This window comes from Aegilops tauschii, chromosome 2, assembly GCF_002575655.3.
Source record: "Aegilops tauschii subsp. strangulata cultivar AL8/78 chromosome 2, Aet v6.0, whole genome shotgun sequence".
Taxonomy (NCBI): Eukaryota; Viridiplantae; Streptophyta; class Magnoliopsida; order Poales; family Poaceae; genus Aegilops; species Aegilops tauschii.
The window spans coordinates 161,753,228-161,825,316 of NC_053036.3; positions in this window are offsets into that span (position 1 = coordinate 161,753,228).

Genomic DNA, 72,089 nt, shown 5'->3' on the forward strand with positions numbered 1-72,089 from the left:
GTCCGGTTGCCGCCTTCAAGGGCACCAATAGTGGAATCACGGCATCTCGCATTGTGTGAGGGCGTGAGGATAATACGGTGGCCCTAGTGGCTTCTTGGGGAGCATTGTGCCTCCACACCGCTCCAACGGAGACGTACTTCCCCTCAAAAGGAAGGAACTTCGGTAACACATCCTCGTCTTCACCGACTCCACTCTTGGTTACTTCGTGCCTTTACTTGTGCAAGCTTATTTGTGTTATATCCTTTGCTTGCTTGTGTGCTTGTTGTTGTTGCATCATATAGGTTGCCCACCTAGTTGCATATCTAGACAACCTACTTTGATGCAAAGTTTAAATTGGTAAAGAAAGCTAAAAATTGGTAGTTGCCTATTCACCCCCCTCTAGTCAACTATATCGATCCTTTCAATTGGTATCAGAGCCTCATATCTTTATTAAGGACTTTGCCATCCGAAGAGTATGGTTGACACCGTAGACGGTGCGGAGGAGCACTCCGGTGTGAATCCGATCTTCTCTACGGCCGGTGGGGGAACCGCGGTCTCTCGTGAGGAATTCAATGTGGCTTTGGACACATTGAAAACCTCCATGACGACCGAGGTTGAAAGCATGTTTAACAAATTCTTAGAAGGGCTTAAATTATCCACCGTACCGATGAAAGTGGGTGATCCCACTAACAAGGTGACGGATGCTAACTCCGACAAGGGGGAAGCTACTAGTGCAAAGGGTCCTTCTTCTAGTGGTAAAAATGGCAACGGCATCTTTGCCCATGTGGAACCACTGATCACTTATGGTGGACCGATTCCTTCCACTCATTTGAATCATGCCGGTCCTCCCCCTAAGATTGTGAAAAATGAGGACTTTGATTCTTGGGTTTATCGCTTTAAGCGTCATTTAAACCATGTTAATACTAATCTTTGGAGAATCATTGAAGAAGGTTTTTATCCGCATGACCGAAGCAACTTTACCCCTAGAGAAGCCGCGGATAATCAATTCAATGAGAATGCTCTCTTCATCATCCAAGATGCAATTCCACCTGAAGATCTTGCTCATCTCCGTCCATTCACCGTGGCCAAGGATGCATGGCGCCATGTTGTTTCCCTCTACAGGGGAAGTGCAAGCATTCAACGCTCCAACTATGAAGTGGTGCAAGATGAAGCCGATGAGTTTGCAATGAAAGAAGATGAAGAACCTCGTGAGCTTTATTGGAGATTAACTACTCTGGCGTTCTCACTCCGAGATCATGGGAGCAAGGATACGGATGACAATTGGATCAAGCACAAATTCCTCAAGGCCATGATGCCTTACCACATGGCCATGTCCTCCATCATTCGTCAAAGGCCAGATTTCCACACCTTGTCCTCAAGTGAAGTGTTGGATGAGTTTGTGGCTATGAGTATCTTGGACAAGACCGCCGACAATGCAGTGCTACGCTCTCAAAGAGCAAAGAAGCCCAACCTTGCCTTGAAGGCCAAGGTTAGCGTGGAAGAAGAGGACGAAGAGGAAGAAGAGGAGAGCAATCCCGAGGATACAAAGTATGCTTATCATGAACACATGGCTCTTGCTTCAAGGCAATTTTGGAGCAAGAAGAACACAAGGCCCAACTTCAACAAGAACAACTCAAGTGGCGCGAAGGTCAAGCAACGAGTGAGGACGTGCTATAATTGTGGCAATGTGAGCCACTTTGTTGCAGAATGTCCTTATGAGAAGAGGGAAGACAATGGTGGCAAGCTAATCCGAAAAGACAAGGCCAAGTCCTTCCCCAACAAGAGCAACTTCACCAAGAAGACTCATCCCAAGGGGTTGGTGGCACAAGAAGAGTACAATGAGGATGATGATGATGAAGACGGTGAGTCGGTTGTCGTGGCCTCCGTTGCCATTGCGACAACTCCACGGGTGTCTCTCTTCAACTCACCCAATGAGAAAGTCACCACCAAGTGCCTCGTGGCTAAAGCCACCAACAAGGTAACCCCCAACATCAAAACTACCATCATTGATAATCCTTCTTTGACGGATTGCATTGATGAACTTGAGGGTTCTAATGTGGAGGAGAATGAATTTGAGTCTTTTATGAGTAAACTCAAGGGTAAATCCAAGAAGCACTTCGTTGCACTCTTGGAACAACTTGGTGAAGCCAATGACATGATCGAGGCTCATGAAGATACCATCTCTAAGATGGAGGGGCATAGTCGTGACTATGCCGATGAAATTTCGGATCTTTCCAATGCTCTTGAGGAAGAGCGGGGTCTTATTTTGGCTCTTGAGGAGTCATACAACGATGACCATGCTTAATTAAAGAAAGATCTTGATCATGCTCTTGTTGTATCTAGTGTGCTAAACTCCGAGAAGGCTAAGCTTGGGGTTGATCTTGTTAGACTCAAAGAGGAGTTTGACTTACTTGACAAGGCTCACAAGGTCTTGAAGGGTGCTCATGCTAGCCTCAAAGAGTATCATGATCAACTCCAAGTAAAGCTAACCAAGGAGAAAGCCACTTTTCCTCATATGGTCTTAATTGGTAATGCAAATTGTAACACCCACTCACGAAAGGAAGACAAGAGGGGTGCGCCGGACGAGGTGGGAGTGCCGGATTGCAAAACGGACAACGGGGAAAATGCTCGGATGCATGAGACGAACACGTATGCAAATGAGATGCACATGATGACATGATATGAGATGCATGACATGAACAAAATGCAAAACGAAAAACAAAACCCGACCACGGAGGGAATATCATAACACATATCCGAAAAAGGCAAGAGTCGGAGTTACAAATACGGAAAGTTACATCCGGGGCGTTACAACACTCCACCACTACGAGAGGATCTCGTCCCGAGATCTAGGATGGCACCGGAGAAAAGCGGAAGAGGAAGAGGTAAAACAAAGTTGCTTCTTGGCAAACGAGTGAAACCATTGAACCTTGAGAGGTCGCAAAGCTTGAAGAAATGACACGACGGAGGTGAAGAAAATTTAAAACACTCCGTTCAGCAAGAGGAACAAGGAACATTACAAGAACCTTGTAGGTTGAAAGACAAACAAAAATGGCTATGATGGACAAGAAGTACATGCAAGCACTCCGGTTGAAACGAGATGTATAAGGAACGATAAAGATCAATTACGACAACACTCTGGTTAAAACAAGATAGAGAAGGAATAAGAGTGATATAATTTGGACAGCACTCCGACTGAAAATGGAAGGAATTGAACATGATCTTGACAAGATGAGATGATACTCGATGAATTTAACAACACACTGCCTCCGGAACTATTGAAAGAATGGCACAATGGGTCAGAAAGATTTCAGACAGCACTCCGGTTGAGAAGGGAGGCAAAAACTTGACCGAATGGGAAGAACTTGAAAAGAGAGCATGACACTCCGGCTAAACGGATAAGAAAGGAAAAATTACATTATCTTGACAAAACAAGATGATTGGTCGAAGAGAGCAACATCACAATGCCTCCAGGACGAACGAATAGAAGATAGATCGTCGGAATAAGAGAACGGAGAAGAAAATGATAACTTCCACCACAATTGAATATGGGAAGCATCCTTCCAAGAAGGTTAGAAAGGAGTAGTTGGAAAACCAACAACGAAAAGAATAAGCTTGTAGTGGGCTTATGGAAAACCTCTCAAAAACTTGAGGTGAAATTCTGCCACTAACGGAAAAACAATAGATTGGATTGATATGAACAATGAGACGAGAAACTTATTTCGCCGGGAGGATAAATGAAGAACCTGGGTCATTTATGAGCACCATAAATAGCAAAAATCCTTAGGGAAAGCTTTAGGTGAAACATGACACAAGATAAATCCAACGAAGAGATTGGTGGATTTAAAATATCTCATTCTTGACAACATGTGAATCATGAAACGCGAACTCAAATTGTCAAGAATGACATAACACCACCTCAAAAGATAAGAGAGAAAGAATTGCACTTCGGAATGCAAGATGAAGAATGCTTGAACTTCTCAAAACAAACATGTGTTGAGCACCTTGTTTATTTTAGAGTATAGCTTGATGGATCTTGACTCCGAGAGAAATCTTGAAGAACAATTGAAGAATGAAAGGAATCCTTGACGAAGCACCATGTAGAACCTCCATGAAGAACTCCGATAATAAAAGAATGAATCAAACGAAATGGAAAATTGAAAAGAACTCCAGGAGAAACCTTGCAATGATTAGATGAAGCTTTGAAATGATATAATTGAAATAACTTGGAACTCCGGAAAGAAAAAAAATGAACCAATGAGATCAAGAATTTTGATGAATCTCCGGAATAAGGAATTAATCACTTGGATGAAACAAGAATAAGAATTACATTATGCTTAGCCTTCACCAATTTAGATTGATGACAAGCAACGGATTTGGCATACTACTTATTCTCGTAGAAAGGATTAAGATAGATATAGCGCAAACTTGAGAAGGACTTCAACGAACCACCGGTGGGATTTAACCAACGAATAAATCAATATGAGAACAAGAGAAAAAGAATCTTGAATGAACCACCGTAAGAATTGAAAACAATTGAAGAAAAGAGGACGAAACACCGTAAAAATTAAAGAACGCGCGAAAATACTCGAGGGAATTTGATACACGAGAACGAAGAGATCACGAGCTGATTAGAGAATACTTTGAACGATGCACCGGAAGAATATGGAGATGAACGAAGAGACATCAGTTTAGAATAATTGGAGAACGAAGCTGAAAACTTAAAACGAAGAAATCTTCTGAAATGATGGCCTTTGGATGATCAAGAAATGAAAACAACTCATGAAATGCTCCGGATGGGTAAGAAAAGAATTGCGCGATTGGAAACAATTTGCGAGGATGGCAACAGGTTAGAAACATGAATCTTCAAGAGAACGGACCAAGATTTAGGAGAAATTCTTCTTCGGTCTTCAAATGTTGAGAATGATGATGAGAAACACCATCAAGAATTATTGAGGCACTCCGGAATGAAAAAAATTTGGAAAGGTTGAACCAACGACGAAAAGAATTTGAAAGATCTTGGAGAAAGACATATGACTGATGATAATTCATTCTTACGTCAAACTTTGAAGAGAATTTGAGAATCGCTCCGGATAAATTAGAAGAGTCAGGTAAGATCCTGGAAAAAGACCTGTGGGTTAAGGCCCACTCAAAACAAACACCGTTGAAATGATTACTTGAAATGGAGATTGCACCGGTTGAATTAAATGGCTTAAATGAGGTAACAACCTCGAAATAGTTAGAATTGATGCGGAGTGGAAACACGAATCTTCAGAGATATCGTCAGCACTCCGGAACAATTGGAAAGTGAGAGGTGAATGATTACGAGATACACCGGCATGAGAAAAACATTTGAAACAAGGAAAGGAATGTGACCAACATTGACGGCTTGAATTTAGTCCACCGGAGAAGAAAAAGAATGAAGAATGATAAACTTGAAGAACATCTTCATGAGAACCACCGGGTAAGAACATTGATTGAAAAGAATGAAGGGACTTCACATGAATAAAATGGATACTTGATTAAGAAATCTGAGTCCTTGAAGAAAAAGGGTGGGAGGGCGGGAAAAACAAAGGCAACTTGGGGCAGATGGAATAAACACCATTGCAAGGAACTGAGAGTTGATCTCGCGAATGTTGAAATGATCGGATCCACTTGAAGAGAAGCACACCGGTTGGAAATAGAATTGGGATAACACTCTTGATGACCAAGAAGGATTAACACTCCCATAGAAACATGAGAACACCACTTGGAAAAAGGTATGGAATCAACACTTGACAATGAAGCAACTCGAATACCACAACTTAAAACAAAACAAAGGATTGGCTTGCAGAATAAGCCGGAAACAAACATATGATAGATCCCATATCGTATCATGTGTGTGTTGGAAAGATATCCTACGAGATACTTGAATTCCCACTTATAAACTCCCGAAACTTTCTGGTTATGCAATCAGGTGTTGGGGATACAGGGGACACAATATATCACCCAAACTAACAATCCCTAGATCCAGCTGTATCCATCCGTCAACACATAACCAAGAAACCTTCGGAAATCGTGTACCTCAACCTTCGAAAAGCATCCGTTATACGAGTTATGGCAATACTCCCGAACTCCCGCCCCAGTACTGGGTGGCGTCGAGGTGATCTCACCAACAACTGCATAAAAGAGATTTTCGATGTCGGCGAAACTCAGGTATTCCAGAACTGCAACGATAAAATTGTGACGACAACACCTCGGAGCTCAACTCCCCGGGACACTGCCACAACCCTAAATGTCAGAAGGCACCAAGAACAATGTTCTCGTCACAAAACCATCGGAACGATTCCAAGATACCCGCGTGATCCTAAATTTTTTTAGTGAAATTTGAGGAGAGAAGAGTCAAAACTTCTACGTCAGGAGGCCTCACCAGAGCGACGGAGGGACTGAGGAGTAAAAAGAATCCTACTCTCCGATATATATAATCCTAAGACTCAAAACATTTTTGTTCTAGACTCAACAACGCCAGCGATTCGATCAAGCAGGGGGCTCCTAAGTCGGGGATGGCTCTGATTACCAACTTGTAACACCCACTCACGAAAGGAAGACAAGAGGGGTGCGCCGGAGGAGGTGGGAGTGCCGGATTGCAAAACGGACAACGGGGAAAATGCTCGGATGCATGAGACGAACACGTATGCAAATGAGATGCACATGATGACATTATATGAGATGCATGACATGAACAAAATGCAAAACAAAAAACAAAACCCGACCACGGAGGGAATATCATAACACATATCCGAAAAAGGCAAGAGTCGGAGTTACAAATACAGAAAGTTACATCCGGGGCGTTACACAAATGCTACTAACCCGTGTTGTGAGCATGTGCATCTTGTTGAGGAGAATGCAAAGTTGAAGGAGCAACTTGAGAAATGCCTTGTGTCTTGCATACAACGCAAGAAGAATCTCAACGACCTTTTGAGCAATCAAAAGGAAGTTGTGGCCAAGGAAGGGATTGGGTACGCGCCCAAGTCCAAGAACAAGAAGAAGAATGACAAGGCCAAACGACCTCCTCCTCTCAAGCAAACCTTTGTGAAGGAGGGAGAGGGTGCTTCTAAGGAGAAGAAGAAGAACAATGTGAAGGGTAGTAATGCCAAGAGGGGCAATGCTACCCCTTCCATCAAAGCCGGCGACTTTAACCCTTCTTATGTGTTATGTCGTGCTAGTGATGGACATGTTTATGCCAAATTTGTTGGTTCTTCTTATGAGTACATTGAATGGTCTATTTGGGTTCCTAAGACCCTTGTCACTAACATCAAAGGACCCATTACAAAATGGGTACCTAAAACCAAGCATTGATCTTTTCTAGGTGTTTTCTTCCGGTGGGGGATCATGGTTGCTCGATACTGGAGCCACTAATCATATGACCGGAAGCAAGGACTTGGTGGTGGACGTACACATGATTCCATCTATGCCCACCAATGTTGAGTGGGGTGATGCCTCGTCCTCTAAGGTATTGGGACTTGGCAAGGTTGTCATTTCTCATGATCTCACGATCGAGAAGGTCATGCTTGTTGAGTCCCTTGCATACAATTTACTTTCTGTTTGTCAACTTGCACTCATGGGCTTTGCCACTTTCTTTGATGTTGATACCGTGGCCCTCTTGTGGAGCAAGACTCTTAAAGTAGCCTTTACTGGGCATGTCGAGAATGGTCTCTATGTGATTAACTTTTCGGAGCGACCCACTAAGACCGCGACATGCCTAATGGCTAAAGTTGACATAGGATGGCTTTGGCATCGCCGTTTAGCCCATGTCAATATGAGATATTTCCAAAGTCTTCTCAAGGGGGACCATCTTCATGGACTAACAAATGTTAGTTTTGCCAAAGATCGTACTTGCAGTGCTTGTATCGAAGGAAAGCTACATGAAAAGGCTCACCCTCCCACGACTATCATTTACTCGAAGAGGCCTTTGGAGCTCCTTCACTTGGATCTCTTTGGCCCTCCATCCTTTGATAGTCTTGGGGGTAGAAAGTATTGCTTGGTGATTGTGGATGATTATTCAAGATACACTTGGGTATATTTCTTTAAGAGGAAGAGCGAGACCCAACAAACCGTCATTGACTTTGCAAATGAAGCCCAACGTCAACACAACGCAAAGATCTTGACAATAAGAAGTGACAACGGCACCGAGTTCGAGAACTACACCTTGGATGAGTTTCTTAGTGATGAGGGGATCAAGCATCAATATTCCGCACCCTACACCCCTCAACAAAATGGTGTAGCGGAGAGGAAGAACCGGGCGTTGATGGATGCGGCAAGGACCATGATGGCGGAGTTCAAGTCTCCTTACAACTTTTGGGCCGAAGCCATCAACACCGCTTGTCATGCATCCAATCGGCTCTACCTCTGCAAGGGCTTGAACAAGACTCCATATGAGATACTCACCGATAACAAGCCCAACCTCAAGTACTTCCGGGTGTTCGGGTGTAAGTGTTTCATTCTCAAGAAAGGTGTTCGTTTGTCTAAATTTGAGGCTAGAGATCAAGAGGGCATATTTGTTGGTTATGCTACAAACTCTCATGCTTACCGTGTCCTCAATAAGTCCATGGTACTTATTGAGGAGACATGTAACATGGAGTTTGATGAGAATAACGGCTCCCAAGTGGAGCAAAGTGGTACTTGTGATGTAGGTGATGAAATTCCTCCTCAAGCCATAAGAAGAATGGGTGTTGGCTTTATCCTACCCATTGAGGAACCCCTTGTGGCCGAAGGAGAAGGACAGTGTTCCACACATGTGGAACCATCACCAACTCAAGACCCACACGCTTCCGAAGAACAAAGTGAAGGCCCTCAACCAAATGAACAAGTTCGAGGGCAAGATCAGCCTCAATATGGTGATGAATCACTAAGTGATGCCCAAGATCAAGTTCTCTCCTCCGAGCTTGTTCAAGATCAAGAACAAGGAACAAGCTCAAGAACAAGCTCAAGACGACACTCAAGATGATAAAGTTTCGGCTCCTCAACTCACTCCTGAGGAGGAATTGGAGCATCGTGCCGCTAAGATTGCATCCAAGCTATCCACAAAAGATCATTCATACGTCTCCAACGTATCTATAATTTTTTATTGTTCCATGCTATTATATTATCCATCTAGGATGTTTTATATGCATTTATATGATTTTTGGGACTAACCTATTAACCTAGAGCCCAGTGCCAGTTTCTGTTTTTTCCTTGTTTTTGAGTATTGCAGAAAAGGAAAACCAAACGGAGTCCAATTGACCTGAAATTTGACGGAGATTATTTTTGGACCAGAAGAAGCCCATAGAGCATCGGAGATGGCCAGAAGAGTCCCGAGGCACCCACGAGGGTGGGGGGCGCGGCCTACCCCCCTGGGCGCGCCCTCCTACCTCGTGGCCGCCTCAGAGACCCCCCTGACTTGTTCCCGACGCCAAAACCTCTTATATATATAGAAACCCCCAGAACATAACCTAGATCGGGAGTTCCGCCGCGGCAAGCCTCTGTAGCCACCAAAAACCAATCGGGGCCCTGTTCCGGCACCCTGCCGGAGGGGGGATCCCTCACCGGTGGCCATCTTCATCATCCGGCGCTCTCCATGACGAGGAGGGAGTAGTTCACCCTCGGGGCTGAGGGTATGTACCAGTAGCTATGTGTTTGATCCCTCTCTCTCTCTCGTGTTCTTGATTTGGCACGACCTTGATGTACCGCGAGCTTTGCTATTATAGTTGGATCTTATGATGTTTCTCCCCCTCTACTCTCTTGTAATGGATTGAGTTTTCCCTTCGAAGTTATCTTATCGGATTGTGTCTTTAAGGATTTGAGAACACTTGATGTATGTCCTGCGTGGGATACCCGTGGTGACAATGGGGTATTCTATTGATTCACTTGATGTATGTTTTGGTGATCAGCTTGTGGGTTCCTTGACCTTGGGAATCTATGCATAGGGGTTGGCACACGTTTTCGTCTTGACTCTCCGGTAGAAACTTTGGGGCACTCTTTTAAGTTCTTTGTGTTGGTTGAATAGATGAATCTGAGATTGTGTGATGCATATTGTATAATCATACCCACAGATACTTGTAAAATTGGAGTATCTAGGTGACATTAGGGTTTTGGTTGATTTGTGTCTTAAGGTGTTATTCTAGTACGAACTCTATGATAGATCGAACGGAAAGAATAGCTACGTGTTATTTTACTACGGACTCTTGAATAGATCGATCAGAAAGAATAACTTTGAGGTGGTTTCGTACCCTACCATAATGTCTTCGTTTGTTCTCCGCTATTAACGACTTTTGAGTGACTCTTTGTTGCATGTTGAGGGATACTTATATGATCCAATTATGTTATTATTGTTGAGAGAACTTGCACTAGTGAAAGTATGAACCCTAGGCCTTGTTTCCTAGCATTGCAATACCGTTTATGCTCACTTTTATCATTAGTTACCTTACTGTTTTTTATATTTTCAGATTACAAAAACCTATATCTATCATCCATATTGTACTTGTATCACCATCTCTTCGCCGAACTAGTGCACCTATACAACTTACCCTTGTATTGGGTGTGTTGGGGACACAAGAGACTCTTTGTTATTTGGTTGCAGGGTTGCTCGAGAGAGACCATCTTCATCCTACGCCTCCCACGGATTGATAAACCTTAGGTCATCCACTTGAGGGAAATTTGCTACTGTCCTACAAACTTCTGCACTTGGAGGCCCAACAACGTCTACAAGAAGAAGGTTGCATAGTAGACATCAAGCTGTTTTTGGCGCCGTTGCCGGGGAGGTGAGTGCTTGAAGGTATATCTTTAGATCTTGCAATCGAATCTTTTTGTTTCTTGTTTTATCACCAGTTTAGTTTATAAAACAAAACTACAAAAAATGGAATTAAGGGTGCCTCATATGCTTCATCTTTTTAATGTCTTTCGTGAAAATGATGGGAAGGAAAATTGTTCTCAAGTACTAGAAGAAGAATTACATAGAATGGTTGGCATAAAATATGTGAATGAGCATGATTGCAATGTTGTTAGTATGAATTCTATGAATATCCATGATGCTAATGATATGCAAAGCCACAAGCTTGGGGATGCTATGTTTGATGAAGATGATATGTTTTGTCCCCCATGTTTTGATGAGCAAATTTATTATGATGATAGCATGCCTCCTATTTATGATGATTATATTGATGAAAGTGGGTTTGGAAGAGTGTCAACTTTAGTAATTAATGATCCCACTATTTTGGAGGATGTTGAATCTTATTGTGATAATTATGAAAGTGGATTTGGAGAGGTCATGACTTTATTTAGTGATGATTCCACTATTTCGAAAGAGGTTTCAATTGATTATGAAAATAAAGTTGCTATCTATGATGATTATTGTGATGACATGTATGCTATAAATATTAATGATAACCATGAAACTTGTCATCATGATTTTAGTTTTCAATTGGATTATGCCTCACATGATAGTTATTTTGTTGAGTTTGCTCCCACTACTATTAATCAGAAGAAATTTGCTTATGTGGAGAGTAATAAAATTTCTATGCTTGTGGCTCATGAAAAGAGTGATTTATGTGATAGTTATATTGTTGAATTCATTCATGATGCTACTGAAAATTATTATGAGGGAGGAACATATGCTTGTAGGAATTGCAATAATATCAAGTTTCCTCTCTATGTGCTTAAAGGTTTGAACTTATGCTTGTTTTGCTTTCCTATGCTAGTTGATTATTGTTCCAATAAATTGTTTGCTCACAAAATCCTTATGCATAGGAAGTGGGTTAGACTTAAATGTGCTAATCATATTCTTCTTGATGCTCTCTTTATGTTTCAATTCTTATCTTTTATGTGAGCATCATTGAAATCATCGTGCCTAGCTAGGGACGTTAAACGTTAGCGCTTGTTGGGAGGCAACCCAATTTTATTTTTGTCCTTTGATTTTGATCTTGTTTAGTAATAAATAATTCATCTAGCCTCTGTTTAGATGTGGTTTTATGTTTTAATTAGTGTTTGTGCCAAGTAGAACCTTTGGGAAGACTTGGGTGAAGTCTTTATGATCTTGCTGTAAAAAACAGAAACTTTAGTGCTCACGAGATTAGCTGCCATTATTTACTGGAGAGTGACTTTAGGTTGATTCTTTTTGAAGATGATTAATAGACAAATTACTCAGGTCCAAAAATTTATTTCAGAATTTTTGGAGTTCCATAAGTATACGTTTGATACAGATTACTACAGACCATTCTGTTTTTGACAGATTCTATTTTCATTGTGTTGTTTGCTTATTTTGATGAATCTATGAGTAGTATCGGAGGGTATGAACCATAGAGAAGTTGGAATACAGTAGATATTACACCAATATGAATTTAGAATGAGTTAACAACAGTACCTAAGTGGTGGTTTTATTTTCTTATACTAACGGAGCTTACGAGTTTTCTGTTGAGTTTTGTGTTGTGAAGTTTTCAAGTTTTGGATAAAGATTCGATGGACTATGGAATAAGGAGTGGAAAGAGCCTAAGCTTGGGGATTCCCAAGGCACCCCAAGGTAATATTCAAGGGCAACCAAGAGCCTAAGCTTGGGGATGCCCCGGATGGCATCCCCTCTTTCGTCTTCGTTCATCGGTAACTTTACTTGGAGCTATATTTTTATTCCCCACATGATATGTGTTTTGCTTGGAGCGTCATTTTAAATGTTAGAGAGTCTTCACATAGTTGCATAATTCACTACAAAAAAATACACTTCCGTGATGATACGTGTTTGTCACAGTAGGTCACGTTTTCTGTCATGCATGTACATCCATGACAAATTTATGACAGAATCAAGATAGTCATACCTGTGCTGTCGTAGAAGTGTTCCATGACATTACCAAAATTATCATCACAGAAGTGTCCACTTCCATGACGATAAATCGCGCGTCACAGAAGTGCTTTCGTCAAGGGTGACCGACACGTGGCATCCACCGTAACGGAACGCCGTTAAGCTATCGGGTCCGGTTTTGGATCCGATAACCCGTTAACAGCCCGGACCAATGCGGATTTTCCACGTGTAAAATCATCATTGTCCGGAGGAAACACGTGTTGCCTCACCGTTGGGACAGATGTCATCCACTCATTGGACAGGAGGCGCCTATGATAGGTCGACACATGGCACGGCCCAACAGTGGCCCATTCCGGTGAAAAAGGCCAGCCCGGTAAAAAATAGCAGGCCGGCCTATATAAGGCATACTTGTGTCAGGTCCATTTAAGCCCACAGCCCATACGAGATGTGCCAATTCGGCCCATCAACGGCCCATTAAAGATTTGACACCATTGCAGCCCATCGTCAGTTCGAGCCCGTTAATAGCCCGCTATATATTTGGGCTCAATATCGGCCCGATGAGATTTCGGCCTGTTAACGGCCCATTCAGTGGATGGGCCAATTTTCACAATGTACATCTTTCGGCCTTTTAGCGACCCATTTAAATATTGGGCTAATTTCCGGCCTAGTGTGTCTTTCAGCCTGTTGACGGCCCATAAATCAGTTGGGCCATTTGTAGTCGGACCTGAGTTTCGGCCTTTTAGCGACCCATTTAAGTGTTGGGCCAATTTCCGGCCCGGTGTGTCTTTCAGCCTGGTGACGGCCCATATATCTGTTTGGCCATTTGTAGTCGGACCTGAGTTTTGGCCTTTTAGCGACCCATTTAATTGTTGGGCCAATTCCTGGCCATGTGTGCCTTTCAGCCTGCTAACGGACCATAAATGAGTTGGGCCATTTGTAGTCGGACCTGAGTTTTGGCCTTTTAACGGCCCATGCCCTTCATGGTCCAATACCAGCCCGGTTTCTCTTTCGGCCTGCTAAAGGCCCAGAACACAGTTGGGCCATTTACAATACGACCTGACTTTCGGCCTCTTAGCGGCCCATGCTCTTCATGGTCCAGTACAAGCCCGTTGTCTCTTTCGTCCTACTAAAGGCCCACAGTATAGTTGGGCCATATGTAGCCCGAACTTAGTAACGGCATGTTAACGGCCCGTGAAATCAATTGGGCCCACCTGTTGCCCGCTTCGATGTCAGCCTGTTAACGACCCGGGAGTTAAGAGGGCCGACCATTAACTTTCAGCCTGGTAACGGCCCATTAACTTAATGGGCCCACTAAAGTTCGTACATGTCTTTAGGCCAAATTAGATAATTTGAGCCCATTACGACGAGCAATTATGCACAGGACCAAAACCGATCAAGCAAAGGTACGGCATACAGGGAAAAACGTTGCACATCCAGCATATATTACAGGAAATTACATCCACTGGGCAATCAAAGATTGATGCCAGTGCAAATAAATGAACAGAACCTAACGATCTACAACGTCACAATCTGCAACCTCAGCACGGATGAAGCCCATAAGCATGTGGGCAAGTTCTTGCTGCTTTGCTACACTGTCTCTGAAAACATTGATCAGTTGTTGTGTCGCACGACTCTGCACCTTTGATTCCTCCACCATTTCCATCATTCCTTCAGCCATTAATTGGTTCACAAACATACATTTTTTCTGTTGCATTCGAGACAGAGGATACTGAACAGATTCTGATGGCGATTTTGGCAGGCTTGTATTATTGATAGTGGAGAGTGTCTCGACAACTGCATCATAACATAAATTAGGAGGGGAACCAAACAGATTAATCATGAGTTATTGGCATACTATTGGAAAGAAACAATGGGGTTGCCTTGCTGTTTTCAGAGTTTGTCTTCTTATCTTCAGCAGCCTGTAACAAATTAAGACACTAGCATTGCTATCATTGGCCAAGTCAGATAATAGGAAAGCAACATTGGCACAACGAACATTTGGGCAACTAGCCAACACCAAATTAACACAATATGGCACAACTATCATCACCCAGGTAAGGTAATACGAAAGCAACATTGACACAATGAATGAATGGGCAACCAGAGCAGCACTACAATTCAGTAATGTGCATGATATGAGATAGTACACTCATGCAGCTCAGTATGCAAAACTACCAGACAGTTTTCTTTACAAAAATCAACATTGGCGCCTTTAACATTTTGCTACAACTAATTTTAGATCAGACAAAGGTTGGATTCACGCCGATTAACAAAATGCATGCTGATGTAAAAATATAGTGATATACAACAGGTACTTACATCAGCATTGGAGCACAGAGAATTCCCGCAAGATGTTTTCCTCGAATACAATCCCAATGAAGGAAATCTTCTATCATTTAACCTTATTTTCTAAAAGAGAGATGGGTAAGAAACATGTAGAAAATATGATCAGAATGCTATAAAATTTCATGATGCGAAGATACGCACATGCTTCTTAGAATGGAGTTGACATTCTTTTGCTGGACTGGAGCGGACTAGTTCTTTGGCCATTGGAATCTGCTTATTATCAGTGGGAGTTGGGTTTCTCTGTGCTGGAGCGGTATCTATGAAAAATGGAGTTGGTTTATTATCTCCTGGCGTTTGGATCTTTTGCAAAGACCTGGTTTGTAACCCTTCACATTCTAACATAGTCGTCTTCCCCTTGCATGCCTTATATAGAAGAATGGTGCTTCAATTATAAAACATGCTACAACAGATATGGAATAGGTACTGAAGAATAGAAAGGCATGACATATTGACATGTATTCCCTCCATCCGGAAATAAATGGATGGGTCTAGGCGTATTTCCGTTCTAGAGACATCCAGTTTTATCCATTTCTGCGACATGTAATCCGGACGGAGGGAGTATGATGTAAGAGCTAGGGATACGATAGGACAACACAGTAAAAAAACACTGAAAACCCACTGCATAACCAAAGTAATCAAACCCACTAATATGAGATAGTACACTCATGCAGCTCAGGATGCAAAACTACCAGGCAGTTTTCCTTACAAAAATCAACATTGTGGCCTTTAATCATACATTTTGCTACAACTAAATTTAGATCAGATAAAGGTTGGATTCACGCCGATTAACAAAATACATGCTGATGTAAAAATATAGTGATATACAACAGGTACTTACATCTGCATTGGAGTACAGAGAATTCCTGCAAGAATCTTTCCTCACAGACGATACCAGTGCATAAATTTTTCTATCTGTTAAGCTTATTTTCTAAAAGAGAGATGGGTAAGAAACATGTAGAAAATATGATCAGCATGCTATAAAATTTCATGATGCAAGGATACGCACACGCTTCTTAGAATGGAGTTGACATATTTTTGCTGGACTGGAGCGGACTAGTTCTTTGGCCACTGGAATCTGCTTATTACCAGTAGGAGTTGGGTTTCTTTGTGCTGGAGCAGTATCTATAAAAACTGGAGTTGGTTTATTATGTCCTAGCGTTTGGATCTTTTGCAAAGACCTGGTTTCTAACCCTTCAGATTCTAACGTAGTCGTCTTCCCCTTGCATGTCTTGTATAGAAGAATGGTGCTTCAGTTATAAAACATGCTACAGCAGAGAGATGGAATAGGTACTGAAGAATAGAAAGGCATGACATATTGACATGTATTCCCTCCATCCGGAAAATGGATGGGTCTAGGTGTATTTCAGTTCTGGATACATCCTTTTTTATCCATTTCGGCAAAATGTAATCCGAACGGAGGGAGTATGGTGTAAGAGCTAGGGATACAATAGGACAACACAGTAAAAAACACTAGTTGAATGTAAAACTGTATGCTAGCGGAATACATACAGGAAAAACTAAGGCAACATACACGTGTATGATTGGGAAACTAAGATGGCATTGCAACAGAGCACTAGAACAACACTTCAATGTAAAAAAACATGGTATGGTAGACAGATGAAGTACGTACTGATGAATAACAATGCATAAGATATTCAGAAGCATGATGTCCAAATTAAGCAGATGGCATTGCGATAGAGTAGAATGACAGTACTTGAATTTGAAAACATGTTATCATGAATGGAATAGGTACTGAAAAATAGGAAGGCATGACATATTTACATGCATGATCAGCATGCTAAGCACATGGCATTGCAACAGAGTAGATACACTCCAGGACATTATATGCATGTTGTACCCATATCACGGGCCAAGTTAGAGCAAGGACCTTGTGGGGTGAAGACGATTCGACATCTTTCTGCAAGTCTTCTGAAGAACTGCCTTTACATGTTCCATCATATTGGGTATCACTGACATCAAGTTTATTGGCCTTTACATTGCTCCGTGAGGTTCTTGTGGATATATCAGTGTGTGCAATTATATCTGACATGCATGGAAGACAACTAGTAGTTAGATTTATGTAATGAGTGCCTGTAGGAGATGACATAAATAGTAGGACTGGGGTTAACTAGCAGCAACAGGTCTCAAAAACTAAAGGGAGAACACAGATGAAAGCTACAGAATATGTATCGTTTGTACTCGAGATTAACTAGATGGCACACAAAAGTATTAAAGAACAACATAGGTAATACTAGAAGTGGTATAATACTATAATCACCAGCCTGTGGGATAGCATTGGCTGATGGATGGTAACTATGGAATAGCGTTACCTAAAGAACATGTATCTTAGCTGAACTATGGAACAACGTTAACTCCTGAACAAGACCCGTAAGAGATCAGCATGAATATACAGTGAAATGTGATAATCTATTTTCCATGCTTAGATGAATAACAAAGCCATAAATGTTGCACACAAGTAAGATGAGGGTACAACCTATCTGGCCGCCATCCATAGGAGTGAGCATAATGTGCTGACTTGTCGATGGCTCTGCAGTTGTTGTGGCTGTCCATGTCGGGCACGCGCATTCGATGCAGGGAACTGTTGAGTGGGGACTATAGCTCCCTTCTGGTGTATGCTTCCCTTGTTGGAGCAGCTGCGGTGAGTCGGAAGATGGTGTGGCTGAAGATGCAGATAACGCATAATGTTAAGAACGACACATCTCTTTGATCTGAAGAAATACACTAAGAGATCAACAGCAAGGTACGAGAGTGGTCACACGTCTGTGGACTGAAACTAAATTGGGGTCACACGATTTTATTTTATTTTGGTACTGTCCGATCTACGCCGGATGGCTTGATGGCCGTCTTGTGCCTCCCGGCTGACACTGTTAGGAATCTTCCCCGAAGAGCCAGCGACCAACGGCAGAGCAGCTTGCCTCCGCCGTCCTTGGCCCCGGCCAAAACCCCGCTCCCCGCCCCACCGCACTGCCGTGGTTGCGCCGCCCCCGGGCCAATCCACAAAGACTCCCCGTCATCTAGATCCGGCGGCGGCAGTACCTTGAACCCACGCAACTCTAAGATAGCCATCTAAGCGCTGCTACCGCGGCGAACTTGCGGCCCCGCACCCTTACATTAGACACCAACCAACCGGCAGCCTAGGAGCTCCGCCGCCTCGAGGGGTGCTGCTTTCCATTGGGAATCGATTGGCCTAGAATAAAAATTCAGACAACTGACGCCTAAATAAAGTGATTTGAGATGAGGGTGCGACCTATCTGGCGGCATGGTGAAGTAGGCAGGTCCAGCCGCCGAGTCGGTGAGGCCGGCGCGGTTGCGGTGGCCACCGGCGGCAGGGAAACAACGATGTCGCGACGGTCGACGGCTACGGGGAAGCAGCGCTGGGACTCTGGACGGATCCGAAGTTGGAGCCTCTCCGGCGCCGTGAACAACAGCGGGGGTGAATCGGCTCCGGTACGGTTCACGCGGCCGTCGTCGAGGCAGCTCCAGGAGCACGGAGTAAGAGGCACACGGCCTAGTGCACGACGGCAAATGGACAGCGTCTCCGGCATTAGGGAGGAGGGTGGCTGTGAAATTGGTGCGGTGGGGGCGCCATGGAGGAGGGGCTGAGGTTTCGTGGCTCGAGAGAAGGGAGCTTCCGGGGAGAAGGTGATTTGGCGCCCACGAGGTATGAATGGGGGGGGGGGTTGGGAGGGGAGTGGAACCATGTTTTACGGATGCATTTGTATGAAATGTGAGGGGGAGTTACAGTTCTACCCCTGCCTTTAGGCTTCTCGGCTTGGGTTTGTGTACTGAGGGTCGGGGATAGTAGAGTAACTTTGCTTCTCCCCAAATAGTGGGCGGGAGCGATTTCGGGCGAGGAGGGCGTGTTTTGAAATATAGTGGGCGCGAGCGATTTTGGGCGAGGAGAGCGTGTTTTGAAAAAGTGGGCGCGAGCTATTTCGGGCGAGGAGACTGTGTTTTGCCGACCATGGTTTATGAATTATTCGGCACATGTCATTCGACCAAGGAGAAGGCGCGCTTGGATGAAGTTACAAACCTACTCTCGTTGCACAACGGGCCAATTAATGCGTCTCCCACATAGGACGGTAATTTCGCGTCTCCCGTTTATTTGCTCGGGCGAATTCCACCGAGCAGAGGATGTTTAACGGTTCGTTCAAAATTTGGGAGAACGAGCATCCACGTCTACCTTACCAAGTCGATTCAAATCAAATTTAGAAATATTAGCTTGCCACTTCTTTTTTAGATGGAGAGATGATGCTCGGGAGTAATGTGTTTTTACATGCTCGTTGCTAGCGATTTACTATATGACAAATAGTTGACCCACTCAAAAACGGGAATCAAACCCAAAATGAAATATCTCGATTCAATGAAATAGCTCGTTCACCAGGTCAAAATAGTGAACTAAATCCAAAATTGAACACCTCAATCGAATAGCATGTTGTACAGTATTATAGTACTCCATGAACATGTTGAAAGTCAAATTAATGAACTTGCTTGATATACGCATATATCCGTTCATGTGTGGATTGCAGACAACATGTTCTCCAATTTAAATATTTGAATGCAAGTTTATATCGAAACATGGTTTATATCAGTCTTTGATGCATAAAACGCGACCTCCCCCTCTCCCGGACTCCTGCTCTCTCTCTCTCTCTCGCCGACAATCTTCAATTCTGTCACACGCATCCAACACACAAACCTTGTTTGTCCTCTCTCTTTCTCTCCATCTCTCTCTCTCTTTGTGTGTGTGCGTGGGGGGGGGTCTTTCTAGTTCGCATGCATATATACTCCATCTATAGGTCTCTCTCGCACACTATGTATGATTCTATAGTCCAAGCTAGATATCTTGGGTGCACTCATCGTACGCACACAAATTCCTTGGCTCGTTGCTCGTAACTCTCTCACGCACCACTCTGTCATCTCAGAGCTCTTCCCCCTCTCTCTCAAACTCTCCATCTACCTAGGTCACACATACACATGCATATCTCACTCGCACTCGATAGGCCCATCTAAAACTCTATCTCTCTCCCTCGTTCTCTCTCCATCTCACACGCACACACACACAATCTCATGCCTAGCTAGCCAAGTATGATGGTCTCTCACTCAATTGTAGGCACACGTAGTCCCCCCTATATGTATATGACTAGCTAATCTAAGTCTCCATCACAAACATGTGCATGGTCTATCTCAATTTCTCTCGGGGCATCTTTCTATCGCGCACGCACCTCCCTCGATCTCCCACCCATATAGTCCCCTCACGATCTCGAGGGGGTCTCTCTATCACAAACACACCCTCTCGCCCTCCCCATGTGTCCATGTTCTCCATGTGTCCCTCTCGACCTTTGTTCCTTGTTGGCCAGATCTCTATTGGACATGTGCTATAGGGGTGTCTCTCTCCATTGCAAACAATCACACACTAGATATCTTCGTGTATCTCCTCGCCTAGCTTTTCTATCTCGGAGATGCATGCGTGATATGTTCGCCTAAGAAACGAAAAAACACACTCTCTCTCTAATTTATCGTTTGTTGTCACTTTCTCTGTCACACACATACTCTTTTTGCACACTTACTCATTCTCCTTCACACGCACTTGATCTCTCTCGACTTAGGCACTCTCCTCGGTCCATAGCATATTGATTTATTGAAAAGTCAAACATCACAAAGTTTGACCATGTACGTGGAGAAAAACAATTACATCTGGAACGGCAAACATATACCATTAGATTCACCATGAGATGTAGTTTCGTATGATGTATCTTTGGTATTGAAGATATAAATAACATTTGTGTAAACCTGATCAAAGTTTCCAAAGTTTGACTTCTAAAAAAATTACATGTACTGCATTATCGAGCGGATGGAATATCTCTTTCCCCCTCTCAGCTATCTGACGCACCACTCAGCCTTATCGGGGCTCCTTGATCTCTCTCAAACTTTATATCTCCCTGGTTCACACATACACATGTCTCGCTCGCGCTATACATATAGACCCATCCAACACTCTCCGCCCTTGTTCTCTCTCTATGTGACACGCACCCCCCTAATAAGTACCATAATCCCTCACTCCATCATAGGCGCAAGCACTCCCCCCCTAAGTATGATTATCTCTCACTAGCCATCAGGAACACACGTATTGTCTCCTTCCATCCATACGTCTATCTCGATATCTCTCGTGGTACCTTCTATCGCGCACACACCTTGTCACTCGATCTCCCACCCATGTAGTCCCATCACGATCTCCAGGGGATCTCTCTATGACAAACATACACTCTCTCCTCCCCATGTCTGCATTTTCTCCGTACGTCTCTCTCGACCTCTCTCCCTTGTTTCTCAAACCCCTCTTGGCCACGTGCTAGGGGTCTTGCTCTCTCGGTTGCAAACAACCACACACTATCTCCTCACCTTGCTTCCATTGTCGAAGATGCATGTGTGATATGTTTGCATAAGACACACATGCTTTTTCTCGACTTTTATCGAGTGTTGTCCATGAAGGAAATATGCCCTAGAGGCAATAATAAAGTTATTATTTATTTCCTTATTTCATGATAAATGTTTATTATTCATGCTAGAATTGTATTAACCGGAAACATAATACATGTGTGGATACATAGACAAACAGAGTGTCACTAGTATGCCTCTACTTGACTAGCTCATTAATCAAACATGGTTAAGTTTCCTAGCCATAGACATGAGTTGTCATTTGATAAACGGGATCACATCATTAGGAGAATGATGTGATTGACTTGACCCATACCGTTAGCTTACCACTTGATCGTTTAGTATGTTGCTATTGCTTTCTTCATGACTTCTACATGTTCCTATGACTATGAGATTATGCAACTCCCGTTTACCGGAGGAACACTTTGTGTGCTACCAAACGTCACAACGTAACTGGGTGATTATAAAGGTACTCTACAGGTGTCTCCAAAGGTACTTGTTGAGTTGGCGTATTTCGAGATTAGGATTTGTCACTCCGATTGTCGGAGAGGTATCTCTGGGCCCTCTCGATAATGCACATCACTATAAGCCTTGCAAGCAATGTGACTAATGAGTTAGTTGCGGGATGATGCATTACATAACGAGTAAAGAGACTTGCCGGTAACGAGATTGAACTAGGTATTGAGATACCGACGATCGAATCTCGGGCAAGTAACATACCGATGACAAAGGGAACAACGTATGTTGTTATGCGGTTTGACCGATAAAGATCTTCGTAGAATATGTGGGAGCCAATATGAGCATCCAGGTTCCGCTATTAGTTATTGACCGGAGACGTGTCTCGGTCATGTCTACATAGTTCTCGAACCCTTAGGGTCCGCACGCTTAAAGTTCTGTGACGATTGGTATTATGAGTTTATGTGATTTGATGTACCGTAGGTAGTTCGGAGTTCCGGATGAGATTGGGGACATGATGAGGAGTCTCGAAATGGTCGAGACGTAAAGATCAATATATTGGACGACTATATTCGTACATCGGAAAGGTTCCGAGTGATTCGGGTATTTTTCGGGGTACCGGGGAGTTACGGGGATACGAGGAAGAAGTAATGGGCCTCATGGGCCAAGTGGTGGAAGAGAGGAGACAGGGCGCGCGGCCCCCCTAGCCCAAACCGAATTGGACTAGGGGGCCGGCCCCCCTTTCCTCATTTTCCTCCCTCTCCTTCCTTCTCCTTCTCCTCCTTCCTTTCCTCCTCCTAGTAGGAGTAGGAAAGGGGAGTCCTACTCCTACCAGAAGGAGGAGGACTCCTCCTGGTGCGCCCTACAGGGGCCGGCCAGCCTCCCCCCTTGCTCCTTTATATACGGGGGCAGGGGCACCCTAGGACACACAAGTTGATCTGTTGATCTCTCCCAGCCGTGTGCGGTGCCCCCCTCCACCATATTCCACCTCGGTCATATCATAGCGGTGCTTAGGCGAAGCCCTGCGTCGGTATCAACATCATCACCGTCATCACGCCGTCGTGCTGACGGAACTCTCGCGTGAAGCTCTGCTGGATCAGAGTTTGCGGGACGTCAACGAGCTGAACGTGTGCTGAACTCGGAGGTGCCGTACGTTCGGTACTTGGATCGGTCGGATCGTGAAGACGTACGACTACATCAACCGTGTTGTGCTAACGCTTCCGCTTTCGGTCTACGAGGGTACGTGGACAACACTCTCCCCTCTCGTTGCTATGCATCACCATGATCTTACGTGTGCGTAGGAAACTTTTTGAAATTACTATGTTCCCCAACAGTGGCATCCGAGCCTGGTTCTATGCGTAGATGTTATATGCACGAGTAGAACACAAGTGAGTTGTGGGTGATACAAGTCATACTGCTTACCAGCATGTCATACTTTGGTTCAGCGGTATTGTTGGATGAAGCGGCCCGGACCGACATTATGCGTACGCTTACGCGAGACTGGTTCTACCGACGTGCTTTGCACATAGGTGGCTGGCGGGTGTGAGTTTCTCCAACTTTAGTTGAACCGAATGTGGCTACGCCCGGTCCTTGAGAAGGTTAAAACAGCACTAACTTAACGAATATCGTTGTGGTTTTGATGCGTAGGTAAGAACGGTTCTTGCTTAGCCCGTAGCAGCCACGTAAAACTTGCAACAACAAAGTAGAGGACGTCTAACTTGTTTTTGCAGGGCATGTTGTGATGTGATATGGTCAAGGCATGATGCTATATTTTATTGTATGAGATGATCATGTTTTATAACCGAGTTATCGGCAACTGGCAGGAGCCATATGGTTGTCGCTTTATTGTATGCAATGAAATCGCCCTGTAATTGCTTTACTTTATCACTAAGCGGTAGCGATAGTCGTAGAAGCAATAGTTGGCGAGACGACAACGATGCTACGATGGAGATCAAGGTGTCGCGCCGGTGACGATGGTGATCATGACGGTGCTTTGAAGATGGAGATCACAAGCACAATATGATGATGGCCATATCATATCACTTATATTGATTGCATGTGATGTTTATCCTTTATGCATCTTAATTTGCTTTGATTGACAGTAGCATTATAAGATGATCTCTCACTAAATTTCAAGATAAAAGTGTTCTCCCTGAGTATGCACCATTGCCAAAGTTTGTCGTGCCGAGACACCACGTGATGATCGGGTGTGATAAGCTCTATGTTCATCTACAACGGGTGCAAGCCAGTTTTGCACACGCAGAATACTCGGGTTAAACTTGACGAGCCTAGCATATGCAGATATGGCCTCGGAACACTGGAGACCGAAAGGTTGAGCGTGAATCATATAGTAGATATGATCAACATAATGATGTTCACCATTGAAAACTACTCCATCTCACGTGATGATCGGACATGGTTTAGTTGATTTGGATCACATGATCACTTACATGATTAGAGGGATGTCTACCTAAGTGGGAGTTCTTAAATAATATGATTAATTGAACTTTAATTTATCATGAACGTAGTCCTGATAGTATTTTGCAAATAATGTTGTAGATCAATAGCTCGCGTTGTTGCTTCCCTATGTTTTATATATGTTCCTAGAGAAAACTAAGTTGAAAGATGTTAGTAGCAATGATGTGGATTGGATCCGTGATCTGAGGATTATCCTCATTGCTGCACAGAAGTATTATGTCCTTGATGCACCGCTAGGTGACAGAACTATTGCAGGAGCAGATGCAGACATTTTGAACGTTTTGACAAAAGCTCGGTGTGATAACTACTTGATAGTTTAGTGCACCATGCTTTACGGCTTAGAACCAGGACTTCAAAAATGTTTTGAACGCCACGGAGCATATAAGATGTTCCAAGAGTTGAAATTAGTATTTCAGACTCATACGCATGTAGAAAGGTATGAGACCTTTGACAAGTACTTTGCCTAAAAGATGGAGGAGAATACCTCAACCAGTGAGCATGTGCTCAGATTGTCTGGGTACTACAATTGCTTGAATCAAGTGGGAGTTAATCTTCCAGATAAGATAGTAATTGACAAAGTTCTCTAGTCACTATCACCAAGTTAATAGAACTTCGTGATGAACTGTAATATGCAAGGGATGAAGAAAACAATTCCCAAGCTCTTCGCGATGCTAAAATCGGCGAAGGTAGAAATCAAGAAAAACATCAGGTGTTGATGGTTGACAAGACCACTAGTTTCAAGAAAAGGGGCAAAGGGAAGAAGGGGAACTTCAAGAAGAACGGCAAGCAAGTTGCTGCTCAAGTGAAGAAGCCCAAGTCTAGACCTAAGCCTGAGACTAAGTGCTTCTACTGCAAAAGGACTGGTCACTGGAAGTGGAACTGCCCTAGATACTTGGCGGATAAGAAGGATGGCAAAGTGAACAATGCTATATTTGATATACATGTTATTGATGTGTACTTTACTAGTGTTTATAGCAACCCCTTAGTATTTGATACCGGTTCAGTTGCTAAGAGTAGTAACTCGAAACGGGAGTTGCAGAATGAACAGAGACTAGTTAAGGGTGAAGTGACGATGTGTGTTGGAAGTGGTTCCAAGATTAATATGATCATCATCGCACACTCCCTATACTCTCGGGATTAGTGTTAAACCTAAATAAATGTTATTTGGTGTTTGCGTTGAGCATGAATATGATTTGATCATGTTTATTGCAATATGTTTATTCATTTAAGTTAGAGAATAATTGTTGTTCTGTTTACATGAATAAAACCTTCTATGGTCATACACCCAATGAAAATGGTTCGTTGGATCTCGATCGTAGTGATACACATATTCATAATATTGAAGCCAAAAGATGCAAAGTTAATAATGATAGTGAAACTTATTTGTGGCACTGCCGTTTAGGTCATATTGGTGTAAAGCGCATGAAGAAACTCCATGCTGATGGGATTTTGGAATCACTTGATTATGAATCATTTTGATGCTTGCGAACCATGCCTCATGGGCAAGATGACTAAGACTCCGTTCTCCGGAACAATGGAGCGAGCCACTGACTTATTGGAAATAATACATACCGATGTATACGGTCCAATGAGTGTTGAGACTCACGGCGGGTATCATTGTTTTCTGACCTTCACAGATGATTTGAGCAGATATGTGTATATCTACTTGATGAAATACAAGTTTGAAACACTTGAAAAGTTCAAAGATTTTCAGAGTGAAGTAGAAAATCATCGTAACAAGAAAATAAAGTTTCTACGATCTGATCGTAGAGGCAAATATTTGAGTTACGAGTTTGGCCTTCAATTAAAACAATGTGGAATAGTTTCACCAACTCATGCCACCTGGAACACCACAACATAATGGTGTGTCCGAACGTCATAACCATACTTTATTGGATATAGTGCAATCTATGATATCTCTAATCGATTTACCACTATCGCTTTGGGGTTATGCATTAGAGACAGCTGCATTCACGTTAAATAGGGCACCATCTAAATCCGTTGAGACGACACCTTATGAACTGTGGTTTGGCAAGAAACCCAAGTTGTCGTTTCTTAAATTTTGGGGTTGCGGTGCTTATGTGAAAAAGTTTCATCCTGATAAGCTCAAACCCAAATCGGAGAAATGTGTCTTCATAGGATACCCAAAGGAAACTGTTGGGTACACCTTCTATCACAGATCCGAAGGCAAGACATTCGTTGCTAAGAATGGTTCCTTTCTAGAGAAGGAGTTTCTCTCGAAAGAAGTGAGTGGGAGAAAAGTAGAACTTGATGAGGTAACTGTACCTGCTCCCTTATTGGAAATTAGTTCATCACAGAAATCTGTTTCTGTGACTCCTACACCAATTAGTGAGGAAGCTAATGATGATGATCATATAACTCCAGATCAAGTTACTACCGAACCTCGTAGGTCAGCTAGAGTACGTTCCGCACCAGAGTGGTACGGTAATCCTGTTCTGGAGGTCATGTTACTTGACCATGACGAACCTACGAACTATGAGGAAGCGATGATGAGCCCAGATTTCGCGAAATGGTTTGAGGCCATGAAATCTGAGATGGGACCCATGTATGACAACAAAGTATGGACTTTGGTTGACTTGCCCGATGATTGGCAAGCCATAGAAAATAAATGGATCTTCAAGAGGAAGACGGACGCTGATAGTAGTGTTACTATCTACAAAGCTAGACTTGTCGAAAAAGGTTTTTGACAAAGTTCAAGGTGTTGACTACGATGAGATTTTCTCACTCGTATCGATGCTTAAAGTCTGTCCGAATCATGTTAGCAATTGCCGCATTTTATGAAATCTGGCAAATGGATAAAAAAACTGCAATCCTTAATGGATTTATTAAAGAAGAGTTGTATATGATGCAACCAGAAGGTTTTGTCAATCCTAAAGGTGCTAACAAAATGTGCAAGCTTCAGCGATCCATCTATGGACTGGTGCAAGCATCTTGGAGTTGGAATATACGCTTTGATGAGTTGATCAAAGCATATAGTTTTATACAAACTTGCGGTGAAGCCTGTATTTACAAGAAAGTGAGTGGGAGCACTAAAACCTTTTTGATAAGTATATGTAAATGACATATTGTTGATCAAAAATGATGTAGAATTTTCTGGAAAGCATAAAGGAGTATTTGAAAGGAGTTCTTCAAATGAAGGACCTCGGTGAAGCTGCTTACATATTGAGCATCAAGATCTATAGAGATAGATCAAGACGCTTGATAATTTTTTTTCAATGAGTACATACCTTGACAATATTTTGAAGTAGTTCAAAATGGAACAGTCAAAGAAAGAGTTCTTGCATGTGTTACAAGGTGTGAAATTGAGTAAGACTCAAAGCCCGACCACGGCAGAAGATAGAAAGAGAATGAAAGTCTTTCCCTATGCCTCAGCCATAGGTTCCATAAAGTATGCCATGTTGTGTACCAGATCTATTGTATACCCTACACTGAGTTTGGCAAGGGATTACAATAGTGATCTAGGAGTAGATCACTGAACAGCGGTCAAAATTATCCTTAGTGGAATAAGGATATGTTTCTTGATTATGGAGGTGACAAAAGGTTCGCCGTAAAGGGTTACGTCGATGCAAGTTTTGACACTGATCCATATGACTCTAAGTCTCAATCTGGATACATATTGAAAGTGGGAGCAATTAGCTAAAGTAGCTCCGTGCAGAGCATTGTAGACATAGAAATTTGCAAAATACTTGCGGATCCGAATGTTACAGACCCGTTGACTAAAATTATCTCACAAGCAAAACATGATCACACCTTAGTACTCTTTGGGTGTTAATCACATAGCGATGCAAACTAGATTACTGACTCTAGTAAACCCTTTGGGTGTTGGTCACATGTCGATGTGAACTATGGGTGTTAACCACATAAAGATGTGAACTATTGATGTTAAATCACATGGCGATGTGAACTGGATTATTGACTCTAGTGCAAGTGGGAGACTGGAGGAAATATGCCCTAGAGGTAATAATAAAGTTATTATTTATTTCCTTATTTCATGATAAATGTTTATTATTCATGCTGGAATTGTATTAACCGGAAACATAATACATGTGTGGATACATAGACAAATAGAATGTCACTAGTATGCCTCTACTTGACTAGCTCGTTAATCAAAGATGGTTAAGTTTCCTAGCCATAGACATGAGATGTCATTTGATAAACGGGATCACATCATTAGGAGAATGATTTGATTGACTTGACCCATTCCGTTAGCTTAGCACATGATCGTTTAGTATGTTGCTATTGCTTTCTTCATGACTTATACATGTTCCTATGACTATGAGATTATGCAACTCTCGTTTACCGGAGGAACACTTTGTGTGCTACCAAACGTCACAACGTAACTGGGTGATTATAAAGGTACTCTACAGGTGTCTCCAAAGGTACTTGTTGAGTTGGCGTACTTCGAGATTAGGATTTGTCACTCCAATTCTCGGAGAGGTGTCTCTGGGCCCTCTCGGTAATGCACATCACTATAAGCCTTGCAAGCAATGTGAATAATGAGTTAGTTGCGGGATGATGCATTACATAACGAGTAAAGAGACTTGCCGGTAACGAGATTGAACTAGGTATTGAGATACCGACGATCGAATCTCGGGCAAGTAACATACCGATGACAAAGGGAACAACGTATGTTGTTATGCGTTTGACCGATAAAGATCTTCGTCGAATATGTGGGAGCCAATATGAGCATCCAGGTTCCGCTATTGGTTATTGACCGGAGACGTGTCTCGGTCATGTCTACATAGTTCTCGAACCCGTAGGGTCCGCACGCTTAAAGTTCTGTGACGATTGGTATTATGAGTTTATGTGATTTGATGTACCGAAGGTAGTTTGGAGTCCCGGATGAGATCGGGGACATGACGAGGAGTCTCAAAATGGTCGAGACGTAAAGATTGATATATTGGACGACTATATTCGGACATCGAAAAGGTTCCGAGTGATTCGGGTATTTTTCGGGGTACCGGGGAGTTACGGGAATATGAGGAAGAAGTAATGGGCCTCATGGGCCAAGTGGTGGAAGAGAGGAGACAGGGCGCGCGCCCCCCTAGCCCAAACCGAATTGGACTAGGGGGTCGGCCCCCCCCTTTCCTCCTTTTCCTCCCTCTCCTTCCTTCTCTTTCTCCTCCTTCCTTTCCTCCTCCTAGTAGGAGTAGGAAAGGGGAGTCCTACTCCTACTAGGAGGAGGACTCCTCCTCCTGGCACACCCTACATGGGCCGGCCAGCCTCCCCCCTTGCTCCTTTATATACGAGGGCAGGGGGCACCCTAGGACACACAAGTTGATCTGTTGATCTCTCCCAGCCGTGTGCGGTGCCCCCCTCCACCATATTCCACCTCGGTCATATCGTAGCGGTGCTTAGGCGAAGCCCTGCGTCGGTAGCAACATCATCACCGTCATCACGCCGTCGTGCTGACGGAACTCTCCCGTGAAGCTCTGCTGGATCGGAGTTCGCGGGATGTCATCGAGCTGAACGTGTGCTGAACTCGGAGGTGCCATACGTTCGGTACTTGGATCGGTCGGATCATGAAGACATACGACTACATCAACCGCGTTATGCTAACGCTTCCGCTTTCGGTCTATGATGGTACGTGGACAACACTCTCCCCTCTCGTTGCTATGCATCACCATGATCTTGCGTGTGCGTAGGAATTTTTTTGAAATTACTACGTTCCCCAACAGTCCATGTCTCTTTCACACACGCACACACACTTTTTTCACTCACTCTTTCTATTTCACTCTCTCTCTCCCTCTCTCTTTAGTTGGGGACTCTCTCACGTCCATAAGCATATGGATGTTTTGAAAGGTCAAACCTCAAAAAAGTTTGACTAGGTATATGTGGAGAAAAACATTTACATCTGGAAAGATCATTAGATTCATCACAACATTTACTTACTTCATACTATCATTTATCTTTGGTATTGTAGATATAAGTAATTTCTTTATAAACTTGGTCAAAGTTTCAAAAGTTTGACTTAAAAAAATGTTGGAACTACATTATCGACCGCAGGGAGTAGCTCTTTCTCTCTCTCTGCTATCTCTCATGGGCCTCCCCTCTCACACGAACACTTTATACCGACGGATTATACGCTCACTGTGTCAGCGTATAGCTCCGTATATTGTTTAGTTGACCGGTCAGCCAGTCCACATGCTGCCTTGTCAGCTCGTGTTTTGTATCTTCGTGTGCTGGCCCATGTGGCAGTGGGTGAAAATAAGTAAACTAGAGGCCCATCTGACATGTGGTGAAGTAAACAAAGTTGAAACCACTCGGGGTAGCACCCCGCACGCTTATAAATTGGGGGCGCATTGAGGACACACTTCTTCCGCATGGAGGACGCACTCGCGCACAATTCACCACCGCGCGGCGGCATGCACAGAAGGACGCACTCACGCACACCCAACACACAACACACACCAGCACACGTGTACACTGGCGTCGCCGCCGGTTGAGATGGACGGCGAGGCAGCCAACAAGCGGAGGCGGCTCGAGCCAAAACCGCATCCGGCGAGCCTGGACTTCATCAGCAGCCTCCCCGGCGACATGTTGCTCGTCATCATCGGCCTCCTCCCCACCAAATCTGTCGTGCGAACCGCCCTGCTCTCCCGGCGGTGGCGCCCCCTCTGGCGCCACGTCCCCCTCAACCTCACCGTCGACAGCTGCCTCTGCGACGGGGATTGCAAACGCATGGCCGCAGTCTCTAAGATCCTTTCATCGCACCCTGGGCCTGCCAGACGCCTTGACATCCGCATGTTCAGTACCAACTGCAAGGTCCAACCCAAGTTCGACGAGTGGTTCTTATCCCCCGCCATAGATCAGCTCGAGGAGCTCAGCTTTGAAGCTGGACGATGTCGCTCTCTGCCACCGTCCGTGCTCCGCCTCGCGCCAACGCTGCGCCGCGCCAGCTTCAGCTCCTGCTATCTTCCCCAGATTAATGCCGCGCCCGCCCTTCTTCTCCCTCAACTCAAGCAGCTCGACCTCTTCGACGTTTTCATCTCGAAGAAGGCTATGGAGCACCTACTCCGCAGCTGTACTACGATCGAGTACCTTCGTCTTGAGCAGATCCACGGGTGCATTAGCCTCCACATCGCCTCGACGAATCTCCGATGGGTTTATGTGTCTTGCTGGCCCCGCAACAAGAATCAATTGGGAAGAGATCACTCCAGCTGTTCCACGTTATGGTCATTGAGAATGCGCCTTTCCTTGACTGATTGCTTGTATCGGATCTAGAAGGTCCAACAAAAATCAGGGTCATTGACGTGCCGAAATTGACAGTGTTGGTGCACTCGTCTAGCAAATTCTCCGAACTCTGTATTGGATCCGTAATCGTTCAGGTACAGCACTCATCTTCTTCTCCGTCTTCTTGAAATTCACATTTTTAAATTTCTTCTTGATGTATTTACGACCGTCTTCCAGAAAATGATTCCACAAGCTTGACCCAGTCTATGCGCACAGTGAAGATCTTGGCAATAAAATCTATCGGCCCCAATCTGGATCAAGTTGTTGGATTCCTTACATGCTTTCCGTGCACGGAGAAGCTACTCATCGAGGTGAAACTTCTTTCCTATTAGTAAGCGGTAATCACAACGTAGCTCAAATTTTTCGTAATTTTCCCAAATTACGATGACAAGTGTAGTGTTCAAAACTGCATATACGCACTGCACCGAAAGAAATGTTTTTAGTATTTTTTCTCACGTGATCACCTGCATCGTTTTTGTTGTTGTACTACTATAGTAGCCGAGGCTAGTCATAGTGGAAAGTAACTTAGACTACTCCAGTAACTCTATGGTTACCCTAAGAGCAAGTACTACTTCCGTCCTGGTTTACTCTTCCTATTTTGTAGTATCAAAATTTGACCATAGATTTAACTGACAAAATGTTAATTCATGTCACTAAGAACTATATCGTTGGATTCATATTTGAACATAATTTCAAATGGTGTAATTTTTAGTGACATGCATTGGCATTTTCTTACATAAATATATGGTCAAAATTTTATACTAAATAAGAGGTAGTAGAAAAGTGGGCTATAACGGCCCTCCACTATGTAGGCCAAAACACGTGCCAAATTCACTTGTGATGCATTTGGCATCGATGCCCCTCCATTGCTCACCTGGTGCCCCAATCTGGATCACCTACTTTGCTCTGGTGCCAAATTAACTCACGCAATGAAAAAACACTTGCGTGGGAGAGAGAGAGGACTGAGGCAATAAAAAACACTTGTTTGGGAGAGTGAGAGGCTGGTGTAGTTGGTTTGATTGATTTGTTTATACATGTGGGTCTGTGTGCACAGCGGTGCCAACTCTCTCACATCGCAAGAGCGGTGCCAAAATCTTTCGATTTGACATCGATGTGTATTATGGCATCGGCCACATAGTGGAAGGCAACAAATGCCCAAGCTCTTCACGTACTCCTAGGTAAATGAGAGGAAAGAGAAAGAGAGAGAGAGAGAGAAAGTGAAAAAATATCACTAGCAAGCCAACCCTATCGTTTGAGCGAATGATATTGGTACCTCTTGATGGCACGGCAATCTTATACAACCAGCTGCTCTAATATGTTCTCTTCTTTTGCAGATAAAGAAAGACCCAAAAGTGAAAAATGTGCTGCACTATAACAATCTCATCGAATGCCTTGATCTCCATCTTACAGAAATTGATTTGATTGATTACCGAGGCAGCACATCTGAGATTAAATTGGCCAGGTTCTTTGTTCTGGAGGCAACTGTGCTCAAGGTAATGAGGTTTGGCGTTCTCTAGCGCAACAATGAATGGCGTGCTGATCACCGCAAGCATCTAAGCCTAAATGACAAAGTCTCCGCAGAAGCTGAATTTGTTTTTGAAACATCAAGTGGCCAGAGACTCGAAAACTTATTTGCCCATTAGTGACTTGTCAAGGCGGTGGATTTTAGTTTGTACGGTAATGCTGCATCCACCTAAAGTAACGAAAGTTCTTACGTAAACTTCCTAGTAATTCCCTCTTCGTAGGTGCAGCATTACTCCTAACATTTGTAATATCAGTTCGAAACTTGTAATATTACCATGTCCTATTCCTGCGTTTTCAAAATCCTGTGAATCAAACAGGTCCTGAGTTGGTGATGATGTTGTGCCTGCCATCTTTCACCAATAGCCGTCGGATCTAGATCTGACGCATACAAATCAAACTTCTCTAGTTTTGCAAAAAGATGCCCGCACTTGTTCCCTATTTAAAAACAACTCCTTGTCTCTCACAATCAGCCTTATGTCCTCCCCACCACATCTAGAAGGCCATGGAAAAATCTGGCGCGATGGGCGCTGCCGGCGCCGTCCACCCCCCCCCCCCCCCCCAATATTGGTGTTCCGTGCAATGCACGGGCATCTACGCACGGGAAATTATGTCGAACACGGCTAGTTGTAAGCAGGCTAGGTCTACTGCCATGATGATAGTGACTGCAGACGGTGAGGCTGACTATGGTATGCCGAACACGGCGCCTATACTCAGGTGTCATCTCCGGCGTATGGTCTTGTCACTTCACTGTGAGGAGCAGCACGTAATAATTTGACCAACGGGTAGTACAATGCTACTACATTGGTAGTACTACTACTACTAGTACTAGCACCACCGTCTGGATTTAGTAGTACTACCACGTCCATCTGGATTTAGTATTTGACTAGCAATATCTAGTAATGCATGTCACAAAAAATGTACTACTCCCTCTGTAAATAAATACATGGTGTATTGTTTTATTCCTATCGGCGAGGTAACTTAATGTCTTTTTGCTACTTAATAGGATTACATGCAATGAACTAACCACTGCATGTGATGTTTGGTAGTCTCAAGTTATTGAAAGCATGCACGGGCACGGAGGGGGACGCAGCTTCATTGACTTACTGCACCTGCCTTTGGGTGTATGACACGTGGGCCCAACGGGTGGCTGGCCAACCTGTCATACAGCCAAAGGCAGGTGCAGTAGAGGGGCGAGGAGTAGATGGCCAATGCGCACGTGAATTCAACGCAGTCTGCACTTCTCATATAAAGGCTCCCGCCAGTCCAATCTACGAAATCCTACGCACCTACGCACCCAAGGGCAAGAGTGATCACTCCAATCGCAAGATCAGTTGACTAGAAGCTACACCCATGGAGGCGATGAGTGCGAGCATCAGTCGGCTGTGCCAGATGGTCCACGACGCCGGCCTGCGGCCCGGCACCAAGGAACGTCTCTAGGTAGTGCTTGAGGCCGCCAGGACGAGGGGCCGCTTGGACGACAGCTTCGTCTCCTTGTTCGACGATGTCCTCGTCGGCTTCCTCGATAAGTGCACCGTCGTCAAGAAGCTCGCGGACGACCTTGACGTACGCCTCCAGCCCACGCGCCCAGGCTCTGGGATGCCTTGCACCCTCAACGGCCTCTATGGTGACAACCTCTTTGACGCACTGGTGGCCCTGCGACTGCCCGCCGTCGCGCCGGAGAATGTCCACCTCGAGGTCGCGCTCGCCGCGCAGCGCCTGGCGCAGCAAGACACCATCGATATAATCACCCACGTCTACGCGCAAATCGTCCACAAGGACTACTACATGCAAGAGGAGGACGATAGGACGCTGGCCTTCTTGGACCACAGAGCGACCTCCGATGGCATTGTTCAGAAGCACGTTGAGCTTGCCGCCAACGCCGCTGCTCCTCACACGTCGGTTGGTGACCCGGTGCACTAGGGCGTGAGGATGCCGTTGATGGATCTGTATGTATCTTTATCTTTCCGTCAAATCCATGTAGTAGTATATGGTACTACTAGTAATTATCTTACCTTTCGCATCAACTTCATAATTTTCCTACGTACTCCATGCATGAACCGCGCCAGAACCAAACTTCTCATTACTCTAGGGAAAATCGTTATTTCTATCTATCAGTCGCCCCATGGAGCAGAACCAAATTTTACAAGTTACAAGTTCAAAAGGAAAAGCCTGCTGTGTTCGCGTCGCACCCCCACACGGTTTGTCCGGCACGCCGCTCAAGGGGGAATGTGAGTTGTGTTGCATTTTCACTTACAAGTGGGACCGCAGTTGAGCAAACCGACTATCGGCAAACCCCCACCCCACCCACCGCGCGATGGCTGAGAAAACAGGAGGGAGAAGAGATGGCTGTAGCTAGCACGGACTCCAAGAAAATTGGTGTCGGATGGGACTCGTGTGGGTGGCGTGTGTCGTACTGCTAGACATGAATGCTAGTTATGGCCCATGCCACCCCACTATATCGAGGTGCTGGTTACGTAGAACAAATTTCCTGGAGTCCGTGCTCAGCCCTCCTCTATCTCTCTTCTCAGCCAGTGTAACATCCCAAATTTTCAATTTGGAATGTTATACATAGATCATCCATGCATATCATATTTTACTGCATTTCGTTTAGCCATCCTCGAAATCCTAAGCAACTCAAGGACCCTCGGAGAGAGTTGGGGATTTCATTGCTTTCATATTTGAATTTTATCAAATATTGAAACGAGGATTTTGGTTTTAATTATTTTTCTCTCCGAAAATATTTCATATTAAAATATACGAGAGGAGATAATATGAATTCTCCAAAATGATTGAAATATTTGAGGAAAAATATTAAAATCAAATATTTGATTTTATTGCTATTTTATTTGCATTAGAAAAATTGCATGTTTTTAACAATTGCATTTTAGGGCCAAGAAAATGTTCATCTCGTTCGAAATATTTTATTTAGACGGTGAAAATTTGTTTTGGCATTTTTAGATTTTTATTTTATTTTCTAGGATTTATTTAAGTTCCGGTGAAATTATTTTAAAAAAAAATCTCAGCGCCCGACTCGGCCGAAGCCCAGTCGAGCCGGCCGGCTAGCCCCGCGCCGCCGTCTCCCTCCAGGAGACCGGGAGGCCGCCGCCGCCCCGGCCCCGAGTCCGGCCGGGACTCCTCCCACGCCGCCTTGCCCCCTCCCCCAAGCAAGCCCCCTCCTTTAAATACGCCGCCCCCGGACCCCCCCCCACCACCAACCCCGCCGCCTGCATCGCCCCGCCCCGCAGCGCCGCACGCTGCCGCCTAGCCGCGCCGCGCCGCCTAGCCGCGCCGCGCCGCCGCCCTTTGCCGCCGCTCGCCGTTGCCGCCTGCCGCCGCCCCGCGCCGCCCGCCGCCGAGCCCCACCTCGCCGGAGCTGCCCTGCCTCGCCGGAGGTATATGCCGCCGCCGCCATCGTTCGGTTTTATTCTAAAACCGATCCGGTTTTTTTCTTGAAAACCCTAGTTCGTTTTTAGATCAGTTCGCCAGTTTTCTGGGTTTAGTTTATATAGCGCACGTTCGTCCGTACGTTCGTTTTAATGAACGGTTTTCGCTCGTTAGTTACAGACAACGAACGTTCGTTCGTTAGCCTGTTCGTCAGTTTTCTTTTTGTCAGATTTTCCGCGATTATTTTCGATCGCGATTTCTGATCCGATTTTCGTTTCAGTTTATCTTTTCGCTCGTTTATCGGAATCAGGCGATTCAAGCGCCTAGATCTTCGTCTCGAAACCCTCTTTCTGTTTAATCAACTTGAACAAGATTTTGGTACTGTAAAATTTGACTTTAGTTCAGATTAGTAAACGGATCTTGTTTCTTTCGCAGTTTGAGTTTCGTTGCTTCGTTTGATTTGATTCTTTCTGCAAACCGGAGTTCTTAAGTTGAACTTTCTGGTCAATTCTTCTTATTTGAGTTTTACCGTGATTCTTTGCTTGATTGCTTATGTATGCTATTGTTTGTTTGCGATAGAATTCCCGGAGTGCGAAGCATGCTACTACGAGTCCCTAGGTTTTGCGGATCGTCAGCAAGGCAAGTAACACATTGATCATACTCCTTTCATACCCAATTTTTATGCATTAGTTCCAATCCTCAAACATTGCATGATTAGGATGTGATTAACATGTGGGTTGGGATGTAGTTGATGAGGTAGAACCTATTGCCCTGTTATATTCAAATCTTTGGGAGTTACTTCTACGTATTGCTTATATTGCTATGCTATTCTCGTAGACGTGGATTGGGTGAGTGAAATCCATGACAGATGTGAGATTGTTAATTAATGGTTCAACTTAAGGTGGCAACTTTAATACACATCTGGGTGGATTGCTTGTCGGGCACCTGGAGAATCCAATGTTGTCCTAGGATATCCCGGAGTACCCGTGTGATCATCCTAAGGTCCGCCACCCAGGCTCAAAGGGAACTGAGATATTTTCATGCTAGAAACTTCCGTGTGCAGCCACAAGCTATTATGGGCTCTAGCATAGTTGAGTAAGTTGCATGAGCTCTTGAAGAGGTGGATCAGCAGGTAGAGGGATGTAGGTTTGGTATGGTCTGCCCGGAGTAAAGAGTTAATGTTTCTGAAAGACTGTGTCTCGGTCATCCGTTTCTCAAACACCTTGTAGTGCGAGAAATCCAACGGAGGAGATCGAGTCTTGTGGGGAAAAGTGCGCAAACCTCTGCAGAGTGTACAATCTAATCATGGTTAGCCGTGTCCCCGGTTATGGACAATCTTGAGTATCTAGTACTTGGAGTATCCTAAGTATCTCATCACTCTTAATTAATATTGTTGGGTTGATAATTACTTTAATTGGGATTGAGTTGGAGGAACCTTCTCAATGATGTTTCAACTACCATGATATTTAAATAAAACTTATTCCATTGTTGTAGGGAAAAACTGGCTTTTCGCAAAAACTATAACCATACAGCTTTCCACCAGCCAAATATGCATGTAGTGATAGCATTATTCTGTTCTTGCTCTACTGTGTTATATTGCTAGCATATTCCATGTGCTGACCCGTTTCCGGGCTGCAACGTATTATGTTGCAGACTTTCAGACGAGGAGTAAGGTTTGTTAGGTCGTTGCCGTGCAGCTCAGCTATGCCGTTGGAGTTGATGGACTCACTTTATCTTCCAAGCCTTCCATTGTTATCGTATTAGATGGCCTTAAGCCATATTTATTGTAATAAGTTCTCTTTTGAGACATTCGATGTAATAAGTGTGTGATTGCTACTCTGTTATAAATCCTTCGAGTACTGTGTGTGTCCGCATTACCGATATAGGGATGACATTGAAGCACAGAGACTTGACCGTTTGAGGTCGGGTCGCTACAAGATGGTATCACAACACACGCTGAGTGTAGGACACGACCACTAAGATAAGCCATAGGTCACTCTTCTCTACTCATTTCTGACTCCTCTCCATTTTCTACTCTTTAGGATGGCGGATTTGAAGAACAAGTTTGCACAACCGGATGAAGACACACCCTTTGGACGCCACTTGAAGGAAGTCACTAGGTACTTGAACATCAGGATACCAAGCTTCACGGGGACTTACAACGCCACTTTACCAGAAGAGGAGCGCTGGATGATTCAAGTTCAAGTACCAGGAAGGACGTTCTCGCCAACTACTAAGCCCATAGAATTTTCTTTCGAAGCACCCACCTGGACCCTAGGCAAGAGCATGGCAGCCCACATTACCATGGGACGCATTGGAGAAGTCTACAACAAGGATCTTAAGGACACTATCTATCAGATATGTGGGCGCCGAGATGAGCAATGGGACATGATCAGCACCAAGAAGGACAGATCCATTGCAGCTTTCATCCAGGAGTTAAACCAGCACATTCGACGCCAGGAGAATCAGATGTGCACAGACATGATAGATTTGAAGAAGGCGAAGACAAGGATCATCGAGCTAGAGGAAGAACTCAAGTCTACACGCGATGGATATGAGGAGGAAATTGCAACACTATTGGAGAAGAATGACGACCTGATAAAGAAGATCGGAGTATTCATGGGAGATCCCGCGCCGGGAGGAGAGGACGACGATTCCACTTGCACGGAGAACTACATCATCATCGACGACACCAACTCCGACCCCAGTGATGATGAATTTGAAGACGAAGCTGGAGCAGACATCATGGAGTCTTCCACCGATCAAAATGTCTAGATGACCACCAAATGATAGTAGTATTCCCCCATGTATATAGTAGTAGCTGAGAACTTTTACGATAGTTCTAGACTATTTGTATGCCCTTGCTTGATTGATTGAGTGAAATGATTGTGTTTGTCTCATGTGCATATGGGTAGTGCTTTCTCACTAGACCCCTTTTCTATTCTAATCTCTCCCCTCTAAACCCGCCAGATGCCTCCGAGACGTGACACCGGATTTGCCTTCCCGCCAGAGCTCACTCAGTTGATCCAGCAGCAGAATGCCTTGATGCAATTGTTAGTCCAGAACCAAGGCAACAACAACAACCCGCCTCCAGTTGACAACTTAGCTCGCTTCCTGAGGTTGCAGCCACCGGTATTTTCCAGTAGCACCGAGCCTATAGTTGCAGATGATTGGCTACGCCGTATTGTAAGGGAGTTCACCACCGCAGGTTGCACAGATGCTGAGAAGGTGCACTTTGCCGCACATCAATTGGATGGACCAGCAGCCTCATGGTGGGAGAATTATACGGCCACTTTCCCTATAGCCAACATCACTTGGGATCAGTTTCAGCAAGCTTTCCGCACAACCCATGTCTCAACTGGAGCTATGAATATGAAGAAGCGTGAGTTTCGCAACTTACGCCAGGGGAACCGTACTATGGCTCAGTACGTGGATGAGTTTAGCAAGTTATCTCGCTATGCCCCTGATGATGTGGCCACCGATGCCGCAAAGGAGGAGAAGTTTATGGAAGGGCTGAATGATGAGATGAGCATGCAGTTGATGGTAGCAACATTCAACAACTACCAGGAGTTGGTAGATAAGGCTCCTATGATTGAAGGGAAGTAGCAGCAAATTGAGAGCCGTAAGAGGAAGTATGGGGAAGGGAGGTATAACTCAGGAGCCCAGCAGAAGCCTCGCCTAACCCCGAACTCGGGAGGACTTGTTCATAACCATGGAGGCCATAACCACATCGGAGGAAGTTCGCATAACCACAATGGTTCTAAGAATGGGAATGGGAATGGAACAAACAACAATCAGAATCGCTCCAACCCAGCCACACCCGCCAAGAGAGATCTAAGTCACATTACTTGCTTTAAGTGCGGGAAGACTGGACACTATGCCACGGAGTGCCCTGAAGCGAAGAATGGAAACGGCAATGGGAGTGCTGGGAAGAAGCCCAATCCATTCAACAAAGGACAAGTGAACCACGTTAACGTGGAGGAGGTTGAAGAGCAGCCAGACGTGGTTATAGGTAAGTTTTTGGTTAAGTCTTTTACCGCCCTTGTTCTTTTTGATACTGGTGCATCACATTCATACATATCAAGGGGATTCATGGATAAGTTTAAACCACCAACCCAAACCCTTAGGACCCCTCTGTTAGTGAGTTCACCTGGAGCAGAGTATATGGCTAGTCGATGGTGCGACCAGATACCCTTAACCATTGGTAGCCATGTTTTTCCGTCCGACCTAATAATCTTGGAGTCACAAGGATTGGATGTGATATTAGGCATGGACTGGATGTCAAAGTATGGAGGAAGCATTGACTGTGCTAGTAAGTCGATTTATCTCACCACCCCGGAGGGAAAAGGATTAAGTATGTATCTAGGCATGCGCCTAGGAGGAGCCAAGTAATACCCTCACGGGAGTTGTTCAGGAGGAAGTTCCTGTAGTGAGGATTACCCGGATGTTTTTCCAGAGGAGTTACCAGGCATGCCACCGGATCAAGACATCGAGTTTTTGATAGAACTGTTGCCAGGCACCGGGCCTATATCAAAGCGACCATACCGGATGCCCGCAAATGATCTGGAGGAGATTAAGAAGCAGATCAAGGAGTTATTGGAGAAAGGTTACATTCGACGGAGTTCATCACCATGGGGAGCCCTAGTGCTTTTGGTTGAGAAGAAAGATAAGTCTCTAAGAATGGTTGTTGATTATCGTGCGTTAAATGAAGTGACGATCAAGAACAAATACCCACTGCCGATGATCAATGATTTGTTTGACCAGCTGCAAGGAGCTAAGGTGTTTTCAAAGATCGATCTGCGATCAGGATATCACCAGCTGAAGATTCGAGAGAAGGATATACCAAAGACAACATTCACCACACGGTACGGGTTGTATGAGTATACGGTCATGTCGTTTGGACTGACTAACGCCCTTGCCTACTTCATGAGCTTGATGAACAAAGTGTTCATGGAATATTTGGATAAGTTTGTTGTGGTGTTCATTGATGATATAATGGTATACTCGAAGAATGAGGAGGAGCACAAGGAGCATTTGCGTTTAGTTCTCGAGAAACTCAGGGAACATCAGTTGTATACCAAGTTCAGGAAATGCGAGTTTTGGTTGAAGGAAGTCGGATTCCTTGGACATGTTATATCAGGAGAAGGTATAGCGGTAGACCCCACCAAGGTTCAGTCAGTCACTGAATGGTTGGCACCCACTTCAGTTAGCGAGATCCGCAGTTTCCTTGGACTCGCGGGATACTACCGAAGATTCATTGAGAATTTTTCCAAGATTGCAAAGCCAATGGCGGAGTTATTGAAGAAGGATACTAAATTTAATTGGACGGAAGAATGTGAGGCAAGTTTTCAGGAGTTAAAGAAACATTTGACTACAGCCCCAGTGCTGATTCTGCCGGATATACGCAAGGATTTCCAAGTGTATTGCGACACCTCTCGCCTAGGACTTGGAAGTGTGCTTATGCAGGAAGGAAGAGTTGTTTCGTATGTCTCGACAACTAAAACCGCACGAATTGAATTATGCCACGCATGATTTGGAGTTAGCAGCAGTAGTGCATGCGCTCAAGACTTGGAGACATTACCTTATTGGAAACCGTTGTGATGTGTACACGGATCATAAGAGTTTGAAGTACATTTTCACACAGAAGGAGCAGAACCTTAGGCAGAGGAGATGGTTGGTGCTTATAAAGGATTATGACATGAAGCTTCACTATCATCCAGGCAAGGCTAATGTCGTAGCCGACGCTTTGAGCCGGAAGAGTTATGCTAACACCCTAGTGAGCACGGGATTGCCAAAGGAGTTAGCAGAGGATCTCAGGGACCTTCGATTGGAGATTGTTCCTAGCGGTTTTGTTGCAACAATGGAGGTTCAGTCTACATTGTTAGGAAAGATTCGAGAAGCTCAGAAGGATGACAAAGAGATTGCCGAGATAAAAGAGAGAATGAGCAAGGGAAAGGCCAAAGGTTTTCGTGAGGATGAGCACGACACCTTATGGTTTGAGGACCGTGTTTATGTGCCCAATAACACAGAAATCAGGAAGTTAATACATCAGGAGGCTCATGACTCACCATACTCGATACACGCCAGAAACACCAAGATGTATTTGGATTTGAAGGAACGTTTCTGGTGGACTGGTATTGTCGTGGAATTGTCACGGCAGATGTCCTCGAGCTAGGACTTAGTCATGGAGCCATCGCAGCTAGGAAGCTTAAAGGGGTTAAACGGGACAAGGAACACGGGGGTATCCTTGTTCGGCCCCTTACGGTGAAGGTAAAAGCCTACGTCCGGTTGAGGTGGTATTGATTGGGGTTTCGATGACCAGGGAGCTTAATTGCTATGCCTGGCTCTCGACGAGATCTTACTCCTTCCTAAACCGCCGCCGGGTCGTCCCTTTATATAGAGAAGTTGACGCCCAACGGCTTTCAGAGTCCCGGCCGGCTCATAAGAGTGTCCGGCTCAGACTCTCAACTATTCTTGCCTTACACTACAAGTCTTGCCACACGGCGGTTTATCACTACGGGCCTTAAGCCATCTCCGGGTCTTAGGCCCATCATTGACCCGCCGTCTTCAAGCTCGGTACTGGGCTTCGCGTGATGACCATTATTAGTAACCCGGCCCTCCTGGCGGGTGACTCTAAGGGTTATATCCTCAACATTAGGCCCCAGATTGATTTGAACCGGTTCATGTCAATCTTCAATTCTTTTGAGAGAAAAGATCTTCCGGCTTATGGTCGTGTGAAGGTTATAACCCGCCGTGACGTCATCTTCTGGATTCCTGGTAACCCGCCATGACGTCATTTTCCATTAAGTCCATTTTTTTATCCCACCATATCCTCAACGGATCTTATCTTTAAAGGCCATCCCGAAAATCGAGGCGTTTTTGAGGTGAGATAATCACGTCGTGGCCTCCTCGTTTCTCGCGCCCACTTATGAGCCTCACCTTATAAATAGCCCGGCCCATGAGTCTCCAGGTACTTGTGGCCTCCATCGTCTTCCTCCTCTCGCCACTGTACTGTCGCGCGAGCTCCGCCGTCGCCGCCGCGGGTTTCCTCGTCTTCACCAACTCAGGCCGCTGCATCAACCTGACGTGACTAGAGAAACGCGACGAACCCCCGCCGTAACTCCGCACCTGTAAGTCCCTGCACCTCTCCACCGTAGATCCGCATTAGGGTTCCACTGTTCTTCCTCTGTTCTTCGCTGTTCTTCTCGAATTCTCTGTAGTTCTGCCACTATAGTCATGTTTGATCCAAGAGTAGTACAGAGCTCCTGCGGTAGTTGTTGCACATCCATTTTTCCACTAGTAGATCCCCTTTGTTTGAAATAAGATCCCACTCTGAATCCATGAACTTCTTCTGCGTCAGTTCTAGGTCTAGAAATTTTTCCTTTTAGCCAACCGTTTGATCCAAAATAATTACTGCGATATGTGAAACTTGTTTTCACCACACTTAGTCAAAAATTGCATCTGCTGAGCTATGGCGGCTCACATTTCTGGCTTAAAAGAAACCACGCGCTCTAAAATTTCGGCCCATTTATGATAAAGCTATAGACAATTTGAATTACTTACGATGCCCTCAGCGGCTTAGATAACCCGATGCACTTAGCCATATGTCATTAGGCCCCTTCATAAGCCGCCATTTGAGTATTGAACTGTAGACGTCTGCCGGCTTATAATTGAACCGGACATTTTCCTTTTGTCATAGGCTTCATCTTTCAAAATGCCTCCTAAAGCTCCCAAGGCCCCCATCACGTGCAACTGGATGAGATCCAATGTCACCGACGACACTTTAGCTGATTTCGTAAAGACGGGTTACTTGCCCAAGAAGGAAATCATGTCTTATCGCGCCCCTGACCCGTCAGAGGAGAGACCTCAACCTAGAGATGGTGAGGTGGTGATATTTGCTGATCACATGAGCCGGGGCTTCGCACCGCCCGGCTCAAAATTCTTTAGGGATGTTCTGAACTTCTTCGATCTGCGGCCGCAAGACATAGGACCCAATTCCGTGTCAAATATATGCAACTTCCAAGTATTCTGTGAAGTCTATCTTGGAGAAGAGCCCAGCCTGCTACTCTTTAGAGAGCTATTTTATCTGAACCGCCAGAATGAGTGCGCCAACGGGCCAAGCCTGGAACTTGGTGGAATCTCCATTCAACGCCGGAGAGACTGCCTCTTTCCTTATGCTGAGCTGCCAAGCCATCCAAAGGACTAGAACCAGACATGGTTCTACTGCCAGGATACTTCTCCGGCTGACGAGAGCCCTCTGCCCGGCTTTCGTGCCCTGCGTCTGGAGCCAAATCACCCTCTGCCAGACAAACTCTCTCAAGCTGAGCGTCAACCTCTGATCCCCACCATCAATAAGATCAAGGCTCTCCTGGGAAACGGCCTCAACGACATTGATCTGGTCCGGGTTTGGATCTCTTGGCGGGTGATCCCCTTGAGCCGCCGCCCCGGCTTAATGTGTGCTTACACGGGCCGGAAGGATGACCCTCTGCGGCACAGCCCCAACGATCTTCCTGAGGACGTTGTGGACGACATGACCAAGTCTCTCCTGAATGAGAGCTTAGCCGACTGTGGGAGAACCGGCCTGAACCCCTTCTGCCAAGCTAACCCGGCTCCGGCGGTAAGCCACTGACTTGAACACCTTGGTTTTCTTTTTAATAGTTTCCATCTGAACCTTAAGAAATCTTTGCTGTATGTTTCAGGCTAATGACAAGTTCTGGAAGGTCAAATATGACCATGAAGTGGCCAAAAAAGCCAGGAAGGCTAAGAAAGCCGCCAGGAGAGCCGCTCCCCGCAAGAAGGGAAGTAGGCCTACTGCCTCAAAGCTGCTTCAGCTAAGTGACAGCTCCGAGTCAGAGGTAACCCCTGAATCTGTAGGCTCTTGTTTTGTTTCTAGTTTATTCCTATCCACCTTATCGATACTGATCATCAGCAGGATGACACCGGAGCAAGTAACCCGGTGACTGAAGAGGTAACGACACTTTCCTCCGACTCGGAGCCCTTGCCAAGGCTGAAAGTCCGAAGAGTAACCCGGAAAGTAAGATTTTCACATCCTTTAGCTTATCAAGATCCTCAATTTCTTTTGAAGCAACAGATTCATGAGAGCCGGCGGCACACCCGGACCAACAAGGATGCAGACCTCTCCTCCGGCTTACCTGAAGCGTCAAGGAAGCGCCGGACCGAGGTTATCTCCAACTTATATCCTTTTCATCCTTTGGCGGGCGTTACTCGTCCACCACTCAATTCTTCTGATTCAAATTATCAGGAAACTTCACCTTCCTCTGGTGATTCTATGCAATCTAACCTGCCGGCTTTCAAGACCGCACCCAGGTAACGGTGATCGTCTTGTGTTGTGCTTATCTTTACTCATGCTTTTGTACTAACCTTTTGTCCTTTCAGTGCCCACGCAAAGCTCAGCAAGAGGGCGAAGAAGAATAAACCGGTCGAAGAGCCGGTCTTGACTGAGCCGGAGGTTTCAGCTCAAGAGCCGCCAGCTGCCTCTGCTCCTGAAGCCACCGCTCCAACCGACGAGCTAGTCATAGAGACTTCTACCAATCCGGACATCTCCAGCCCGGCTCAGCCGGCCGATGACCCGGATGTGGTAATCACCCGGACGGAGTTTGTCGAGCCGGGGAGACCCACTGCGCTGGCTAAGTGCTCTGCCAAGGAAGAGTTGCTAGAGCGCCGCAGGGCCAAGCTGGACATCATCAACTACGCTAACTTGAGCATTGAAGATATCATCTCCGGCTATGTCAATCAGGTACACAGCAGCCGGGACCTGGAGATTGACATGGTGAAGCAGATACAGCAGAAGTCTGAGGTACCACTCTCTTGCTTACTGCATAGTCATCTTTACCATACTAGCCCCCAAGTCTACTACTTATGATAGAATATGTTGTAGACTTAACTTCCGGCTTACTTTCATGAACCGGCAATTTGTAGATAGAACCTTTCAGCATAAATTAGCCCCCAAGTGCCAAGTGTCTTTGCTTGGAAAGTGCTTGGGACTTTAAAGTTGTATAATAATGATTCATACTATAATCCGGAAATTGTACAGGCTGCTTGCAAGAAATTTGAGGCTGATATCTCTGAGCTGAAGAACTGCCTGAAGACTCAGGAAACTGAGACCCGGAAGGCCAATGCTAAATTTGAGTCCAGTGTTGCTGCTCAAGAGAAGCTGAAGAAGAAGTTTGAAACCGAAAGGAAGACTTGGGCCGAAGAGAAGGCTGCTCTGGTCAGCTGGGCCAAACAGGCGGAGGCGGCTCTGACGGAGAAAACCGCCGAACTCTCCGGCTTAAAGCGCCCTGTGTCACAGATGGTCGCCGCAATCTTCGGTAAGTCATTCTGCAGACTTTCAACAAGTTTACATTCTCTATGTCTCATAAGTCCCATCATTGCTAGCGGCTTACCTGACGTTGTAAAACAGGTCCCAGAAGCGCCAACCTCAATCAAAATATGCTGACCAAGCTGAAGGCCGTGTACACTTTGGTGGAGCAACTCTACACCGGGTCACAGCGCGCCTTGGCCGTTGTGGCCCTGTCCAATGAGGTTCCGACTCACCTGGCGGACGTACTTCGCCGGCTTGCCGTTCTTCCGCAGCGTTTCCAAGAGCTGCGACGGGCCTCTGCAAGAGCCGGAGCCATAGCTGCTCTGAGCCGGGCCAAGGCTTTCCTTCCAGAGCTAGACCCGGCTGACATCGCACTTGGATACCCCAGCCTGAAGGAAGACGGCACCCCCTTCGACCAAAAAGACTTTGCTGCCTGTGTGAAGATCGTGCGCCCGATGGCCACCCTGATTGGGAATGACACCGACCTTACCAAGTACCAGTCGGGCTACGACGCAGAGAATCAGAGGATCCCCACTCCGCGTTATGAAGCCATCAGCTTGGTCCCGCCGACTCGTAAGCACACCTTTGCCCCAGAAAATGACCCGGCCGGGTTAATTGACTAGGAGGCTCATTTTGAAGCTTTGAGCGGCATTGACTGGAAATCGTCAACCTTCCAGGTCATGGGAACAGCCGGAGGAGCGGAGAGGGATGAGCCGGAAGCTTCGCCTCCGCAAGCACCTTGATCTTTAGACGGCTTATGGTTGCACCTTAGACCAATGCCTCACCTTTTGGACTCGGGGAGTCTTGTAATAGAGTAAGATAAAAAAAATTGTCGTGCCATCGTGCACGTGTTGAATGCTTAACTCCATTGAAGCTGCTTCTTCTTATTCCTCCGGGTTATAATTGATCAGTTATTTTCCTTAAGCGCGAATAGCTGTCTTTAACCATCCTGCATAGAAAACAAGTCATAAGTCTCTAGGCGGCTTACCGCACTGAGAATCATAGACCTTATATATATAACCCGGAATATGAACCAAAGTCACTAAAGACTGGCCCTCAATTATGCCTTTGATGTAACCATGATTGCATACTTACGAGCCTGCAAATATGCTTCCAGTTTATGTAACCCGAATAATGAGATGAAGATCTCAATTCCGGTTTACTAGCATCAAGAATACTCACTATGTGTTTATCAACGTTGTGAATCAAAATTAAGGCGGCAAAATAAAAGCCGCCCTTGCACACTGTTGATATGGCCAACAGAACTTGTTATAAGTCAGAAGATCAAAAACGTAGGGGCTTCCGGTTCGAATACGACCAGAGAACCGTCCCAAAGGGGTTAAGCTAAGATTCGAATGCGATCATATAGCCCCCAGTGGCTTTGACGATGCCAATCAAGAGGGTACCGACAGCTATGCTCTCTTTGGTTCGAATACGACCCATGTTTGAACAGGAAGCCCCCAATTGACCTTACGAGTTGTTTAACGACGCTGATTCGAATACGATCCACGTTGGTTCCCAAAGGGGGTTGAGCTATGATTCAAATATGATCAAAGAAAACTCCCCCATGAGCTCGGCACTTTGCCAACCAAGTGGGTATTGACAGCTATGTTCTCTTTGGTTCGAATACGACCTATGTTTGAACAGGAAGCCCCCAGGTGATTATATTGCGTACGGCTAGATTCGAATACGATCATAAGCCGGATCCACCTCCAAGTGACCATGTGATGGTGTAATGGAAACAACACTTTTACCTTTGGAGGAGAAAAGGACAGAGGTCCTGCTTTATTATTTAACATAATATGTACAGGGCTATAGAGATAGGTACATTATGAGAGCCGGTGGGTCAAGTGTAATAAGGCCGAAGCTGAGCTATGTTCCACGGCCGACGGGTCTCCTCCTCCGACTTGCGTGAATCTTTATGCTCCCAAACGTCAATAAGGTAGTATGACCCATTGTGCAAGTTCTTGCTGACCACAAAGGGCCCTTCCCAAGGCGGGGATAGCTTGTGTACATCTGTTTGATCTTGGATGAGCCGGAGCACCAGGTCACCTTCCTGGAAGACCCGGGACTTAACCCGGCGGCTGTGATAACGGCGCAGGTCTTGTTGGTAAATCGCTGAGCGAGCTGCTGCCACGTCACGCTGTTCGTCCAACAGGTCAAGAGCATCTTGGCGCGCCTGTTCATTATTCGCCTCATCATAATCCGCCACTCGAGGCGAGTCATGACGGATGTCACTGGGGAGGACTGCCTCCGCTCCATAAACCATAAAGAAGGGCGTGTAACCCGTAGACCTGTTAGGAGTAGTATTGATGCTCCATAACACGGAAGGTAGCTCCTCCACCCAACAACCCAGCGTCCGCTGCAAAGGGACTAAAAGCCGGGGCTTAATGCCCTTCAAGATCTCCTGATTAGCTCTCTCAGCTTGACCATTGGATTGAGGATGAGCCACTGATGAAACATCAAGTCGAATATGCTCTCGTTGACAGAACTCCTCCATGGCGCCTTTAGACAGATTGGTACCATTGTCAGTTATAATGCTGTGTGGAAAGCCAAAGCGAAATATCACCCTTTTCATGAACTGAACCGCCGTGGCTGCGTCACACTTGCTAACTGGCTCTGCTTCAACCCACTTTGTGAATTTGTCAACTGCCACCAAGAGGTGGGTCTTCTTATCCTTGGACCTTTTAAAAGGCCCAACCATATCAAGCCCCCGGACCGCAAATGGCCAAGTAATTGGAATCATCCTCAGCTCCTGAGCCGGCACATGAGCCCGTCGCGAGAACCTCTGGCAACCATCACATTTACTGACCAAGTCCTCCGCATCAGCATGAGCCGTCAGCCAATAAAAACCATGACGAAAAGCCATGGCCACAAGGCATTTTGAGCCGGCATGATGGCCACAATCCCCTTCGTGAATCTCACGCAAGATTGCTTGACCCTCCTCAGGGGAAACACAACGCTGGAACGCTCCCGTAACACTACGGCGATGCAGCTCACCATCGATAACAACCATTGACTTAGACCGCCGGGTTATTTGTCTGGCCAAAGTTTCATCCTCAGGCAAATCTCCCCGGGTCATGTAAGCCAAGTATGGCACCGTCCAGTCCGGGGTGATGTGGAGAGCCGCCACCAACTGTGCCTCCGGGTCAGGGATAGCCAAGTCTTCCTCTGTAGGTACCTTAACAGAAGGGTTATGCAGGATGTCCAAGAAAGTATTAGGCGGCACCGGTTTTCGCTGAGAGCCCAGCCGGCTTAATGCATCAGCCGCCTCGTTCTTCCTGCGATTGATGTGCTCTACTTGGTAACCCTGAAAGTGTCCAGCAATGGTATCAACTTCACGGCGATAAGCCGCCATGAGAGGGTCCTTGGAATCCCACTTGCCTGATACTTGTTGAGCCACTAGATCTGAGTCGCCGAAGCACCTTACTCGGCTCAAGCTCATCTCCTTAGCCATCCGAAGACCATGGAGCAAGGCCTCGTACTCAGCCGCATTGTTAGTACAAGGAAACATCAACCGTAGCACATAATGAAACTTGTCACCTTTAGGGGAAGCCAATACAACTCCAGCCCCCGAGCCTTCCAATTGCCTAGACCCATCAAAGTGAATAGTCCAATATGTATTATCCGGCTTTTCTTCAGGCACCTGTAGCTCTGTCCAATCGTTGATGAAATCCACCAAAGCTTGAGATTTAACAGTAGTGCGTGGTACGTATTTCAGACCATGAGGCCCAAGTTCTATAGCCCACTTAGCCACTCTCCCTGTGGCTTCTCTGTTTTGGATGATATCTCCAAGGGGAGCAGAGCTAACCTCCGTAATGGGGTGACCCTGAAAATAGTGCTTAAGCTTCCGGCTTGCCATGAACACACCATAAACAAGCTTCTGCCAATGTGGATACCGCTGTTTGGACTCGATGAGCACTTCACTGACGTAATAAACCGGCCGCTGAACCGGATATTCCTTACCCTCTTCCTTGCGCTCCACCACCACAGCCACACTGACGGCTCGTGTGTTGGCAGCTACATACAGTAATAAGGGCTCCTTGTCAACCGGGGCAGCAAGGACTGGGGGCTCAGCCAGCTGTCTCTTTAAATCCTCAAAAGCAGCATTAGCAGCATCATTCCAGATAAAGTCATCATTTTTCTTCATCAACTGGTACAGTGGCATGGCCTTCTCACCCAAACGGCTTATAAACCGGCTTAAAGCAGCGATACGACCCGCCAGGCGCTGGACGTCGTTTATACACGCCGGCTTAGCTGGAGAGGTGATTGCCTTGATCTTCTCCGGGTTAGCTTCAATGCCTCTATGAGAAACCAGAAAACCCAAGAGCTTGCCTGCAGGAACACCAAAAACACACTTGGCCGGGTTAAGCATCATCTTGTAGACCCGGAGATTATCAAAGGTTTCCCTCAGATCATCTATCAAGGTTTCCTTCTCCCTGGATTTAACCACAATATCATCCACATAGGCATGAACATTGCGCCCAATCTGGTTATGAAGACAGTTCTGCACGCAACGCTGATAAGTCGCCTGTGCACTCTTGAGTCCAAAAGGCATAGACACATAACAGAAGGCTCCAAAGGGAGTGATGAATGCCGTCTTCTCCTGGTCCTTAACTGCCATTTTAACCTGATGGTATCCGGAATAAGCATCCAAGAAACATAAGCGCTCGCAACCCGCCTAGCATCAATGATTTGATCAATACGGGGAAGGGAAAAAGGATCAGCCGGACACGCTTTGTTTAAGTCCGTGTAGTCCACACACATCCGCCAGGTGCCATTCTTCTTGAGCACGAGCACCGGGTTAGCTAACCACTCTGGGTGAAAGACTTCAACAATAAACCCGGCCGCCAAGAGCCGGGCTACCTCCTCACCAATGGCCTTCCGCCTCTCTTCATTAAACCGGCGAAGGAATTGCCTGACCAGCTTAAATTTCGGATCAATATTGAGAGTGTGCTCAGCGAGTTCTCTAGGTACACCTGGCATGTCAGAAGGTTTCCATGCAAAGATGTCCCTGTTCTCACGGATGAACTCGATGAGCGCGCCTTCCTATTTCGGATCCAAATTGGCACTGATGCTAAACTGCTGAGATGAGTCACCTGGAACGAAATCAACAAGTTTAGTCTCATCAGCTGACTTAAATTTCATTGCCGGCTCATGCTCCGTGGTCGGCTTTTTCAGAGATGTCATATCTGTTGGGTCAACATTATCCTTGTAAAACTTCAGCTCCTCTGTTGCACAAACAGATTCTGCACAAGCCGCATCACCTTCCTCACACTCCAAGGCTATCTTTCGGCTACCATGAACCGTAATGGTCCCATTGTGACCCGGCATCTTGAGCTGTAAGTATATGTAACACGGCCGTGCCATGAACTTGGCGTAAGCCGGCCGCCCAAATATGGCATGATACGGACTTCTTATCTTGACCACCTCAAAGGTCAATTTTTCCACCCTGTAGTTGTACTCATCTCCAAAGGCCACTTCCAATTCGATCTTACCAACTGGATAAGCCGACTTACCAGGAACCACGCCATGGAAAACAGTATTGGACTGGCTGAGGTTCTTATCAATCAACCCCATACGACGGAAGGTCTCATAATAGAGGATGTTGATGCTGCTGCCTCCATCCATGAGCACCTTAGTGAACTTATATCCTCCCACCTGAGGAGCCACCACCAGGGCCAAGTGACCCGGATTATCAACCCGGGGAGGGTGATCCTCCCTACTCCACACAATAGGCTGCTCAGACCATCTTAAATAGTGTGGAACCGCCGGCTCAACAGCATTCACAGCCCTCTTATGAAGCTTCTGATCTCGCTTACACAGACTGGTGGTAAACACATGGTACTGTCCACCATTGAGCTGCTTTGGATTGGTCTGGTATCCCCCCTGTTGCTGTTGATGACCCTGGCCGGACTGCTGATTAAAGCCCCCTTAAACATTCTGAGGATTGGAATTTGAGCCGCCGCCCGGGCCATGAAAGCCGCCGACGCCTGAGCCGCCACCCAGGCCATTGTTGCCATTAAAAGCATTGGAGTTCTTAAAGGCCTTCATGATTGCACAATCTTTCCATAGATGAGTAGCTGGCTTCTCCCTGGAGCCATGCCTTGGACAAGGCTCATTCAACAACTGCTCAAGCGTTGGGCCTGAACCGCCGGCTCGGGGAGGTGGCCTCCCTTTATGTCGCTGGTAGTTACCCTGTGAGATGGTATTGGCCACAAACTCCATGCCGCCATCAGCCTTACGCTTGTTACCTCCTTGATTTGCCGGGTTATGCTGAGGACCCTTGCCATTGCCGTTCTTCTTTCCCTTCCCTATCCTCTCATCATCTGACACGGAGTCCTTGGTACTATCAGAGTCGGCGTACTTGACGAGAGCCGCCATCAGCGTACCCATATCATTACAGTCGCGCTTGAGCCGCCCGAGCTTCATCTTCAGGGGCAGGAAACGACAATTCTGCTCCAACATCAAGACTGCAGAGCCGGCATCCATCTTATCATATGAATGTATTATCTCTTTGACCCGGCGAACCCAATGTGTCATAGACTCACCCTCCTGCTGTTTACAGTTAGTCAAATCCACAATTGACATAGACTGCCTACAGGTATCTTTGAAGTTTTGGATGAACCGGGCTTTCAGCTCAGCCCAAGACCCGATAGAATTCGGTGGCAGCCCTTTCAACCAAGTGCGGGCAGTCCCATCTAACATCATGGTGAAGTACTTGTCCATCACCGCTTCGCTGACCTCCAGCAATTCCATGGCCATCTCGTAACTCTCGATCTAGGCTCCGGGTTGTAAATCAGCCGTGTAATTAGGCACCTTCCTAGGCCCTTTGAAGTCCTTGGGTAGACGTTCATTGCGGAGAGCCGGCACTAAACAAGGGACACCTCCAGTCCTCGTAGGGATACCCACGTCGACGGAAGCCGTCGGATAAGCCGGGGGTGTCTGGTAAGCCGTCAACTGAGGCACCTGCTCCGCCTCTTGCCGTGCTCTATCTTGGTCTGTTGCGTGAAAGGCTCCGTTATGAGCCGGGCCATGGCCAGGTGGCAAGTCATGGCGTCGGACGTTACTTGAGCCGGTCACTGAAACCATGTGTCTGCTATAACTCGGGCTCCGGCCTGGACGAGGGGTTGAATGTATCCTGTCCTGGCTGTAAGAGTATGCCTCTTGCTGCGCCAGAGCTGTCTGAAGGAGCTCCCTGACCCGGCGGGTTTCAACCGCCGTTGGAGAGTCGCCATCAATTGGGAGAGCCGCCAGCCGTGCCGCCGCGTCGACCATGTTTTCCAACGGGTTGGCATAATGACCCGGTGGTATTGGCACATACTGAGGCGGGGCAGGGTTCACCCGGGGCGGTCCCATTACTTGGGGCTGAATTGGTGTCCCAGCCCCGGGCACTATGATCTCCGGCGGGTTACTAGACCCTGCACCTGGCGTGTTGAAGAGGTTTCGAGGATCGTAAACCGGAGGGAGTCGAGATTGGGCCTTTTGATGCCTCCTTCTCATGACCTCATTGGATGTGTTCTGATCCATCATGAGCTGGAAGGACTGTGCCTGAATCAGCTGAGTCTGGGCGTCGAGAGCCGCCCTCTCTGCAGCCATCCTGATCCCCTCCGCCGCCAGATCCTCCTTGGCCTTTGCTAGATCCAACTTTAACTGTGCCACCTCCGCGTCATGTTGAACTTGATCCGCAGGATCTACCGTAGCGGTCAACAGGACCGTCATCTTATCTGTAAGATCCATCAGCACCTGAGCCAGCGAAGGCACCGGGCTTCCTGACCCGGAGGCGGGGTTTTGAACAGGTTGCGCGCCGGCCATGAAGATTCCAACCCGGCTCGGCGGTTCAAAGGGGTCCGGAATGCTGTCGCCATCGGAACAACCCCTGAGCCTGCCATCTAGAAGTTGATACAACGAGTTTGACTCGTCCATAGACGACTCGCCGTTAGATCCGGTGGCCGTCTCATCACCGGATCCAGATCCATCAGCGAGTCCTCCGTGAACACATCCCACAAAAGCACGCTTCAAGGCAGGTAGGGCCCGGGCGGGTCGTGCGCGCTGAGCCGTCTCGATGAGGTCGGCGCAGAGATCCGGGTCAGGGCCCGGCTCACCAATCTTGCCAATGAAGACATGAACTCCGCCAAAGGGGACCCGGTACCCGTACTCAATTGAGCCGGCGTCGGGGCCCCAGTTTGCATCGTCGATGTAGAGCTTGCCGCGACGACTCTTGGTCATCCGGCCCACAGCGTATCCCTTGAGCCCTTCGAAGCTGCCCTTCAAGAACTCAAATCCACCGTGCGCTGGCCCCATGGTGGGCGCCAACTGTCGTGGAATTGTCACGGCAGATGTCCTTGAGCTAGGACTTAGTCGTGGAGCCATCGCAGCTAGGAAGCTTAAAGGGGTTAAACGGGACAAGGAACACGGGGGTATCCTGGTTCGGCCCCTTACGGTGAAGGTAAAAGCCTACGTCCGGTTGAGGTGGTATTGATTGGGGTTTCGATGACCAGGGAGCTTAATTGCTATGCCTGGCTCTCGACGAGATCTTACTCCTTCCTAAACCGCCGCCGGATCGTCCCTTTATATAGAGAGGTTGACGCCCAGCGGCTCTCAGAGTCCCGGCCGGCTCATAAGAGTGTCCGGCTCGGACTCTCAACTATTCTTGCCTTACACTACAAGTCTTGCCATACGGCGGTTTATCACTACGGGCCTTAAGCCATCTCCAGGTCTTAGGCCCATCATTGACCCGCCGTCTTCAAGCTCGGTACTGGGCTTTGCGTGATGACCATTACGAGTAACCCGGCCCTCCTGGCGGGTGACTCTAAGGGTTATATCCTCAACAGGTATGAAGAAGGATATTGCCGAGTATGTAGCTGTATGTGATGTATGTTAGAGAGTGAAGGCAGAACATCAAAAGCCAGCATGATTGTTACAGCCTATGCCGATACCCGAATGGAAGTGGGATAAACTTGGCATGGATTTTATCACCGGATTGCCCAGGACCAAATCAGGATATGATTCTATATGGGTAGTAGTTGATCGCTTGACCAAAGTAGCTCACTTTATCCCAGTGAAAACAACCTATACAAGTGCGAAGTTGGCCAAGATATACATGACCAGGATCGTATGTCTGCATGGAGTTCCGAGGACCATCGTATCAGATAGAGGAACACAGTTTACCTCAAAGTTTTGGCATCAGCTGCACCAGACTTTGGGAACGAGATTGGAGTTCAGTACATCATTTCACCCGCAGACGGATGGGCAGACCGAGAGAGTCAACCGGATTCTGGAGGACATGTTGAGGGCCTGTTGTAACACCCCGAGACCGACGCTTCAGATGCCTTCCATGTTTTCGTTGTCGCCGTGTGTTTTATTTGTTTGTTGCATTTCATCATGCCATCTTTTGCATTGCATCGGCACTCGTTGCTGTCATTGTTTTTAAACTTGCATCCGCTCGTAGTTGCCGCGTCCCCCCTTGCTTTCATTGACCGTTCCGAGACCAACCTTATTCTTCGTTTGCCCTCTGGCCTAGACCGGAGTCTCTCTGTACAGTGCGCAGACCCCTCGTGTGCGCGTCCGAAGCTGTCCCGAACCCGAACCTCTCAGTCGTGACCATTGGATCCGGATCATCCCCAAACATCTATATAACATCACCATTTTCTTTGTTGGACTATCCTAGCCTATTTTTCTCGATCGTTCGATTTAAATTGGAGGGCCCAAATAGCCTCTAATCTAATCCCTATGAGATATATATTGACCAACCCTAAAATTGAGGAGAGCTGTCCCATCCTCCGAACCCCTCCGCCGCCGCCAGCCCCGGTCTCGATCCACCTCGGGATCCCTTCTCCTCGTTTTCCTCCACCCACCAACCAGCGCTCCCCACTGCTCCTCCCCAATTCGCTCGCCCGGCCAACCAGAGTAGCTCCTCGATCCACTCCACGCCGACCCCCATCGCCCTCCTCCCGTGCTTCCCGTGCGCCACCGCAAGCAGCAGCACCACCGGAGCTCCCTTCGCCGTCGGTCACTGTAACACCACAAACATTTAACTATGTTTTGTTTATTAAAATTTTGCCAGGAAATTAAATTTTTTATTTTTCTGGATTTATTTTTGATCTCAGAATCTCTCTTTTCTTCTAAGTTGTGGAGTTTTCATCCCAAGTGAAAACTTTCCAATTATTATTGGACTTGTTTACCCTCTCAAATAAAACAATTCCTTTATCAGTGGGATTATTTATAATTATTTTTCCCTGAGCTTTATTTCCCTAAAATGGGTTTTCATAAGTTTTAGGGTCCCATTTGCACTGCAACCCTTTGATAAATTCATTTAAAAATCCCACCAAAATTTGGGGATGACATGTGATGTTCCTAGATCACTTTTGTGTAAAAATATCCTTTAGTCATTTGGAGATTTTGAGCTTTACCCCTAGTTTTCAAATCTGGTCCAAATGCACTTTTGCACTACAACCTATTTAAATATTTATTTAAAACTTCCACCAAAATTAGGGGATGTTAGTAGGAGTATATTATTCATCTTTGTGCAAAAACCCACTGGTGTTCTTTGAAAAATTTGAGCAAAACATCCTCTTTTGCTCTCTGGCCCAGTTTGGTATTTTCTACTGCAACCATATTTTAACTTGCCCTTTTGCCCATGATTCTTTTTCCTTCTTATAGACCACTCTACCAAACCCTTAAGTCCAGGAGAATGGACCTATTGGAGTATTTTTGGTCCATGAAACTATGCCTTTTACTTTCTGTCCAGAAATGGTTTTCCCAAAAACTTGCACTATCAAGTTTCTAGTCATGACCAACTGACCTTGCCACCATCACCTACACCTAAAGAGACACTGGTCTGGAGCTTTTGGCCACCCCAAGAGTTGCCTAGATGCACCTGGCATTCTGTCAAACACCTTGAGTGCATGCACAGATTCGGCATGATCTTTTGTTTGCGTTGTAAACTTGATCTTCTGACCCAACAAGCTTGTCCACTAAGCTCGTAGCTAACCCTAACCCAGGCCTGCTAATCCCCAGCCTCATCCTAATCCTCTAGCACGCCCTGGCATTGCGTCGAGCACGTAGCGTGCGTGCGTTGGGCGCGCCCAGAGCGCACGTTTTGCACGTGCGCGCACCGAGTTGCCGCGTCCCACTGCCATCGCCCCGCGCTCGTTCTGGCCCTTCCCCACTCGCAGCCGACACGCCCCGACTCCTCCCTCACCGCAGAGCCGCTCCTGGAGCTCCACAGCGCCACCACCGCAAGCCGCCACCGCCGCTCCGATAGCCTCTGCCATGGACGACGCCGCCCGAGCCACTCCAGCGCGCCAGCTGCCCCTTAGAACAGTCCATCCTCATCCGCTCGCCCTGCCCAGCCCGCTAACCTCCACCACGTCGCCCTGCCAGCAACAGAACGGTGGTTCGCCGGCGAGCTTATCCGCAGCCACGGGACCGACGTCGCCACCTATATATAGGCCCTTCTCCGACTCCCCTCGACATCGAGCAGTGCTCCAATCCTCCCTTAGAGCTACCCCAAGCCACGGATTGACCGGAAGAGGCCATCTCCTTCACCTCCGGCCGAGACGCTCGTCGCCGCCCTTCTGTCTATTCCGACACCAACAGAGCCCCTCCCTTCGCCCTATCACCACCATTAGCTCCACCATGACCCCTAGGATCCTTTCCAGCATTCAATTTTGCCTGGGAGTCGAGGTGTGCAAAGCTTCACCCCCTCCCGAAGCTTCCCCTCCGCCATGAAGGAAGGGCTACTCGCCCTCGAGCTCCGCCGCTCCCCTAACCTCCTCCAATGGATGCGCCATCTTCCCCCGAGCACGTGCATATCCAGAGCGCATCGTTTGGTGCCCTTTGTCGCCGGCAATCATCGCCGGAGCTTGCCTCTGTCTCTGGCACAGCCGCGCGCGGAGGGAAGAAGATGAACCCGACAGGTTGGGACCACCTGTCGGTGAGCCAGCCCAAGCCGCTAGTGGCGCAACCCGGCTGATACGTTTTCCCTCTGGTGGAAGCGTATTTCCGGTAAGTACGTCTTCCCTTCTCTGGAAACGTATTCTTAGCCGATGCGTTTTCTTTTTTCTGGTTTTATTAAAACAGAACATTGACTAAACTTTGACTGCGCTTATCTTTTCAAATAAAACTCCAAATGCATTGATTCTTTTTCCTACCTTTCTCAAATTCTGTCTAGTTTATTTTAGTATTTATTTGAAAATTTTCCAAACAACTTTTTTGTACTGTTTTGAAACTATGTTTTAATTTGAATATTTTCAAAAATAGGATTTTTGGAGAGAGGAGAAAACTTTCAGAAGTTCTGGAATGCACCCTGCCTCTCCACAACTTGAAGGCAAGCATTCTGAACCCGGGCATAATATTTTTGTGTGTTGTTTGATACGGTTACAACACCACCTTGACATGGAGCATTCGTTATTTTATGTGGCGATACAATCATACGCATGAGTGCATAATGAAGATTCTTTGCTGTTAGAAATGGATATGCTGGTGATAGTAATCATCCTCGTATGCTTTTCATGCATACCGGAAGGAAGCCGGGAAAGTCTGTGTCTTGGGTAGACACGAGCTTGTCCCTAGTTCCTCGTCGAGACGAGTGTGTCCGGTATGGCATGATGAGGTATGATGAGTGGTGATTCTGTCTGTTAGTTGAAATATATTTGTTATGCTAATCATGCATGGGATACTTGAACCTCCTGAGTCGGCCGTAGATCGAGTCTTGTTCCATTGACCCCCATACTTGTTTCGTACTACCACTTGTCCCTGCCGCAGGTAGGGTACGGTTCAGTAAGTTGTCAACCCCTTCCAAGCACACACCGTACAGAGAGGCCATGGTGGAAGATACCGGCTGCATCCTGTAGGCATGCCACCTGGTCCGGGGGCATGGGTGTTTCCGGTTGGGACCGAGAGGGGGGCACCCCTTAGAGCGCGCGATATAAATTTGATCCCATGCTACGCGAGGTTGTAGCCTCCCCACTTAGAGTTTTGCTTAACAGGTGTTGTGGGTGATTCCAGACACCGGTAAGTTAGGCTGGTGTGTGCGGTCAGGTGTGTTTTCAATTAAAAGACCGTAGATGGAATTAGTCCCGATGGACTAAAGAAATCCGTTACTCGTGGGTAAAGAGTACACCCTCTGCAGAGGTTAAATCTATTCGAATAGCCGTGTCCATGGGTAAGGACTACAGTCTGAGATGGGTTAAGTGTCGGTCTTAGTGTCGGTCTTCGGAGGAGACACTGTTAAACCAGAACATGGATCATGACTTGTGACTTATGATGATTATGATTATTATTATATTGGACTAACCCTTTTATTACTTAAATTATTGAGTATCCCTGGGACGGTTCTACCTCCTGGATATTCATTGTGATTATTTTCTTATAAGCCCTTTATGTGGTGTCGCTCAGACGCCCGACTGTGGCATGCATTGTTATTTGTTTACTTTATAAGCCCTTTATGTGGTGTCGCTCAGACGCCCGACTATGGCAGGCATTGTTATTTGTTTACTTTATAAGCCCTTTATGTGGTGTCGCTCAGACGCCCGACTGTGGCATGTTTGTTACTTATTTTACCTATAAGCTCTTTATGTGGTGTCGCTCAGACGCCCGGCTGAGGCGTGCTTTATACTATTATCCTTTCGAGGCGTCGCTTCAGACACCCGATCGGTGCATTTTTTATCTCTATTCTCGGATTGCATATTCATGTTTTATATGAACAACCTGCATGCGTGCATCATGGATTTTTATTTCGTGACTGACATTGTGATCATAGAAATTTTCAGAGCATGATTATCATTCGTTGTATTATACCCGCGTTCATAATGTTTGCGAGTACATTCAAAAGTACTCACTGGCTTGTCCCTGGCTATTGTCTTGGCCAGATTTCGTGCAAGGAGAGGAGCGTTGCGAAGACAGTCCTGGAACCTACGCAATGATGATAGCAGCCTCGCGAAGATAGGAGTTATCCTGGTCAGCTGTTCCTGTGGGAAATGGAGTCCCATAGACGCAGATGAACCACAAACAGCTTCCGCCATCAACCACTAGAAACCATTTGTTGTACTCATAGGCCACAATGGTCTTGTACTACATATTTTGTACTTTGCTTGGAATTTCTGTATCAAGTTGGTGCCTCATCAGCTAACAGTAATCCTGGGGCTGGTGAGCACAAGGGCCATTTTCTGGGAAATTAATATCCCGAAAATCCGGTCCTGACAGTCACCACCACCAAGTCGTCCCGCTCCCTGCCATCTCCCTCCTCTCGCTTTCTCTGCTTCCTCTGGATGCCTCTCACCTCTCGGCCTCTCTCTCTGTTCAAGCAGGAGCAGTCTCGCCATCGCCGGGAACGGGTCCCTTCGTCCCGGATCCGTCCTGATCAGGCCGCCTCCAGCCGTCCCCGCCGCCAAGTGCCGCCGACGACCCCCATCTTCCAATCGCTGCGCCAAGTCCCTCGCCCCGTCTCTGCTTCCCTACTCCAAATCGAACGCCAAGCCGCCGCCCTGGAGCTTCTCCGCCGCCGACGCCCTTCTCCAGCGCCCCAAGTCCCGCCATGAACGCCCGTCGACAGCGTCGCCTTGACCCTGCCTCTCCTCCTCGAGCTCGTTCCTCGAGCACGACACAGGTCCAGCGCCCGCGGCCCCGGCCTCGTCCCTGCCTTCAAGTCGCCGCTCCACCGCCGGAGACCAAGTTGCTGCCGCGCCTGACCCCTGCCTCGACCTGCTGTCGCGCCCCTTCTTCCTCTGCTTCGAGGACGAGCCAGGCGCCCGCGTTGACTTCTCGTCGCGAGGCTCCTGCCGACCCCGTCCGCATCGCCAAGGCCCAGCAGCCGCATCCAGACCTGCAGGCCCAGCGGCCTCCCCCCAACTCCTGGGCCGAGCCCATGGGTGAGCTTCCCCAGCCCCTCCAGTTTCGGCCTTTTTTTAGGTTCTGCGAATTTGCCAATTATCCAGAAAACTGCATATTTACAGTTTACCCCTTCATGTTCAGGCATATAATAACTCCACAACCATGCACTGGATTAAAATGATTTAAACATGTAAATGCTTAGAATTTCATCTAGTTTCATAATATCCAACTTTCATCCATGCTTAAAATGTTTAAACTTGCTGTTTGTTTAATTTTCATAAATGCCATGTTAAAATGATTTATTTCATAATTATCTAACCGTAGCTCCGATTTTAATAAACTTTATATGTAAATGGGGTAGAAAAATGCCTAGTTTAACATGGTGTACTTTATTTTACTGTTTAACAACATTAAAATTGTGTTTGGGGTAGAACAGTAGTAAATTCAAAATATGCATGTGGGGATTTTCCGGAATTGTTATTTGTTGTTCCGGCCTCATTTAAACTTGCCTAAATAGTTAGTTTACTTATGCTTCACCTCTTGCCATGTTAATCAACATTTAATATTGTTGGGTACATAACCGAGAGAACTAACCAATTGATGTGGTGTTTCGTCAATATGCAACTCGTTGCATATTGAGCTCCACTTAACTTGTAGTTTTGTTTGTGCACTTTGCCATGCCATGCCTCTTTAAACCGGACATGCATCATACTTGATTGTGCATCATGCCATGTTTATGTGATGATTGTTTACTATGTTGCTTGCTTCTTTCCGGTTGCGCTTCTCCTTGATAGTTCCGGTTACGTTGCGATTGTGAGGATCCGTTCGACTACGTCCGTTTGTCTACTTCATGGACTCGTTCTTCTTCCTACCGGGATCTCAGGCAAGATGACCATACCCTCGAAATCACTTCTATCTTTTCTTGCTAGTTGTTTGCTCTATTGCTATGCCGCGCTACCTACCGCTTGCTATATCATGCCTCCCATATTGCCATGTCAAACCTCTAACCCACCTTTCCTAGCAAACCGATGTTTGGCTATGTTACCGCTTTTGCTCAGCCCCTCTTATAGCGTTGATAGTTGCAGGTGAAGTTGAAGCTGGTTCCATGTTGGAACATGGATATGTTGGGATATCACAATATCTCTTATTTAATTAATGCATCTATATACTTGGTAAAGGGTGGAAGGCTCGGCCTTATGCCTGGTGTTTTGTTCCACTCTTGCCGCCCTAGTTTCCGTCATACCGGTGTTATGTTCCCTGATTTTGTGTTCCTTACGCGGTTGGGTGATTTATGGGACCCCCTTGACAGTTCGCTTTGAATAAAACTCCTCCGGCAAGGCCCAACCTTGGTTTTAACATTTGCCACCTAAGCCTTTTTTCCCTTGGGTTCTACAGACTCAAGGGTCATCTTTATTTTAACCCCCCCGGGCCAGTGCTCCTTCGAGTGTTGGTCCGAACCGAGCTGCCTGCGGGGCCACCTTGGGGAAACTTGAGGGCTAGTTTTACTCGTAGCTAGTCTCATCCGGTGTTGCCCTGAGAACGAGATATGTGCAGCTCCTATCGGGATTTGTCGGCACATCGGGCGGCTTTGCTGGTCTTGTTTTACCATTGTCGAAATGTCTTGTAAACCGGGATTCCGAGACTGATCGGGTCTTCCCGGGAGAAGGAATATCCTTCGTTGACCATGAGAGCTTATAATGGGCTAAGTTAGGACACCCCTGCAGGGTATTATCTTTCGAAAGCCGTGCCCGCGGTTATGTGGCAGATGGGAATTTGTTAATGTCCGGTTGTAGAGAACTTGACACTTGACTTAATTAAAATACATCAACCGCGTGTGTAGCCGTGATGGTCTCTTCTCGGCGGAGTCCGGGAAGTGAACACGGTTCTTGTGTTATGGTTGTGCGTAAGTAGTTTCAGGATCACTTCTTGATCACTTGTAGCTTCACGACCATTGCGTTGCTCCTCTTCTTGCTCTTATTTGCGTATGTTAGCCACCATACATGCTAGTGCTTGCTGCAGCTCCACCTCACTACCCTTTCCTACCCATAAGCTTAAATAGTCTTGATCTCGCGCGTGTGAGATTGCCGAGTCCTCGTGACTCACCAAATACTTCCAACAGTTGCAGGTGTCGATGATACCAGTGCAGGTGATGCTACCGAGCTCTAACGGGAGTTCGACGAGGACCTTGGTCGTTACTATGTTTCGTTTCCTGTTGATCAGTAGTGGAGCCCAGTTGGGACGATCGGGGATCTAGCAGTTGGGTTATCTTCTTTTCTTTTGGCTTTGACCGTAGTCGGTCTATGTGTGTACTCTGATTGATGTATGATTTATTTAAGTATTGTGTGAAGTGGCGATTGTAAGCCAACTCTCTTTATCCCATTCTTGTTCATTACATGTGATTGTGTGAAGATGACCGTTCTTGCGACAAAACCTACAATGCGGTTATGCCTCTAAGTCGTGCCTCGACACGTGGGAGATATAACCGCATCGTGGGTGTTACAAGTTGGTAATCAGAGCCATCCCCGACTTAGGAGCCCCCTGCTTGATCGAATCGCTGGCGTTGTTGAGTCTAGAACAAAAAATGTTTTGAGTCTTAGGATTATATATATCGGAGAGTAGGATTCTTTTTACTCCTCAGTCCCTTCGTCGCTCTGGTGAGGCCTCCTGACGTAGAAGTTTTGACTCTCCTCTCCTCAAATTTCACGAAATTTTTTTTAGGATCACGCGGGTATCTTGGAATCGTTCCGATGGTTTTGTGACGAGAACATTGTTCTTGGTGCCTCCTGACATTTAGGGGTTGTGGCAGTGTCCTGGGGAGTTGAGCTCCGAGGTGTTGTCGTCACAATTTTATCGTTGCAGTTCTGGAATACCTGAGTTTCGCCGACATCGAAAATCTCTTTTATGCAGTTGTTGGTGAGATCACCTCGACGCCACCCAGTACTGGGGCGGGAGTTCGGGAGTATTTCCATAACTCGTATAACGGATGCTTTTCGAAGGTTGAGGTACACGATTTCTGAAGTTTTCTTGGTTATGTGTTGACGGATGGATACAGCTGGATCTAGGGATTGTTAGTTTGGGTGAGATATATTGTGTCCCCTGTATCCCCAACACCAGATTGCATAACCAGAAAGTTTCGGGAGTTTATAAGTGGGAATTCAAGTAGCTCCTAGATTATCTTTCCAACAGACACATGATACGATATGGGATCTATCATATGTTTGTTTCCGGCTTATTTCCTAAGCCAATCCTTTGTTTTGTTTTGGTTTGTGGTATTCGAGTTGCGTCGAAGTCAAGTGTTGATTCCCTACCTTTCCTAAGCGGTGTTCTCATACTTCTATGTGAATACCAATCCTTCTTGATCATCGAGATTGTCATCCCAATTCTTTCCAACCGGCGTGTTTCTCTTCAAGTGCATCCAGTCATTCCAACTTTCGCAAGATCAGTTCTAAGCTTTTTCTCAACGGTGTTCGTTTCATCCGACCCAAGTTGCCTTTGTTTTCCCGCCCTCCCACCCTTTTCTTCAAGGACTCGATTTCTTAATCAAGTATCTTTTTTATTGATGCGAAGTCTCTTCATTCTTTTCTTTCAATGTTCTCATCCGGTGATTTCCCATGAAGATACTAACGGAGCTTCAAGTTTATTATTCTTCGTTCTTTTTCTTCTCCGGTGGACTCAAGTCAAGCTTTCAGTGTTGATCGTATTCTTTTCCTCGTTTCAAATGCTTTCTCATGTCGGTGCATCTCTTAATCATCCACCTCTTGCTATTCATGTTATCTGGAGTGCGGAAGATATCTCAGAAGATTCACATTTCCATTCCCAATCCGTTCAAGCTATCTCGAGGTTGTTATCTCTTTTGAGCCATTTAATTCAGCCAGTGCAATCTTTCTTTTAATCATTCAACGGTGTATCTTTTGAGTGGGCCCTAAACCACAGGTCTTTTTCCAGGATCTTACCTGACTCTGCTAATTTTTCTGGAGTTATTCTCAAATTCATTTCAAAGTTTGACGTAAGAATGAATTTTCATCAGTCATATGTCTTTCTCCAAGATCTTTCAAAATCTTTCATCGTTGGTTCATCATTTCTATTATCCATTGTTCCGGAGTGTCTCAATAATTTTGGTGGTATTTCTCGTCGTCATTCTCGGATTTTCAAGACCGAAGAAGAATTTTTCCTCCAAATCCTTACCCGTATTTCCAAAGATGCATAGTTCAAGCTTGATGCCATCCTCTCATAATTGTTTTTGATTGTGTGAATTCTTTTCACCCATCCGGAGCAATTCAAGAGTCTTTTCAGTTTGATTCTCCAGATCTCATCATCTCGAAATTATTCATTCTCAGCTTTCGGATCTCGTTCTCCAAATCTTACCGGTGCATCATTCAAGTATTCTCTAATCAGCTCGTCATCTATTCGTTCACTTGTATCTAAATCCCCTCAAGTATCTTCTTTCGTTTTCCAATTCTTCCCGGTGAATTGTGCCTTTGCTACTTTCATTTTCAGTTCTTGCGATGGTTTGTTTAAGATTCCTCTTCGTTTGGCATCGTATCAATTCATTTGTTATCTCATAATCCTACCGGTGGTTTGTTCAACATTCCTATTCCTTTATTATCGTATCAATTCATTCGTTCTTTCCAATCCTCCCAGTGATTCGGCGAAGAATTCTTCAAGTTGGCGCTATATCCCTCTTCAATCCTTGCAAAAGAAATAAGTGGCATGCCAAATCCATTGCTTGTCATCAATTTAAATTGGTGAAGGATATGTATAACATAATTCTTATTCTTGTTTCATCCAAGTGATTAATTTCTTCTTTCCGGAGTTGTTCATCATATCACATTCTCGGTTCGAGTTGCTTCATCTTTCTTTTCCGGAGTTCCAAGTTTTCTGCTTTATCTCGTCGCGAAGCTCCATCTAAATCATTGCAAGGATCACCTTGTTCTTTCAACTTCTCTTCCTTTCTATCATTCTTTTATTACGGGAGTTCTCACGAAGGCTCTACATGGTGGTTCATCAAGGATCACTTTCATTCTTCAATTGTTCGTCAAGATTTCTCACGGATTTAAGATCCGCGAAGCTATACTCTAAAATAAACATGGTGTTCAACACACGTTTTGTTTTGGGGAGTTCAAGTATCATTCTTGTTGCATTCCGAAGTGCAATTCTTCCTACCTTATATTTTGAGATGGTAATATGTCTTTCTTGACAATTTCTTTTTGTGCTTCATGATTCACATGTTGTCAAGAATGAGGTATTTTAAATCCATTAATCTCTTCGTTTGAGTTATCTTGTGTCATATTCCGCTTAAAGCATTTCCTAAGGAATGTTACTATTGTGGTGCTTATCAATGATCCAAGTTATCTCTTTATCATCTTGGTGGAAGAAGTTTTTCATCTCTTTGGTGTTCTCAATCAAATTAATTGATACCGCTAGTGGCTGGTTATAACCTCAAATGTTGGAAGTTTTCCATAAGCCCACAACAAGCGTCTTTTCGTTGTTGATTTTCCAACAACTCTGTTCAACCCTTCTTCGTAAGGATGTTCTCAAATTCATTTCTAGTAGAAGATGTTCTTCTTCTTCGTTCTTTTCACTCCATTATTCATTCCGGAGGCTTTCTGATATTGCTCTCTTCGAACCATCATCTTTTCATATCAAGATCATGTTTTCTTTTCCTTTCAGGCCCAATTAACAGGAGTGTCGTGTCCTCCATTCAAGTTCTCTCATCTTAACAAGTTTTGCCTCTCTTTTCAATCGGAGCGCTATCTGAAATCCTTCTTACCACTGGTGCCATTCTTTTTATAGTTCCGGAGGTAGTGTGTTGTTGATTTCAACAAGCATCATCCAATCAAGTTAATGTTAATTCATTCCATTTTCAGTTGGAGTGCTGTTCGAAATATTTCATTCTTATCCCCTCTATATCTTGTGTTAACCGGAGTGGTTTCATTGGCTATCTTGTCATTCTCGCTGTATTCCTTGTTCCTCTTGTCCAACGGACTGTTTGCAGTCTCATTCATCTCTGTTGTATTATTTCTTTCAAGTTGTTCAATCTCCCAAGGTTCGTGGTTTCATTCGTTTGTCAATGAAGCAACTTAGTGTTACCTCTTCTCTTCCTCTTCCGTTTCTCTCTGGTGCCATCCTAGATCTCGGGACGAGATCCTCTCGTAGTGGTGGAGTGTTGTAACGCCCCGAGACCGACGCTTCAGATGCCTTCCATGTTTTCGTTGTCGCCGTGTGTTTTATTTGTTTGTTGCATTTCATCATGTCATCTTTTGCATTGCATCGGCACTCGTTGCCGTCATTGTTTTTAAACTTGCCTCCGCTCGTAGTTGGCGTGTCCCCCCTTGCTTTCGTTGACCGTTCTGAGACCAACCTTGTTCTTCGTTTGCCCTCTGGCCTAGACTGGAGTCTCTCTGTACAGTGCACAGACCCCTCGTGTGCGCGTCCGAAGCTGTCCCGAACCCGAACCTCTCAGTCGTGACCATTGGATCCGGATCATCCCCAAACATCTATATAACATCACCGTTTTCTTTGTTGGACTCTCCTAGCCTATTTTTCTCGATCGTCCGATTTAAATCGGAGGGCCCAAATAGCCTCTAATCTAATCCCTATGAGATATATATTGACCAACCCTAAAATTGAGGAGAGTTGTCCCATCCTCCGAACCCCTCCGCCGCCGCCAGCCCCGGTCTCGATCCACCTCGGGATCCCTTCTCCTCGTTTTCCTCCACCCACCAACCAGCGCTCCCCACTGCTCCTCCCCAATTCGCTCGCCCGGCCAACTAGAGTAGCTCCTCGATCCACTCCACGCCGACCCCCATCGCCCTCCTCCCATGCTTCCCGCGCGCCACCGCAAGCAGCAGCACCACCGGAGCTCCCTTCGCCGTCGGTCACCACCACCAGGTCGTCCCGCTCCCTGCCATCTCCCTCCTCTCGCTTTCTCTACTTCCTCTGGATGCCTCTCACCTCTCGGCCTCTCTCTCTGTTCAAGCAGGAGCAGTCTCGCCATCGCCGGGAATGGGTCCCTTCGTCCCGGATCCATCCTGATCCGGCCGCCTCCAGCCGTCCCCGCCGCCAAGTGCCGCCGACGACCCCCATCTTCCCGTCGCTGCGCCAAGTCCCTCGCCCCGCCTCTGCTTCCCTGCTCCAAAACGAACGCCAAGCCGCCGCCCTGGAGCTTCTCCGCCGCCGGCGCCTTCTCCAGTGCCCCAAGTCCCGCCATGAACGTACTTAATGACATGTGAATAGTGCACGTACTCAATGACAGAGCACGGGATGGTAGCCATGGACATGGTCGGCCCTTTTTGAAGAGAGTACTAATAAATAACTTTGATGTGTCCCGTCAACTCGCAGAACGACGAGAAGCTTGCTCCCTCGCCAACGCGTGCGCGGTGGCTCGCAGCACGGGGAGAAACTTTTTCTTACAAGCGATGGACGTGCAGCAGTTCATTTGGTGTCAGATTGCCAGAAGTACTACTGTAGTACCATCATTATTGTTTGACTTCCGAAAGAGGAGAAGAGCCAAGCGCAAGGTCACCTACTAACCTAGTACAGTACTACTATAGCCAAAGCTGGTCCACCTTTTTAGAGCATGGTTAATTAATATAGGCGGCTCTTGCAGCGGCACATCATTTAGAGCAAGTACTCTCTTCGTAGGAACAAAGGAAGTGAAACAAAAGTTGGAGTGGATGCTAGATTGCCAATTAAACATGATTACATAGGAAAAAAATCATATAGCATTCTATCCTATGAATCAAACGACCAATGTAGGAAAATTATGAGGGGGGGTCTCTCCAACAGTGTTCCTTGGCTCGCACCTAGCATCACGGTGGTCGAACTTGGAGTCATTCATCTGGTACACGTGGCATCTCAGATCTGGACACAAGGTGACGCGACCTCTCACTTCCTCCGCCATTTGAAGCGGCACGCCGGTGGAGGGCTAGCATACTGCAATATTAGGTTGGCTCTATGTGATGTGGCAACTTCATATACTAACCGGATGCTGGCTATACTACTACGGTACTCACACTCCAAGAAGTGACTCGAAAACCATTCATAAATTGAGTCTATGACATGCATTTGCAACTGAAATGTACCATTCATTAAATACAACAAGTCATCAACACACAACGACAATGAGGATACATAGTTATTTAAATGCCTTTACTAATTAATAAAATATCAAACTAAAATATTTGGGGACTAGACTTCTAGTGGCAGTGCAGCTTATTGCATAGTATTTATGTGTTAAGGCTCCACTTTTTACAAAATTCATTTGGATCAAGTTTTAAATGGAAAACAACAGCTAATTAAAATAAAACAGAAAAGGAAAGGTAAATAAAAAAAGCAAGAAAAGCTGGCCTCAGCCGCCTGAACGGGCCGGCCCAACTTCCTCCCTTAACCCCCTCACCCCACAAACCCTAACCCCCACGACCCCACTTTCCCCCGATCCCCCTCTCTCGCTCGGTTCCCTCGCCCCCGATCTGGATCAGGGGCAACGACCCCGTCGCCTAGCGCTCGCCGCCGCTCGGAGCCTCCCTCGCTGGACCGCTTCTACCTCGACTCCTCCACCTCCCCGTTCTGGAGCTGGGCGCCCATGCCGCCGCACGACGCTGCAGGACACCTCCGCCACCCGAGGATCGCTCCGCCGCCTCGACCACGCCTCCTCGCCGGACTACCTCCCCGGCGTCGCGTCGTCCTCGTCCCCCACCTCAAGCCCCGCTGCCATTGTCCTACACTACCCGGTGAGGGCCACGCCCTCTCCTCTCTCCCCTGTCCCCGTACGCACGCCCCGCGCTACCGCTTGCCTCCCCGCACCGCCCCGCCTTTGCTCCACGCCTCTGCCTCCCTCCCCATGCGCCACCTGAAGTCGCTGCTGCCGCCGCATGACGAGCGCGCCTGCGCGTCACACCCACTGCTCCTGACTGCGCCAACACGCGCAGAAGGGCTCGCCCCCGCGCGCCCCGCCGGCTCACCCGGTGCCGCTTGGCCCCAGGCCGCGCCCCGCCGGCACCCCCGCGGTGCCCCACCGTCGGCGCCCGTGTCTGCCCCGTCGGGCGCCCGTAACCGCTCGCACGCTCACGGGGCTCCGCCCGAGCAACCGCGCCCGTTAGCCCGCTAAGCCCCTATGGGCCAATGACAAGGGGGGCCCACCCCCAGAACGTTTAAAAAACGGAAATTAATGATAATAATAAAATAAATGAATAATAATTTAATTAGTTAATTAATTAATTAGTTAAAGAATTAATTAGCTTAATTAATTTTGATTAATTAAACTAAACAACTAATTAAACTAATTAATCATGATTAGTTAGTCTAGTCAATGAGGAACGGGACCCACATGTCAGTTTGACCAGTTAACACCCCTGTTGACTGCTGACGTCATGCTGGCATCATGCTCGTGTCAGCATGCACTGTTCTGGATAATGTTGAATTAAATTAATTAAATAAATTCTAAAAATGATTAAATCTTTTTAAATTAATATAAAATAAACCGTAGCTCGGATGGAAAAACTTTGTACATGAAAGTTGCTCAGAACGACGAGACGAATCCGGATACGCAGCCCGTTCGTCCGCCACACATCCCTAACCTATCGAACTCGCAACTTTCCCCCTTCGGTTCATCTGTCCGAAAACGCGAAACACCGGGAATACTTTCCCGGATGTTTCCCCCCTTCGCCGGTATCACCTACTACCGCGTTAGGGCACACCTAGCACCGCGCATTGTCTTATCATGCACCGTCGTGCTTATGTTTGCATTATATTTATTGTTTCTTCCCCCTCTTCTCTCGTTAGACACCGAGACCGACGCCGCTGCTACCCAGTACGACTACGGTGTTGACGACCCCTCCTTCTCGGCTGAGCTTCCAGGCAAGCCCCCCCTTGATCACCAGATATCGCCTATTCCTTCTCTATACTGCTTGCATTAGAGTAGTGTAGCATGTTACTGCTTTCGGTTAATCCTATACTGATGCATAGCCTGTCATTGTTGCTACAGTTGTTACCCTTACCTACTAGCCTACTGCTTAGTATAGGATGCTAGTGTTCCATCAGTGGCCCTACACTCTTGTCCGTCTGCCATGCTATACTACTAGGCCGTGATCACTTCGGGAGGTGATCACGGGTATATACTATATACTTTATATACATGACACATGTGGTGACTAAAGTCGGGTCGGCTCGTTGAGTACCCGCAAGTGATTCTGATGAGGGGGCTGAAAGGACAGGTGGCTCCATCCCGGTAGTGGTGGGCCTGGGTTCCTG